The 71,105-nt window shown below is 45.9% G+C and overlaps 3 protein-coding genes and 1 non-coding gene across 9 annotated transcripts in view; 3 read left to right on the plus strand and 1 right to left on the minus strand.

The window, feature by feature from the left end:
- Positions 1 to 11,966: 11,966 nt before the first annotated feature.
- On the plus strand, positions 11,967 to 20,863 carry GRHPR (glyoxylate and hydroxypyruvate reductase). Its single transcript, NM_001192037.3, has 9 exons — positions 11,967 to 12,074; positions 13,952 to 14,082; positions 14,447 to 14,519; positions 15,069 to 15,185; positions 16,270 to 16,358; positions 17,389 to 17,493; positions 18,282 to 18,417; positions 18,939 to 19,069; positions 20,595 to 20,863. Exons 1-9 carry the CDS (start codon positions 11,992 to 11,994, stop codon positions 20,714 to 20,716), a joined length of 987 nt encoding a protein of 328 aa, NP_001178966.1. The 5' UTR covers positions 11,967 to 11,991; the 3' UTR covers positions 20,717 to 20,863.
- Positions 20,864 to 22,304: 1,441 nt separating this feature from the next.
- On the minus strand, positions 22,305 to 51,104 carry ZBTB5 (zinc finger and BTB domain containing 5). 6 transcript variants are annotated; one of them, XM_005210153.4, is made up of 3 exons: positions 50,877 to 51,104; positions 34,179 to 34,337; positions 22,305 to 26,700 (listed from the first exon to the last, which is right to left on the minus strand). In XM_005210153.4, the coding sequence occupies exons 2-3, from the start codon at positions 34,280 to 34,282 to the stop codon at positions 24,666 to 24,668; spliced, it is 2,139 nt and encodes a 712-aa protein (XP_005210210.1). In that variant the 5' UTR covers positions 34,283 to 34,337; positions 50,877 to 51,104; the 3' UTR covers positions 22,305 to 24,665.
- LOC112447954 (U6 spliceosomal RNA) lies at positions 38,360 to 38,466 on the plus strand. The gene has a single exon (XR_003036207.1). It is a non-coding gene; the product is annotated as a U6 spliceosomal RNA (small nuclear RNA).
- Positions 51,105 to 67,176: 16,072 nt separating the features above from the next.
- POLR1E (RNA polymerase I subunit E) overlaps positions 67,177 to 71,105 on the plus strand; it is a 15,819-nt gene continuing 11,890 nt past the window's right edge. The window contains exons 1-4 of the mRNA NM_001034408.2: positions 67,177 to 67,283; positions 67,894 to 67,997; positions 69,402 to 69,478; positions 70,766 to 70,851. Of these exons, the coding sequence (NP_001029580.1) occupies positions 67,208 to 67,283; positions 67,894 to 67,997; positions 69,402 to 69,478; positions 70,766 to 70,851 (343 nt within the window). The 5' untranslated portion in view covers positions 67,177 to 67,207. The remainder of the gene's footprint in view (positions 67,284 to 67,893; positions 67,998 to 69,401; positions 69,479 to 70,765; positions 70,852 to 71,105) is intronic.

The raw sequence follows: 71,105 nt of genomic DNA on the forward strand, positions 1-71,105 counted from the left end.
CAACATTTCTCTGCCCTCTGGGCCCAGGCCTGATGTCCACCTCACCTGGGGCCTGGAGCTCTTGTTGGCAGAGCCTCTTGGGGCCTAGATCAAGGCCAGTGACTCATTTCTGAACATTTTTGGCTGAATAAGACAGTTCTACCTCTCCCCTAAGCTATTTGTCCCTCCTCGTCACAGTTCAGGGTTTTGGCCACAAACAGTGGCAAATGAGAGAGGGATTTCCGGAGGTGGTTCATGGGACTTCTGCTGAAATAGCTGAGTGTACTTCACCTGCAGCCGGCAGGGAGATGCGCCGTCCCTCCAGCTCCACACTCTTTCTTGGCTTTAGTCGCTTAGTCGTGTTTGACTCTTTGCAACCCCGTGGACTGTAGCCCACCAGGCTCCTCTGTCCATGGGCTTCTCCAGGCAAGAATACTGGAGTGGGTAGCCATTCCCTTCCCCAGGGATTCGTCCCAACCCAGGGACGGAACCCAGGTCTCCCACATTGCAGGTAGATTCTTTACTGTCTAAGCCACCAGGGATATAGTTAACACTCTTCCTTGGCTTGTCCTAACCATGGCCACCCTGGCCTTCCGGCAGTATGCCTGAGCTCCTCTCTGGCATCCCCCTCAAGCCCTTTTCCTCAGCAGGAGGAACACCTGGGCAAGGACAGGGTAGGATCCAAGCTTTTTGTGAGACCTCAAGACCCAGCTGGGGGGACACTCAATAAACATCTTCTCAGTGAGGGAACCCCTGCAAGGGTGGACACCACCCCCATTTTTCAAATGGGAATACTGAGGGTCAGTAGGTGACAGTGACCTGCCTGGGCCAGAACCTACACATCCTGTTCCACATCACAGGGCAAGGCCACACCTCCTCCTCCAGGAAGCTGTACTCAGGTCTCCTTGGATGGTGCAAACTGATGGTTGCAGGGAACATGGAAGCCCAGCTCCCTTGCCTGGGCTTTTGAGAACCCTGACATGTAACTTACACTCCAGGGCCCGCTGGGATCAGACTGAAGTTACCTTCTGCTGGGGGAGACCAGAAATGGCACCACGTATGATGGACAGGGAAGCTTGGCATGCTGCAATCCATGGGGTCACAAAGAGTCTGACGCGACTGAGTGACTGAATTGAACTGAACTGGTCTTCTCCCTCCTCCCCACCTCCACCCCTCCTGGATCCCAGTCCTTTCCAGGCTCATTCTGGGAATACTTTCTGGATAAATCACTTGCATTGGAATCCTCAGCCAAGAGCTTGCTTCTGGGGAACCCCACGCTCAGCCCTGCCACACCCAAGTTTTGCTGCCACCAACCGTGCAGCTGCCCTGGGCCTCCACGGCTCCATCTGTATAAAGGTGGTGCCCGGCTCCAGCCCTGTGTGAGCACTGCTGCTCTTCTGGTCCTGGATCCCTGCCTCCCAACCCTCCCCCACCCCTTGCCACAACTGAATTCAGTCATCAAGGAAAGAGGAGCCCTCCTCATGTAAGAATGAACAGTTCTCAGCTCACAGAACCAAGTATTCGGGCTGTTACAGCTCATTACTAAACCCCAGCCATGCCCTGAGAAAGATTACAGAAACGGCTCTGGTAGAAATCCCCAGCAGAAATAACCTGCTCCTGCCACAGGGAGCCCTGCAAATCTGTGGTCATTCCCCTGCTCATCTCCACCCAAGCACGTACAGGTGTTTGCAAGTCAGGGGGCTTGCAGCATCTGAGGGATGGTGCCCGCTTTTGGGTCCACATGTAGGACTTTGCAGGCTTCCCTGGTGGTTCAGATGATAAAGAATCCGCCTGCAATGCAGGAGACCTGGGTTCGATCCCTGGGTTGGAAAGATCCCCTGGAGAAGGGAATGGCAACCCACTCCAGTATTCTTGCCTGGAGAATGCTATAGACAGAGGAGCCTGGTGGGCTACGGTCCATGGGGTTGCAAAGAGTCAGACATGACTGAGTGACTCACACACACACACACAGGACTTGGTACAGCTGCTGGGGGGCTTCAAGCCAGATTGTCCAATGGAGGGAACCTGAGTCTGGGCAGCAAGAGGCCCAGGTTGGTCAGTGCTCTGCTTGGAGTCTGCTGGTGGCCCAAGCGGGTCACCGCCCCGATTGACCCTCAGTTTGAAAAATGGGGATGGTGTCCACCCTTGCAGGGGTTCCCTCACTCATGGGGAAGATGTTTATTGAGTGTCCCCGCTGGCTGGGTCCTGAAGTCTTACAAAAGGCTTGGATCCTACCCTGTCCTTGCCCTGGTGTTCCTCCTGGTTTGTGGGGACAATGGGCAGGGAAGGCGAATGATGCAGGTCAGAGGGAGAAGTGGAGTCTGTTGGGCAGAGTCAAGTTAGCACATGGAGGGGCTGGCTGGTGGCTTGGGTCAGAGGAGTTGTGGATGTTGTGGTCAAATGCTGTGGTGTCACTCTGTCTTGGGTTTGAGGGCAACTTACGACCTTGGGCGAGTCCTTCTGCCTCTCTGAGCCTCCGTTTTCTTGAGGAATCCTAACAGCGCCACTGCCAGGCCTGTGTGGTGGTGAAGTTTACCTTGTTTCAAATCTGACATAGAGCTGAGCTCAGTGTGGATGGAAGTGACTTCCCTATACCCCAGGCTGGGGTCCTCTGCTCCCCAGAAGAGCAGGCCGAGGGACTGAGAAAGGGGCAGGGGGATTCCTTTGCTGGAAGCAGAGCTACAGCAGGGCTGAAAGTCTAGGGGCGATCGAGGTTTGCTGAGAGAGCTGGGTCACCCCCATCCCTCCCTGTGCTCTGGGGCAGGTCCTGCTAAGCTTCCCTCCCTTTCCCCCAGCCTGTAGCTCCACACACTCACCTCATCCCCTAGACACACCTCACTGGGAACTGAAACTCAAACACATTATCCAAGGGCCTGGGCTGGTCAAGAGGGCTGAAATGGGCCCTTTGCTTCCTCTCTACCCAGGGCTCAGGCCCATATGGCCATATCAGCTTCCAGCGATCAGATGCGAATCCACGCAGAGGCCAAGATGGAAGCCACACTAAGCCTAGCTTGGTGTGTATCATCAGGGGACTTCTTGTCCGTCTCTTGGCCTCAGTTTCCATATCTATATAATGGGCAAGTAAGAGATCTCTGAGATCCTTTCACCAGTCATTAGAGTCATTGTACCCTCTGGCCCAGAGAGGTAAAGGGAGCCCAGACTAGAACCCAGGCATCGTGCCCCCAGACCAGGGCTCTAGGACCATGAGCGTGAGCAGAGGGAGGCTCCCAGGTTATGGAGCTGTCAGGCCTTGAGATGATGGAGAAGCTAACTGCCCAGGCCTCTGGGTGACTGGAACCCCAGCTCCTAGCTTCCTACATATGCCCCATCACCATACACCCACTTCAAGCACAAATCAGGGGTAGGCACTCCCCTCAGGGAGGAAAGGATCAGATGATCTCAATTCATTTCTGCCCTTTATCAGGTGTGTGACCTTGGACAAGTCACTTCACCCATCTAGGCCTCAGTTTCCTCGTATGTAAAGTGGGGGTGCTAAAATCTGCCTCAGTGGACTCTGCAGAGATTAAAAGATCTCATGCATATGAAATGCCTGGCATGGATCAAACACGAAGTGGAAGTTTCCTTTCCCTGGGGCCTCTTCCCTTCCTCCTGTGTCTTATTTGGCTCACCTTCCCCTTCCCATCTCAGCTGCTTGTACTTCTCTTCCCCTTGGCACACGCCCAAGCTTTCCACCTCTAGGCCCCTCCTCATGCTAATCCTTCTCCCAGGAATCCTTTCCTCCCTCTCATTGCCACCATTCTTAATCATATTGCTTTCGTTGTTCAGTTCAAATGCTGCCTCCTCCAGGAAGGCTCTCCTTCTCCAAGCTCTGTACTAGCAGACAAGGACACAGATACAGTGGCATCAGAAGGGACAGATCTCCGCCTGCAGTGGCTTCGGGTACCTCCTGCTTGGGTCAGTCACACGTGTGGAGCATTGTTCTCCCCTGCCCCGCAGTACACAAAAGTGTCCACTAGGTGGTGATAGAATGACAAAGTCGCAGCGGAGATGCGCAAGAAGGGAGGCCAACAAGGACCACCTGTGTCGTTCATTCATTTCTTCAACAAATATTTCTGAACACCTGCCATGTGCAAGACTGTCGGATGACAGTGGCAAACAGAGGAACGAAGTCCTTGCTCTCAAGGTGCTTATGTTCTTGTGACAGGAGGTGAGAGAGCAGAAACAAAAAGCCAGGATAGGGGTGAAGGCTATACAAAAAACACTGGGACGCACTTGTGTTCAGACTTTTGAATGAGCATTTCTTCAGTGAACAGCAGAATCAAAGCACCACTTAGGGTCTCTGAGTGGCTGAGCTGGAACATTCCCCATCCCCTTGTTCTCTTAAGCATCACTTGACCTTACAGGAAATGCAGCTACATTACCTACATCTACTGAATCAGAATCTGCATTTTAACAAGACCCCCAGGTAATTCATGTGCACATTACAGTGAGAAGCTCTGCTCCAGCCAGAGGTCAGGGGGTGACCTGCAGCCAGGGGCCAGATCTGGCCACCTATTTTTGTACGATGCCCAGGCAAGAATGAGTCTTGCTTAAAAAAATGAAATCTAGGAATTTTATGACACAAGAAAATTATATGTACAGTACTTCAAAGTTCAATGTTCATACGTAAAGTTGTATTAGCACACAGCCATGTCCATTTGCTGACGTGTTGTCTGTGGCGGCTTTCAGGCTATGATGGCCACAGCTGAGTAATGCAACAGTAATGTATGGCCCACAGAGTCTAAAATATTTACAATTGGGCCCTTTGCAGAAAAATTTTGCCGATCTCTGCTCTAGTTCTCTTTGAAGAATCAGGGCCCAGCGAGGGGCAGTATCTTGTCAGAGCTCATAGGAGCCCAGTTTATATTAACATATTCCACGTAAGGTCTTGTTTGCACAGCCTCTGGTTTGGGCAGTTGAATTGCCTTTGTCTTTTCTGGATGTGGAGTGATAACCTCACTAGAAAAGGTTCATGACTGATTTATGATATAATAAAGACATTTCAATGAAATTTCCATTTCAGATGAAGCTGGTTTGGAGCCCAGAATGAGATGTGGGTACTCATGGAAACTGGGTTCTTTTTAGTAGAGTGTGCATGACTGATATGAGCCGTTTGTTGAGAAGGGAGGGAACCCTGGGCTCCTGAGAAAAGGAGAGGGCTTCAGGGGTCAGCGCAGGGAGCTGGAAGGAGACTTTCCGGCCATAACCCACCCACAGAGTGAGTGGTCCTGACCCTATGGGGTGCTCTGAGGCTTTGGGACGGGCCAGCAGTTGAGACTTTTCTTAAGTCACCAAGTACTTGCCTTCTGCATCTCCAGTAGGAGTTTAGGGGTCTTGCAAGGGTGTGGGTACAGAGAGGACACAGCAGAGAGGACAATGGTCAAGGTCTGGACTCTGGGTAAAGAAGCAGCCGACTCTGCTGCATCCATGATTCCCACTGTCCTCGTGCTTGAGGGCAAAGCTCAGCCTGCCGCAGCCCCTCCCTACTCGGACCAGCTGCCCAGAGCAGCTTGCAGCTCCCCTTTGGGGCCGTACCTCCCACATCAGGACCTTTGCTCCTGCTAGAGCCAGCCAATGACCGCAGTGCCTCCCTCTGTCCCCAGCTGCCTCTCCAAATCCTCCCCGTGATTCAGGGCCCCGCTCAAAGTCTGCTCCTAAAAAAACTTTCTGTTTCTCCCAAGTTAGTTTCTCTGCCTCCTTCAGCACCTTGAACCTTTCTCAAAATTAGGAACACCATTTCTCTATCTCTTCTCAGCTGCTGGTTGGAGAACAGAGGGAATAAGAGCACAACCCACAGTCATATATACTTAGATTTAAACATCATCTCATCCACTTATTAGTTGTGAATGCTTGGGCAAGTTTCTTAACATTTATGAAACTGTTTCCTCATCTGCAAAATGTGAATAATAACAGCACCCACCACAGAGGGTTGCTGTGAAAATTAAATGAGATAATACATGTAAAGGACAGCCATGGACACACGGCTGGCACTCAGTAAATGTTAGCTCTCATAGCATGTTGGAATAATATTATTACTAGTTGTTTGTTGAATGAACAGCTGAGTGGCATTAATTCTGAATCAGAGATCTGATCAGCACCCATGGACACCTGTGCTGCACCCAGTACCGGTGGGCACTTTTCTATGTGGTGCCTCTTGCAGACCCTCACTGTGGCCTCTGAGGCAGCCACTCTCCCTGCCTCCCAGCCTGCAGCTGTCCCCGCGCTGTTTGGTATTCAGGTGTCTCTGGAATAATGCCAGGCTGTGTCCCTCTATGCCTGAGTGGGTGTGGGGAGGGCTAGGTTACAAGGTCAGCCCTGGGGTGCTACAATGGGACTCCAGCCCAGAGGACCAAGGCTGGACTCTAACCATGGCTGGGGGGAACAGTCGAGGAGGGAGGGAGACATGCCCCCAGGTCAGCTGGGCAGGGCTCAGGAGGGTCACTGGTTGGCTCAGGCCCTTAAAGTTCCAGGTTCCAGAAGGCAGGAATAGGGACCAGCCTCAGAAATTGGGCAGCACAGAACAGAGGCCCAAGAGCCAAGTAGACCTCTCAGCCAGGCTGACCTGATCCAAGACCCCTGGGCTCTCTGCATCCCCTGACCAAGGGTAGGAGGGATCCAGGGCTGGAGCAGGGGAAGGAGCTGCAGGGGGCGTGTGCCACAGCTGTGGGGAGTGAAGCCCCTGAGGACAGGGAGGCAGACAGTGGACATGGGCATGGCTGGGGCCCATTTTCTTCCGCTGGCCAAAGAGTGAGGATGAACTTTGGTCCAATTTATCAGCATTTCCCGCGCACCTCCGAGGCCCTGGCCCTGGGTTCAGCACACACCAACCACCATGACAGGGAATGGCTGTCCCCATTCTGTGGTTTGGAAACCAAAGGTCAGACAGAAGCGCTTTGCCTGATGCCACCTGGCCAGTACGCTGCCAAGGCAGATCTTGTGAGCCAGCCTTGTTCTCACAGAGCCTCACACACAGGCCTGACTCTCTGCTTCTAGGCCCTCAGGGGTGTCCTCACCCAGCCTTGGGTACGAGGCTGCATAACATGACTGCAAACCTAGTGGTTTCCAGCAACAACACCCCTTGACTATCTCACAGATGGCCAGTCACATACGACTACATAGAAAGTTCCACAGAGCAGGGGATCCAATTCAGAAATAGACCCTAGAAGACCAACATTTACTATATGATAGAAAACGATGGTTTATTTCATAAAAGGTGTTGAACAATTTGCTAGCTATCTGAAAAAAAATGTGGATCAAAATTTCAGTAAAAAATTAAACTGCAAAGGTACCAAGCCTAGTATGTGTGTATATATAAATATATATAAAACTCCATGTGAAAAAGATTTTTTTGTGAAAAGGCAACTTTAAAACATAGCCCCCCAACTCTTCCATACTCTTCCCATCAAGAGGTGGGGTCTGTGTCACCTGATTCTGGGCTCAGCGACTGTGTGGCCCAGAGAATATGGCAGAAGTGAGGCTCGGGCCTCAAGTGCCTGAGAGCTCCCTCTTCTGTCTCTTGGAATGGCCCAGGCTCCAGGCTGTGAGAACGTGCAGGCCACAGGCCGGGGGCCCTGCAGAGGGCCCAACTGATGGCCAGCCGCGACAGCCAGGCACTTGAGTGAGGAAACCTTCAGCTGCCTGCGGCCCAGCCACCACCCAACTTCTCAGGAAAAAGCAACCTGAACGAGACTCTCTTACTGAGCCCAGCCAACCTCCAAAACCATCAGAGATAATAAGGGAATGATTGTTGTTGCTTTAAGCCACTATGTTTTTAGATAATTTATTATGCAGCAATAGATACACTGTGATACACAGTGTGTGACAAAACCTAGAAGCCACAAGAATAAAAATGTCTTCATTAAAAATAATTAACAAAATCACATGACAAACAAAAAAAACTGGGGGAAAGACCATATTTGCAACTCATTATAGACAAAGGGCTGATTTCCTAATGTACAAATAGTACCTACAAATCACTAAGGCAAAGATGCCCAGCTCACCTGAGTAGGCAAAAAATATCCATAGTTTATGGAAAAGGAAATGGCTCTTAAATGTATGAAAAGTGCTTGCTGCTGCTGCTGCTGCTGAGTCGCTTCAGTCGTGTCCGACTCTGTGCGACCCCATAGACGGCAGCCCACCGGGCTTCCCCATCCCTGGGATTCTCCAGGCAAGAACACTGGAGTGGGTTGCCATTTCCTTCTCCAATGCGTGAAAGTGAAAAGTCAAAGTGAAGTTGCTCAATTAAAATTACAATAAGATACCATTAAAAATAATACGCTGAAGAAATAGGTGCTTTCCTATGTTACTGATAGGAGTGTAAATTGAACAACTTCTCTGAAAAGTCTTTTATCAGTATCTATCAGAATTTACAGCGCACATATTGTTTGCCCCAGTACTTCTGCTTCTAGGAATTTTTCTTACAGATGTAATTACCCATCAGCAAAATGGCATTTGTGAAAGGCTCTTTTTGGTGGCACTGTAACAGCAAAGATGCGAAGCATCGTAAATGTCCATTAGGAGAGGACTGTTCATTGAGGTTCACTCCTACAGTGAAATAGTCCACATCCATAAAAAGAATGAAGCGCCTCTGTGAGTCCAGATTCACAACAATCTCTAGGATACGCTGTTCAGTTGGAAACAAACGGGGTGAGGCAGAGGGTGTTTGCTACCATTTATCTGAAAGCTATATGCATATTACTGATGTGTTAAACACCTCTGGAAAGATGTGACTGCCTCTGTGGAGACGATCTGAGTGGTGGGGGACAGGGTAGGAATAGGCAGTTTTCACGTTATACCTTTGTGTACCTTTGGGGATTTGTATCTTGCATTTATTGGGTTGGCCAAAATGTTTGTTTGGGTTTTTCTGTAAGATGTTATGGAAAAACCCAAATGAAATTTTTGGTCAACCCAGTATTCTCTATTCCAAAACTAAATAAAAATACTCATTTAAAAATAGTACTTGAATAACTGGCTAATCCTTTGAAAAAACAAAGGAGGAGAACCCCCCTCAAACTGTAAATACAAAATGTTCCAAATGTATTCAAGATTCAAATGCAAAAGTGAATTTGTAAAAGTTTTACAAAAACTTCCTTTCTTACTGTCATTTTGAATTTTTGCATGTCCCAAATTCCCATCCCCCTGCTGGAGCTGTGGCCCTGACCCCCAGACCCTCAATACCCTCAGTACCCTCAGGCCCTGATACCTTTCCCGGGTATCTCTCAGGCTGTTGGAACTAAGAGCTCCACGAATCTTAGCTGCCTGTTAGTTTGTTTTACCCTTGAAGCCTGGGAGAAAGAGAGCAGTGCAGAATGAGCTCAGTCAGTGAAGGCTCTGCTTGCCAGAATGTCTTCCTGGGGGAGGGTACCTCCTGAACCCTGAAGGATGGAGGAGGGTTTAACAGCTGAAGTTAGTACACTAGGTGAAGAGGACAAACAGGGGTGCAGGGAAACTCGACTCTGAGGAGTGAATTCACCACCTCCATGGTCCTGAGGGGCTTCCCTGGTGGCTCAGTGTAAAGAATCCACCTGCCAGTGCAGGAGACATGGGTTCGATCCTGGCTGGGGAAGATTCCCTGGAGAAGGAAATGGCATCCCACCCCAGTGTTCTTGCCTGGAAATCCCATGGACAGGGGAGCCTGGTGAGCTATTATGATCCACGGGGTCACAAAACAGTTGGACACGACTGAGAGACTAAACAACAACCCATGAACTCAGGTCAGGTAAGCCCTGATCCCTCTCCAATTCTGATCCATCCTCTCCCAATTACTTCATCTCATGCGCCCTCAGTTGGCTCCATCCCCTGGCTCCCTAGCCACCATCGGGTAACCCTTACTGAGCATCAGTGGGTACTTTGCCTTGGAGGAGGGGCCCATTGACATGTCACAGCCCCTCCTGCCTCTGGTGGACAGACTTGCCCAGTGTCCTTGCCTGTCCTGGTGTGAGGGAGGAGCTGGACCCGGGTATCACCACTGATTAACGGATGATAGAGCCACAGGGCCAGAAGCCCTGACCTGAGGAAAGAAAAACACCTTGTTTCAGTGTTTGAGGTATTTCAGAAGTTGTCCTCGAGGTGGCCTAGCACTGCAGATTGCAGTCTGTGGGTAAGACATTGATATGTTACTTACAGGGGGAGATGGCAGGACAGAGCACGGTTCAGGGACCCAGGTGACCCAAGGATCCAGCTCTGGCCCCTTTAGTGACTTCTGTGCGAACTCAGGCCGGAGATGTCACCTCTCTGGGCCTGTGTCTCCTTCCTATCTGGGCCTTGAGGAGGCAGATTGGATTCAGATTAACATCCACAGAGAAGAGACCAACATGTAGGGCTTTGCCTTCTAAGAGCTCCCAAGCCTGGGAGCAAGTGTGTGCATAGCCTGTGGTAGAGATGAGCCGGCAGAGCTGAGTGGCAGGTCTGGGCACCTCTCACTGGTTTACTCAGCGTGTGCATCTCTGACCAGCTGCTGTTGCTGGGGTGTGGGTTTCCTTGAATGTGTTACTATTTATTAAGCACTCGTGACATGTGTTACCTTGTGTGGTTAGGCCGCTCACGGTGGCTAGTCTTTCTCTGTATATCTGCTGCTGTATATCTGGTCCCTGCTTCACTCACATGACTATCCAATCCTCTTAATTAGAGGGCTTAATTAGTCCCTGGTAACTGATGAGCCCACCTGATGCCAATTCCCTCCTGCAAACGGTCGCCTTCTCCCTTGGGTAGTAAAGACTGTTGCAATGTCCTGCAAGCATCTGTTTGGCAAGGTGTGGTTCCAGGACCCTTTGTGTATGATCCCCTGTCAAATAAACTACTGACGCCTCTGTCTCCAGGCTCTTTCTTCAGTTTCGAAGCTGGACAACTACAAGGCGTGTAGGCCTGAGGGGTGCAGCCCAACTATCTGCTGTTTGTAAGTACTGTACATAGTCATCCTCTCAACAAGCCATGAGGCAGGTAAGTACTATTACACCTATTTTACAGACGAGGAAACTGAAGCATGTAGAAGGTTAAGACTCGTCCTCAATGGGTCACAGAGCTGCGATTTAAACCCAGGTAATCTGGCTCCAGAGCCTGAACTCCTCACCTCTCATGGCCTCGGTGCTTGGTGACTATCAAACATGGCCCAGGGCCCATGCAAGTGTTGCCTGCTTAATAATCACAATAACCCTCAAAGGTAAGTGCTCATCACCCCATCTTGAAGCTGAAGAAACAGCCTTAGGAAGAGGATGTGAACGGACCAAGACTACATTGCTGGTAAGTGACAGAGCTGGGAGTCAGACCCTGTCCACCTGACTGCAATCCCAGTCTCTGCCCATTACCCCATGGTCCCGCAGGGCTCCAGCATCTTGGCCCTGACCCCATGCCTGACCTGCTTTCGGCCAGTCAGCAGGTGTCCAGCAAACTGAGTGGCTTTAACTGTGGGCTTCTTATGGGAAATTGCACGAAGTATTAAGGAGGTCATTCTGGGATTCAGTCTGCTCTGGTCCAGGCTCCTGTGTTTGCACAATAGGCCAGGCTCAGAGTCCAGTCTGTGTGGCTAAAGACCACTGCCTGGAACATTGTGACCATGATGGGCAGACCTAGAGAAGATGGTCAAGGCACAGCAGACCCTGGGAATGGGGATGACCCTTGACCACACCCTTCTCCCCCAGCACAGGCAGCATACTCACAGCTGTAGGCACCTTTACAGGCACCCACACACATTCACACAGGACTCTTCCATGGCTGCCCCTTTACCTATCCCAACCCCTAAGACCGACCGGAGGCTCTGAGGCAGTGAGTACTCAGAGGTAGGCCCTGGGAGCCAAGGGCACGAGCCTGCCACCAGCTTCAGAGCCACTCTGTTTCATTAAAGCTTGATCACACAAACACAGAAATGCACAAGGCGCACACTCGGAGCCCGAGAAGTCCCCGCTCCGGAGCCAATCCACACCCTCGCCCCGCCTGCTCCGGCTCCGCCCCTCCCGAGGCCCCTCCCCCTTTCCGGCCCGCCCCCTCTGGGCCCAATATCCGGCGGCTGCGGGGTCAATGAGGCCAGTGAGACTCATGAAGGTGTTCATCACACGCAGGATTCCCCCCGAGGGCAGCGCCGCGCTCGCCCGGGCCGCAGAGTAAGAGCCCGGCGCCCCCGGACCTCTCCGCGCGCCGATTCCCCTCCCTCCGGGCGCGCGTTCCGTGGGTGGCGTCGCGGGAAGGGGTTGCGGAGCCCGGGGCACCGCTCCTAGACCTCGGGCAGCCTGCACGTGGGGTGACTCAGCGTCTCCGGGCGGGCCGTGGGGCGGCCTCCCGCCACCCACTTCTTTTTGGTGGGGCGGACTCGGCGGTCCGTGGGGCCAGAGAGAACTGGGATCCTGCGCTTGGGCCTTCGCCGAACTTTCGAACCCGTGCCTGGCTGGAACGGTTTTGGAGTTTGGGGAACCTTAGAGAAAGTGCTCAGGGGCCAAGCTTTCTCCAGGCCCGTTGCTGTGCCGCTGGGACCCGCAGTTCCCGTGGCACTTGCAGTGGGGGTGGGGTGAAGGCTGGAGCCTTCCCCAGTCGTGGGTGTGGGAAGAGGGGAGACTGCTCATGTCACAAGGTCTGAGCGACTTCTGAGGCCGCTTGGACGGGTCAGGGGCCTTGGCAGTCACTGGTCTGGTCCCTTTGGACGGTTAGCAGGGGTAGCACTGCTTAAACTGAACTCTGCACCTTGCCAGGTGCTTCTTATAAGTGAACTCTTAATTCTTCAACGCTGTGAAATCAGTGCTGTGATTCCCACTTTACAGAGAAACTGGGAGAGGTCAAGTACCTTCACCAACCTCTATAGGTGGCACAGCTGGGATTAGAAATCTGCTCTGCGGCAGTCTGAGCACTGCAAGTATGCAGGTTTTCACTTCCCATGTCAGACGAGGAGAAGGTGGACCTAGCCTTAGAAACAAGTGCTAGGGGAAAATGAAATTTGTTTCTTTTGTTCAGTGCAATCAAAGTTTTGCTGAAGACTTGCCCTGTGCTAGGCATTGACGGGGAGCGGGGAAGGCAAAGACAGCAAGAACACTAGTACCAGCGCTCACACTGCTGCAGCCTGGGCCACTGTCCAGGAAAGGCGGCTGCGAGGAGGCCGGCGCCTGGGCAGGGCGTTGTGGAAAGCGCCAGCAGCTCTGTGTCTTGCACATGTAGATTTTCCCTACGTTTTGGCTGCACTGAATTAAATGTCATGGGCCAGAGGTTGAGCAGCACTGCTGGGAAACGTGCCTGGGGCCCAACAGCCGCTCTGGAAGCGCCCCCTGAAACTCCTCCCTGTTGAACTGCTTTGGTCTTGTCCATGGCTCAGATGGTAAAGAATCCACCTGCAATGCGTGAGACCTGGGTTCGATCTCTGGGTCGGGAAGATCCCCTGGAGAAGGGCATGGCAACCCACACCAGTATTCTTGTGTGGAGAATCCCCATGGACAGAAGAGCCTGGTGGGCTACAGTCCCTGGGGTCGCAAAGAGTCAGACACGATTGAGCGACTAAGCAGAGCACAGCATATGTACAAAGTCAAGAACAAGAGTTACTCCTTTCACTGACTCACAGGAGAAGATGCATAACCGGACAAGGGATCCAAGCCCGGCTGCTGCCAGGACCCCCCACCTGGCCTTCTCAATAGGCAGCCTGGCCCGGGAGCTCGCTGCCTGTGAGGCCTCCTGTGGGGATAAGAAAGCTCTTCTTGTGTTGAGCTGAGAATGGTCCCCGTGACTTTCTCCTTTCAGCTTGGGCCCTTTTCAGTCTTTGTTGGAGAGCTCTGCTCTGTGACAGCCTTCACCCTTCAGCCACCCTCTCAGGACAATTCTGAGGCCGCCCACACCTAACCTTGACTCCCCTCAGCCAGCCCCAGGCAGCTTGAGGCCAGGGCAAGCAGAAAACGATGTTTCCCACTCTGACAGGGTCTGTGGATGTGGCCGGAGAGCTTTGCGGGCCTGTGGGCACCTATGGGGCTGCCCCACTTCTGACTGGTCTTCCCTTTGTCTTCAGCTGTGAGGTGGAGCAGTGGGATTCTGATGAGCCCATCCCCAGAGAGGACCTGGAACAGAGAATGGCTGGGGCCCAGGGCCTGCTCTGCCTCCTCTCGGACCGCATAGACAAGAAGCTCCTGGACGCTGCAGGTGTGTGCGCTGTGCAGGCCTGGGCAGGGTTCCTGGGGTGTCTTGGCCTGCTGCTGCTGGTTCACAAGCAGGTTTTTAGTGATTTCAGCGAGCTCTGAGGGTGTTCACCGTGGTCCTAGACCACAGCTTCATGTGGCACACACTTTGCCCCTCTCTGTTGGCTGTGAGTCCCTGGAGGGAGGCCTTAAGAGGGCAAAGACTGGGATGTGGAGGAGAGCCAGGGCCCTGGGCCCTTGTCCCGCTCTGTTCAGGCTTGGTTTATGACCTTCAGCAGGGCCCTCCGTTTTCCGGACTCATCTATATATGTGGGAAGGCCTTGAATCCTTTGAGGAAAGATACAAATAATGCTTTTTCTGCCCAACAGGAGCTAATCTCAAAGTCATTAGCACAATGTCTGTAGGTGTCGACCACTTGGCTTTGGATGAAATCAAGAAGCGGTAAGTGCAACTTGGGCTCTAGAGTAAAGGGTGACTACCAGAGAGGGAAAAAGAGGAGCTGAGTATCTATCTGTTTTTTCTTCATATCCCTTGACCATTTGGTGAAAATGTAAGGTAGCCAATGATAAAATCTGCCCACGTGTGCACAGGTCAGTTAAGTCCAAGCAGTCAGAAACAGTGGGTAACAATGTCCAGGTAATATCCTTTCTCATTCATTCTTTTTTTTTTTGACCCTCACATCAACCCCTTCAAGTAGAAAAGGCAAGTGTTATTATTTCCCTCTTTAGATGAGGAAATTCAGAAAGATTAAGTAATCATAGTTACTGGAGCTCCACACATTGGAGCCTGATCTTCCATCTTATATCCTTCTCAAAACGGGAGATGGTCAAGAGGGGATTGAGGGCTGGCCATTCCTGGGGGCCCACTTACAGCTCTGAGCTTCCCAACAGGCAGCGCAGAAGGAGCAAAGCCGCATCACAGCAGTGTCCCTGCAGTATAAATTGGGAAGGTGCTTGAAGCCATTGTTACCACCAGCTCTTTGGTTCATAGTGGGATCCGTGTGGGCTACACTCCGGGTGTCCTGACAGACGCCACGGCCGAGCTCGCCGTCTCCCTGCTGCTTACCACTTGTCGCCGGTTGCCGGAGGCCATCGAGGAGGTGAAGAAGTGAGTGAAGAACGCCCAGTGGGGACGTTGGCTCTGCTCAGCACTTGCGCACTCAGTGCTGCCCCTGGCCCAGAGGTGACCCCAGCTAGTGAGGGCGACAGACTCAGGCAAGATACTAAGGTGCACAGCAGAGCCGAAACAAACAGGGCATGAAGGGAACTTGTGGGGTGCAGTGTGGACCAGGGAAGGCTTTGCAGGAGAGGTAGCTGAGTAGCTGGTGGGCACCCTCAAAGGGCCCCGTCCACCATCATGTGGATCCAGAAGGCTCTGAAGACTGAAGGTCGTTCCATGTCGCTGCAGATGCACTGATGTGTTTGATGCTGTCGAGTGTGTTATGTAGAATATAGCATATATACTTTACCCCCTTTCTAAAATCTGAAAATTAAAAAAATTTGACCTGGGAGTTTCAGATCGAGATGGGGGCTGTACATCCAGAATCAGGGAAAGCACTCAAGGTGGCGGGGACTGACCCGAGCAAAGCCCAGGAGGCATGTGGATGCAGGCGCTCAGAGAATGTGGACCAGGAGAGGGGCTTCGTGGTGGGGGTGTAGCAGGGGCGAGGCTGCATGGGACTGAGGAGACGCAGTGCTGAGGGTCCCTCCCACCCTCCTGTCCAGGGAGTTGGCCCCTTCGTCGGAGGTGACTCAAGATAGGCTGTGTTCCCCCGTCGGTCCAGGGCAGCAGGGGTGGGCCTGTGTTTTCCCTGGAGCACTGAGAACATTGGTTTTGGAATCCCACGTTCCAGGTTTGCAACCTGCTGCTCTGCCCTGGCTATGTGACCTCACACAAGTTGCCCTTTCTGATCTCAGCCTCCCTGTCTGCAGAAAGGGAGGAGAACTTCTAAGGAGCTTTCCAGCTCTCAGATTCTGTGTCCCCAATTGCTTTAAAAGAAGAGTCATTCCCACTGCTTATCCGCAGTGCCGAGTGGCTGTAGGTGTAACTTGTGGTCTCCTCCATCCTTAACTGAAGGGTGGGGTCTGTCCCTTGGACCACAGCCCTTGCCTGGGAGTGTGGGGTCTGTGCAGCAGCCCTCATCTTTGCCCAAAGCCAGAGCCTCTCACCCGCCCCTCCTCCCTCCCTGCAGCGGTGGTTGGACCTCATGGAAACCCCTGTGGATGTGTGGCCACGGCCTTTCACAGAGCACCGTCGGCATCGTTGGCCTGGGGCGCATAGGTGAGGCTCCGTCTACCCGTTTGGCTTCCTGGCTCACATGTCTTGGTTAGAATCTCCAGCACCCTGTGTCTGGATGTTGACAGTCCTTCTTTGGGAAGGGTCACCACACCTGTGTGCAGTAGGGATCTCTCCAGCGAGAAGACACAGCATTGTAAAAGATAGGCCAAAAAATAAAATGAGTTCCTTAAGAAGTCACTAGGTAATAGATGTGAGTTGTAAGAGCCAGGGTTCTTTATGATTATAGCTCCGTACAGAGCAGATGAAGCAGTGATGGCTGAGGGGTTGGGGAGCCCTGCTCCCCAAGGCCTGGTTTCTAGAAGGTATTTGACTTCTGAAGCCTTAACATAGAAACCAGAGGGTCCAGTGGACAGAGCTTACCTGTGATTCTGAGACAGGGCAGAGCTATTTTTCTTCCAGTGGCCCCAGCAGTGGAGAAGTCTGGCATCCTGCCTGGAGCAGAGGCGAGGGTGAGGGTAGAAGTGGGCATAACTTGTCTGGTAGCTGGCAGCCCTGCCTCCCACGCTAGGGAGTTGCTTGGAGGATCCCAGCAGCTTTGGGGCATGTTCTGAGTCAGAAAACCCAGCTGCCCAAGCCCGTCTTGGCAGCAGCGTATGTGGAAAGGTGTTAGAGGTGGGGCGAGTTGGCCGTGCCATCAAAAAGTCACTTGGGGTCTGTGGCTGCATTAACAGAAGCAGAGGAGGCAGGGGACCGCATGGTCAGACCTTTCTTGGGCTGCCAGGTCCATGCGGTGCTCAGGGAAGGTTAGAAAGTGGCCCTCAAGATGGCCAGAACCACGTGAGGACAGCCCAGGCCAGTCACAGCCGCACAGAAGCTGTGGTCCCTGAAGGATGGACCCCTGAGCTGAGGGCAGTGTGGGGTGGTGGGGGCTGGGTGCACTGTGGCAGGATTAGTTAACGTAGGAAGGGACCTTGCCCCCCAGCCCTTCCCCCAGGGGCTCCCTGGGCACTGTTCCTGCCCTCGCCCTCTGAGGGCTTGGGAACAAGCGCTGACTCTTGACTCTTGCCACCAGGCCAGGCCATTGCTCGGCGTCTGAAACCATTCGGTGTCCGGAGATTTCTATACACAGGGCGCCAGCCCAGGCCTCAGGAAGCAGCGGAATTTCAGGCAGAGTTTGGTAAGTAAAACCTGGATTTCCGCAGGGGCCCCTTGGGCTTGGCCTGGTGGTTCTCCGTTTGCCATAATGGCAGCACTTTGGGGCAGAATGAAGGAGCTCCACAGGCCCGTGATGTGCCCTAGGCTTTATCTGACTTCCCTGCCCTGCCTGCAGAGGCCTATTCGGGCAGCGCAGGGACTCAGCCAGGCGACACCGAGTCCCCTCAGTATCAGAGACTCGGGGCTCCTGTCCTGTAAGGTCCCTTCTCACTGTTGTCCACGTACACAGAGCAGTAGCGATGGTGGTAACGTGTAGCGAATCCTCCGTGTAAGGGTGATACATGTAAGGAAGTGCTGGGAACTTTGGCTCACAGTTTCCATAATAAACTGGTGAGCGCTGACCCTCAGCCTTGCCTCTGGGTGAATCCAGTCCCCTGGCAGGTGCATATCTTGGTGAGCAGAAGCCAAGCTGGATTTCAGCCACTCCACCCTGTTGGCGCATTGGGCCTTGACAGAGGTGAAAGCAGTGTGGCCTAGATCCCGCTGTGTGACCCCGAATAAGCTTCTGCTCCTCTCTGGCCTCGGTTTCCCCACCTTTAGAGCAGGGGGCTGACTGAAGGATGTAACACCCCAGGATCCCGTGAGTGGCCACTGACTGTGCAGTTATCAGAGCTGTCCGGGTGGGGACACTGCCTTTAGGAAGCATCTTGGGAGTGTCCATTGAGGGAGGGAGGGAGGGGTCAGGTTTCCCACCCTCTAGCTGTCCTTGACCCGGGACACAGCACCTGACAGAGCCCTGCGCACCCCCAGTGTCCACCCCCAAGCTGGCCGCCGAGTCCGATTTCATCGTTGTGGCCTGCTCCTTAACACCGGCGACCAGGGGGCTCTGCAACAAGGACTTCTTCCAGTGGATGAAGAAAACAGCTGTGTTTGTCAACATCAGCAGGTACCCTGGGTCACCGGGCGAGCCTGGAGAGGGGCTGCCCCTGCTGTTGTGATCCCCACAGGCTGTCAATGAGACTCAGGCTGAGTCTACTGCCCTCCATAAACCAACCAACCACTCAACTCAGGACAGTAAGGGCCCGAGAGCACGTCCCAGCTGCTCAGAGCAGGGCCTGGTCTGGTTCCCAGCAGTACCTTGACCTTGCTCAGGAAGTGAAGGCACCATGGCAGCAAATTAGGTAACTTTGTTCCTCTAACCACAAACGGTTGGACTTGACAGTCTTTACAGCCTGTTAGAGGCCAGCCTTCATGGCCCTGAGTCTGGGTTTGTCTGTGTGAGTCAGTGAGCTTAAACTCACACACTTCCGGAAAGACAGATCCAAAACCCAGGTTGTCTTGAGTCCTCAAAAATGTCCGCAGGGTGCCTCTACAGGGTGAGCATGTTATGGGAGACCTTCCCTCCCAGCCACTCCAATCCCTTCTTAGTTGTTAATAGTGCTTCAGGACACCCCCTGTCATTCCTAGAGGAGAAGTGGTAGACCAGGATGACCTGTACCAGGCCCTGGCCAGCGGTCAGATTGCAGCTGCCGGACTGGACGTGACGACCCCAGAACCACTGCCTACCAACCACCCTCTCCTGACCCTGAAGAACTGTGGTAAGAACCGCCCTTTGCCAGAAACACTTGTCCCGGCAGTGGCTCTTCCCATCGCAGCTGATGAAGCCGAGTGGCAGTTCTCCCAGACACTCGGGTTAGGCACTGTGCCCCTCTGAGCCACAAGCCACAGCCATCTGAGGCAGGAGGCAAGCTCCAGAGGCCCTCCCTCAGTCTTCTGAGTTTTAACCACCCCATCCTCTCTAGCTCAGTGGGTAAAGAATCCACCTGCGATGCAGGAGACCCCGGTTCGATTCCTGGGGGGGGAAGATTCACTGGAGAAAGGGATAGGCTAGCCACTCCAGTATTGTTGGGCTTCCCTTTTGGCTCAGCTAGTAAAGAATCCTCCTGCAATGCGGGAGACCTGGGTTGGGAAGATCCCCCAGAGAAGTTAAAGGGTACCCACTCCAGGATTCTGGCCTGGAGAATTCCATGGACTGTATAGTCCATGGAGTCCAAAGAGTCGGACACGACTGAACGACTTTCACTTCCCTTCCCTCCTCTCCCCCATCCCCTAGCCCCAGGGGAGGTTTGGCATTACTACCCCCGTGATACCTTAGTGCAGTGGTTCTCAACTTCTATGCTATCGGTCACCTGGAGGGACTGACCAAATGCATGGTGCCAGGCCCCCTGGGCATCCGCCCCAGTAGGTCTCGGGTGGGGCCTGACAACATGTGTCTAACATCTCACACGTGGCTGCTACTCGGCCCGGGAGCACTGTGAGAACCACTTAGAGTTCCTCTTTAGCTTCCTCAGTTACTGTTAACAATTCCGTGCTGAGTTGACAATTCTCTGTATTACGTTCTGTCTATTCAGGTAGGTGGTTTGGTTTCCGTCTCCAGACTAATACGTAACTGTTACGGCCATAGGCCGTCTGGGCCAGTCCTGCCCTTTGCTCACCCTCTGGAATGGAAAACCACAGAGAAGGCCTGTAGGCTGCCTTCCCCTCTTGAATGCTCCTGTTACCATAGCCCTTGAAGGCACTACCATCCCCACCCTGTGCCTGTGTGAAGGGAGCACTGGCTGTGACGGCCAGGCTGTTGCCCAGAGCTGGGGAAACTGTCCCATTCCCGAGGCCTGGCACTCGGCGCAGTGCCCTGGGGATTGCTTTCAGAAGGCACTCTCTGGGGACCGTTGAACCTACGTGCTCTGCAGTGGGGTCAGAGGGCACTGTGCTGTCCAGCCTCTCATCTGTTATTTTGGGAGATCAGAGGCCTGGGGCCTTCGTGGGGGCCCATGGTGTGGACGAGCTGGTAAACTGGCACCTCATGTCGTTGTCTGGATTCTGAAGGGTGGGTCTAGAGAGGCTCCGGGACCCCTTCTGGCCCTGACACTCATGCTCAGGATGCATATTTGTCACCCTTAAGTCTGGGTTTGGTGGCCCCAGGGAGAGGAATGCTTTGAGACAGGAGGGAAGGCAAATCGAGAAGTGAGGGAGGTTCTCCTTATTCTTTTTCCTGGCAAACACAGCCCAAGGTAAGGCTCTTGAACCACCCTTCTCATTTCCCGTCCTTCCTCTCCTTTCCAGTGATCCTGCCTCACATTGGCAGTGCCACCCACAGGACCCGAAACATCATGTCTGTCTTGGCAGCTGACAACCTGCTGGCTGGCCTGCGAGGGGAGCCGATGCCCAGTGAACTCAAGCTGTAGCCACACGGGGACTCTGGGGGCCAGAGGAAAGTCTGATCTGTACCCATTCTGTGGAGGGAAGACTGGTACTAACAGATGTGCTGCACTTTTGTGGTTGGAAGCATCTGAGCCCCACGTGTGTAATTTTATTAAATAATTCTCGGAGACGTCTGGGCATGTAACTAGAAGAAACTGACAAAAGCATCTGCTTGGGTTTCCTAAGCCAGGGCCTCTAGTGACTCCAGGTTCTGCTTCCAACCCCCATCCCCACCCCCGAGCATTTGAATTCCTAGAACCTGTCCAAGCCACGTTCAGTTCAGTTGCTCAGTCATGTCCAACTCTTTGCAACCCCATGAATTGCGGCACACCAGGCCTCCCTGTCCATCACCAACTTCCAGAATTCACCCAAACTCATGTGCATCAAGTCAGTGATGCCATCCAGCCATCTCATCCTCTGTCGTCCCCTTCTCCTCCTGCCCCCAATCCCTCCCGGCATTAGGGTCTTTTCCAATGAGTCAACTCTTTGCATGAGGTGGCCAAAGTATTGGAGTTTCAGCCTCAGCATCAGTCCTTCCAATGAACACCCAGGACTGATCTCCTTTAGGATGGACTGGTTGGATCTCCTTGCAGTCCAAGGGACTCTCAAGAGTCTTCTCCAACACCACAGTTCAAAAGCATCAATTCTTCGGCACTCAGCTTTCTTCACAGTCCAATTCTCACATCCATACATGACCACTGGAAAAACCATAGCCTTGACTAGACGGACCTTTGTTGGCAAAGTAATATCTCTGCTTTTTAATATGCTATCTAGGTTGGTCATAACGTTCCTTCCAAGGAGTAAGCGTCTTTTAATTTCAAGGCTGCAGTAACTATCTGCAGTGATTTTGGAGCCCAAAAAAATAAAGTCTGACACTGTTTCCCCATCTATTTGCCATGAATGATGGGACCAGATGCCAAGCCACCTTAGCCTCAGCCAAAAGGCCTCCAAGTTTCCCTCACTGAGGACAGGACAGTCACAGCCCTGTGGTGACCACAGCAATGGGACCTGCTACCTAGACTGTCAAGCAAATTAAATACATGTGGCAAAGTGAACTAGATAAGGTCACAATACTCACTTTTTGGTCAAGAATAATCAGGGCAGGTAGGTTTGTTTTTTTTTTTGGTAGGTTTCTTTCATTTTCATTTTAACTTAGTTTTAGCCCCTCCCCTCCCCTCCCCCTCCCAGGTGGGTGCCCTTCACTAGGCACCTTCTCACTCCTCAGGCCTGGCTGCCAGCAGTGCCAAAGCCCTGCGCCTGCTGAGGGACTCGGCTCCAGCTTTTCCCCGCAGCCAAGCCAGACTGAAGAGTGGGGTTTCTCCCCTAGGAGGCAGGTAAGGGAGCAGCAGAAAGTACATAATTTGGCAAGCCCTCTAGGAGGACACCGCCTCACCCCCATCCACAGCACAGAGGGAAAAACAACCAATACTTGTTACTGACAGCATCAGAGTATTTTCTAAGATGCCTGGTTTAAAACAGAGTACTGGTAACAGCAGAGTTAGCAGAAAAAGCAATACTACTTCACTCTTTTGTTAACCTTAATAACCCAAGGTGAAGAAAAAGAACACATAGTTAGAGGCATTAATATGACAAAGCTTTTATTTCAAAGTCTCAAATTTTGACCAGCATAGCACCACTGACCCAGGTGCCCTGATAGAACTTAATGATTTGGTCACCAGAAATGATTATGCCAAGCTATAATTAAGGCTAACCAATCAAAATCCAGGTACCCAATACCAGTTAAAATTCAGGTAGAAACTACCAGTTGTAGGAACCCTGGGACTGGTCTTCCAGGGAACCTCTGAATTATTTAAGTGCTACAGCATGTACAAGGACACTGGCCCACAGGCTTGCTTCTCACACACAGAAACTGATTGACTAAGAGGTAGATGAGAGATTCCAGATTCCACTGGGCAGCGGAGAGGCGGGGCTCCAGCCACTGTGTCAGTCCCCGAGGCAAGTCCACTGAAGCCTGAGCTCAGGTCGGGGACCACCTCCTGGCACCTCTTCCTCAAGGTGGAAGGGGAGGAGGGTGACCACTGTTATGTGCCGCCAGCTCCTCTTCCCAGGCCAGGCAGGGCCTCTCCTCCTCCAGGCTGACCCACCTGCCTCCCAGGGTTGATCTCACAAGTCACTGGTTCCACAGAGGGGTGGACGTAGAGCCTCATCACTTTGTCAGAACATAACTACTAACAATTTTCCACACATACCAAACTTCACAGGTGATCCCGCGGCCTCCACCCGCCTCCCCACCTCTCCCCTCCCCTTTCAGGAGACGGACCAGAGGCTTCCCTTTTGGTTTTCCTCCCTGGGAATCAGTTCATACGAGATGCTAAATCTGACAGTGAGCATTATGAGTTTATCCACAGACAGACTTGTAACTGCATATGCTAGATTAAGAGAAGACACATGCTGACTACTTTCCTAAACACAAGAACTGAAGGATTTTGCTCAATTATGCACAGTGGTTTGGGGTGTCTCAAATAAACTGTATAAAAAAATGAACTCATGTTCATGTATGAATTAAACTGACTTCATGAGCTCTACAGAGACACATTAACCTGTGCTGTTCCCCTGGAAGCTCTCAAGCCAGGGCTCAGCCTAACAGATGCTGCCCAAAGGGTTGGAAGGCCACAGGGATGGCCCAGAGAAGGCCAGGTCAGTCACCCAGGGGTCTCCTCAGACTGTCTCAGATGCTACCTGGTGGCTTCTATGCTCTGGGCTACCCAATCCTCTTATAGAGATGGGAAAATATTTACCCATGAACAGTGCTGTGTCTGGATTTTAAACCTTCAGTATTGGGCTGGGGCAACAACAGAAGCTCAGGGTCTGTACTTTAAAACCACAGAATAGAACAGTAATAAAGCCCACGATGGAGGGGGGTCGACTTCACTTTTGGTTAGTTTTTTACCTGAAAACAGTAATCTAGGCCCAGGAAAGATGCTGTAAGTGGCATGAAAGTGTGAAGAAGCGAAGCAGAAAACGGGCTTGTTGTTGGGTGAGATGTGTCAGGCTGGACCGGCCCCCGAAATCTGCACGGAACAAAGGGTAAACGCGCCGTAGAAGACCCCACTAAACAGGACTGCACGTCATCAGAACAAAGACGACACTAGCTCTTCTGACTTCCAAACTGTAACGTGTGTAATACAAGTTGGTTAAAATACCGCTAAAACAGCACATACAAAAACAACACCTTACTTGTCGCTCCCTATTCATAAGTACATACTCCTTTTACAACTTTGTCTTTAAAACTGGGAAAAATTGTTAAAACATCTATCTAACAATGATGTTTTCAAAAGTATATACACACCTGTTAGTCCAGAGAATGCTCGCTCTGGACCCAGTGTCAGCACCATCAAAGTGCAGCATCTGTGACTGCAAATCAGACAAAAAAAATACAGTACTTTCTGAAGCCTAGAACCAGCTCATGATAAACTTTAAAGCATTTCTGGCAGACAGGCATGTCCTCAAGGGTGTTCCTTTTAGACAGGCACAAAGTTGCCACTGGTTACACGTAAGTGCGTTTTGCATCACTGTATACAAGTATATAATATTCTCATCAGAAGGTATATAGGAAATTTAATTAAATGCTTCAGTTTTACAAAAATTGCTAAAAAATGTTTTTGCACTTCAACGTTTAATTTTTCAATGTGCCACTTCTAACATCAATTACAGACTGCTTTCCGACTGCATTACTCAACTCTAAGGAAGAACGTGGTTTCAGGGACTGGATCCCTCCTCTGAATGTGTGCACTGCACTCAGAAATGCAGCAGCACAAGCACTACACCTATGAACTCTCCACTTATTAGTCTTCGAAATCTGCAAGAGCCACTCACAGCCTGCAGTCTTAAACCCCATGGCATTAACCACCAACCAACCAGAGATTTTAGTTCCAGTCCTACAACTGGCATCGGCATTATCTCGAGGTCAGGCTAGAGCAAAGTGCTGGGGAGGTTGCTGCTCTGCCAGCGCAGGCAGGTGGTCTTCGAGTGTTTGTACAGGTGGCTGGACTGACTGAACCTCTTGCCGCACTTCAGGCAGGCATAGGGTTTTTCACCTGTGTGAACACGGATGTGCTTCTTGCAATCTGTCAAGGTCAAGAAAGTCTTGCAGCAGATTTTGCAGGCGTACTTTCGAGCCCCCTCTACAACCAAGACATTGTGCTCCGATAAGGCCTTCTTGCACTTTGACAAGACATCAGCAGATGCCCTCGTCAGCTGCGGGGGGCCGGGCTGCGAAGGGAGGCCGTTTTCAAATGAGGATGTGGCAGCATTCATCATTAGCTGGGAACTGGCAGAATTCTCTGGGATCTGTGAGCTCCTGACAGAAGTTACCACTGGCATTTTGGGAGCTATGCGGCGGTAGTATGGAAAGTTACTGGCTCCTCCTCGAGGGGAACCCATCATTACCCTGGAGAAGGAGGAGTGCAGTCCCAAACCGGACCTGGAAAAATCCATCCCAAACTGTTCTCCTCCTTGGTAGCCTGAGGTCTGCACACACGGTAGGCCCATCACATCCTGCATGGGCCTGACAAAGTGGGAGTCCGAGGGCTCGCTGAATGGGTTCTCCACATGAGCACCAGGGGCCGAGGAGGGCCCGCTCGCAGGCCCAGCCTCTGGACTCAACAAATAAGGGGCCTCCCCCTCCAGCCTGCAGTCACTGGTTGTGTTTGGGAGATTATCGTCATTGTTCTGATTGGTACTAAAGTTACTTCCTCTGCTCTTGTTAAGAAAATTTGAAATACTAAAGGTGGATTTATGTTCGAGGTTATTGGTGACTTCCAAAATGTGGATGTCCCCTACCCGGTCAGTGCTAGACTGGGGATCTGAAAAACTCCGGTCGCTGCTCTCTGGGCTGAGGTCTATCTTCTCAGCACTGACCACCACCCCCTCCACCTCCACCGACTCGCTGCCTTCCGCTTGGGAGGTCACATCACTCACTTCGTCCTGAGGCTCAGGAGAGCTCAGGGGCTCAGATTTGACCACCACCCTCATGTGCTCCTTCTCACCAAGGCCCACCTCCGGGTTTTCACACTGAAAAGCACTCTTCTCAGCTGTGGTTTCCTGCTCAAAACTAGTCTCGACCTGAGTAGCACGGGAGGCCATGGAGAGCTGGGCCATGTTGCTGGCGCTGTTGTCGGACTGGCTGGGCACCTGGGCATCTTCTTGAGCGCTGAAAGACTGGTCAAACATGATGGTGCTGTCGTCTGGGTTGTCGGCCATCCCATCCGCCTTAGGGTTGTCCACGATTTTCAGAGAATCTGGAGAAAAGAACTCCTCCCGGGAATGAACCCCCGGCCCGTTCTCTGGCGTCACGTCGGAGATGGCAGACTCGTCCAGGGTGGGTCGGAGGCGCTGTCTGGCCCGCTCCTCCGCAGACTGCTTGCGCTTGTGCAGGCGGCGCATGGGGAAGGGCGTCCGCTGGTCCAGGTTACCGCGCAGCGAGGAGCTCATGGGGGCTGGCTGCTCCTCACCGCTCTGGCTGGAACTGAGGGCGGAGCTCACAATGCTCAGTCCCAGCTGCTGCAGCATAAAGGAGCGCTGCATGCGGGCGCTCTGCTCCTGAACACGCTCGCTGGGGGGAGACATGGGCAGCGTCCGTGTCGTCAGATAATGTTTACATGCCTTAACAACAGAGTTCAGGTGCAGGTGAGAGGCTGCCAATAAGACATCCATGACATTGCTCTCCCCCAGCATGAGAGTGGAGGTGTACATCATGTCAATCAGTGCGGCGAAGGCCTCTGCTGTCACCACTTCGCTATCCAGCTGGATCATGTTCATGGTCTGATCTCCCTCTGCCACTGAGAACAGGGCTCGGAAATGCGTGCTGCATGCTGCTAGTACTGAGCGGTGGGCTTTGAAATGTCTGTTCCCCACTACAATGACACAGTCACAGAGCTGGCCATGAAGTCTCTGATAGTTCAGCTGCTGGAAGATCTGTTCAAAGTGACCAGGAAAATCCATGATCCTACAATACAAAGAAAAAAAGAATTAACATGCAGAACAGCTTAAGTCAAAGTCAGAGCACAGAGCGGGCACTGACCAGAGAGGCATGAATGGCCAAGCGTGGACCTTTCAAAGCTTGTGGTGTTTCTGATGGGGGCACACAGACTAAATACCTGTCCAATAAGGAGCAAATGCTGACTCAGCTAACAGCCTCGGAAATCTACATGGACACGCGCAGATCAGCAACTGGCTGTTTACAGGTTTCCCTTCATCTTAAATGACCCACTTTTAACACTTGGGGCCATTGTTAGAAAAGACCAATATGTGGGTGACGCAGCATCTATACCTGAGAAGTCAAGAGTTCTGCATTCCTGAGAACAACAAACTCCAAGAAACTCTAAACTGAGACTTTTGGCGACCTTAAACGATGAAAAGTGCAAATCAACATTAGTGGGAAGATGTCCAATTCCAAATGGTAGTAGACTGCACATATGCATTTACCCTCTCCACCCCATACATACTCCCGAAACCCCATTAAAAAGACACCAATGTTTCTTGATTTGTTGTTGTTTTAAAGGTAAAAACTCACAAGAAAAAAAGAATGGGAAAGAGGTATTAATGGCATTTTGGAAACTGGTGAGCAGTTAAACAAATGTGTGCTGACTTAGCACACCCAGAAAACTGAACCCTAAGTTACAGTCCATGGAGTCACAAAAGAGTCGGACATGACTTAGAGACTAAACAACAACAATTAAAACTGGCAGTGGTTAAATCTGACTTATATATATAAGTTCCCAGCCACCCAGAGGCTCAGAACTGGCTGCCACGGTGCCAGAGGAAGTGCAGCAAAAATGATGCCAAGACAAAAGGACTGGCTAGAAGTCTACTCAAAAAAAACAAAAACAAAAACAAAAACGGAGGTTCCACACTGCGGCACAGAAAAGGTAAACGCACAGATACAGAGCATAGATTAATGGCTCTCTGGGGCTGGGCTCAGGGCAGGACTGCAATAAGTGACTTTCAGGGACATGATGGAAATGTTCTAATATGATGCTTATGCATCAAATTTTCTAAAAATACTTGATCTGTACACCTAAAATGGGGAATTTTAAGTCGCTCAGTTCAGTTGCTCAGTATGTCTGACTCTGCAACGCCATGAATCGCAGTACGCCAGGCCTCCTTGTCCATCACCAACTCCCGGAGTTCACTCAAACTCACGTCCATCGAGTCGGTGATGCCATCCAGCCATGTCATCCTCTGTCGTCCCCTTCTCCTCCTGCCCCCCATCCCTTCCAGCATCAGAGTCTTTTCCAATGAGTCAACTCTTCGCATGAGGTGGCCAAAGTACTGGAGTTTCAGCTTTAGCATCATTCCTTCCAAAGAACACCCAGGGCTGATCTCCTTTGGATTGGACTGGTTGGATCTCCTTGCAGTCCAAGGGACTCTCAAGAGTCTCCTCCAACACCACAGTTCAAAAGCATCAATTCTTCAGCACTCAGCTTTCTTTATAGTCCAACTCTCACATCCATACATGACCACTGGAAAAACCATAGCCTTGACTAGACAGACCTTTGTTGGCAAAGTAATGTCTCTGCTTTTGAATATGCTATCTAGATTGGTCATAACTTTCCATATTATACCACAGTAAAACTCAATTAATTAAACTTCAAAAAAAAAAAAAACGCGGAAAGAAAAACAGGAGATGAGCAAGGTCTAAAACCACCATTTCAGACTACATTTTGAACTTTGGGGCTTCTCTAAAACCAACGAGGGGCTTCCTTGGTGGTCCAGGTGGTCCGTGCTCCCAATACAGGGGGCCTGGGTTCACTCTCAGGTCAGGGAACTAGATCCCACATGCCACAACTAAGACAGTGCAGCCAAATAAATAAATATATATATTTTTTAAAAAGACGAAAATAAAACCAAACAGACTGCTTAGAACATCACATATATCTTTGATAATACTATGGAATTACTAGGTTTTTTTTTTTACCCCTTATGTGTGATAATGGCATTCTGATTTTTTTCCCCAAAGGAATAGTTTTTAAAGAGAAAACACTAGAATATTTACAGATGAAATGACATGATGTCTGGCATTTGTTTCAAAGTTTATTTTTCATACATTGGAAAATTTTCATAAACGTTAAAAGGAAAAAAGAGATCACATCACTAAGTAGAAAAATTTCCAAAGCTGAGTTTGGAATCATTAAATATCTGGACATTTTCATCTCCTGGACTCATTAGAAACAAGAATTTGTTCTCTCCTAAGAAATTGGTATACTTCCCAGGAACTACGTGTCTGCTGATTCAAAGTCTGTGTCCCCGATGCGTGCTCAGGACACACACTCACTGTGTGGTTAGAAAACAGGGTCAATATCCCCAAAGAGGCGTCTGCGCCCTCTGCCCACAGACTCTGTAGAAGCTGAAGGAGCCACAAAGTTTAAAACCCTGTTTCATCCTCTCCAAAGAAGGACCCTCTGGTCTTCTGGGAGGGGGTGAAGCAGAATCTAGTGGTTAAACTCCAGAATCCAAGCACATGCAGACAGAGCACCTAGTGTGCCTGGTACTAGAGATAAAATGATCGACGAAACAGATGGGATCTCTACCCTCAGGGAGTAGAGACTAATCAATGTTCAAATACAATAGAGTACTGCAAGTGCTAAGGTGGAAAGCATGAAGAGGCCCCTGCTCTGCCAGGGGATGTGGAAAGGCGTCTGCAGGGAAGAAGCCTGCAGACCCCTGCTGGGCTTGTGTGGCTGAACCAGAGAAACTGTACTCAGGACAGCATGTGCTCGCGAGGCTGGGACGAGCTGCTACATCCACAAGTGGGCATGAAGTTAAAGTCGGCATCAGAAGGCAAGACGCTTCCCCTAACCCCTCTCCCCACCAACAGAAGACTAGCAGCTGGGTTCATGTGCCCGGGAAGTCCCTCCAATAGCAGAACACTTGGGACCCCATCAAACTTCCTCACGGTGAAGCCTCCAGTCCTCAAGGCCTATTAACTCAGCTTCCAGTTACTCAGGAACACCACAAACTGGAGGGGGGGAACTTCTAACATGAAAAACAAAGTTCTAAACAAACAGAAACACATCTGGAAGAAACAGAACTAAGAAAGAAAAGCACCTATAATTAACATCCTCAGAGAGCTAAGATACTATATCCACAAAACAAGAAGAGAAAGTTTTTAATTTTTTAAAAAACATTTCTTTAGCTGTGCTGGGTCTTAGTTGTGGGATCTTTAATTGTGGCATGTGGGATCTAGTTTCCTGACCAGGGATCAAAATCGGCCCCCCTGCATTGGGAATATGGAGTCCTAGCCATTGGACCACCAGGGAAGCTCCTGTTTTTAATTTTTTTTTTTTAAGAGATATTCCAGAAACAAAATTATTGGAAATTTAAAGTTGCAAAAAAATTTTGTTGTTGTTGTTACTAGAAGGGCTGGAGGATTATATGGCTGGAGAAATGTGGCAGACAAGGCAAAGGAGAAATAAAAATGAATGAACAAGGGAAAAAAAGAATTAATGAAGTCCAATGTCTGAATACAAAAAAAGAAAAGACAGAAAGGACAGTGATAATCAGCAAAGAATAATTCCCAGAACTGAAGAAGTTACTTATTCAAACTAGAAAGTTCTACCAGGTACTCAGCAATATGAGTACAATGGACAAATCCCCACGTTTGGTGCATCACAGTAATGTTTTAAAACACTTAGGATAAAGATCTGGAAAGTTTGGAGTGGGGGAGTTAACAAAGAATCAGGAATAAAACTGGCATTAGACTTTTCAAAAGCAATATTGGAAGGTAAAAGGTGATAGTTCCATTAAAATTCTCCAAGAAAATTATTTCCAACTTAGACCATACCCAGTCAAACTATCAATCAATTATGAGGGTAGGCTAAGGCATATTCAGACAAACAGGAACCCCAAAGTTTACGTCTCACATACCTTTCTCCGGAAGCTATTAAAGGTTGGGCTTAAGGAAGCTGAGAATAAACCAAGAAAAGGAAGACAATACAGAAAGTTGAGACCCATCCTGGAAAACAGGCAAAGAGAATTTTTAAAGATGCTGCTGAAGCCCAAGGTGACAGGTAGGCAGCAGGGCAGGGGAGCAGACTGGAGCAGGAAGCTGAGACCAGAGTCCCCCGCAAGGGAAGAGGGGGCAGGCAGATCACATGACACGGCTGAGGGTGCTAACAAGTTAACAGTTCTGTAACAATGTGAAGACATCATATAAAACAAGAATTTCAAATGCTGCTGCTAAGTCACTTCAGTCGTGTCCGACTCTGTGTGACCCCAGAGACAGCAGCCACCAGGCTCCCCCGTCCCTGGGATTCTCCAGGCAAGAACACTGGAGTGGGTTGCCATTCCCTTCTCCAATGCATGAAAGTGAAAAATGAAACTGAAAATGGGACAATTTAAAAACTTAATGGCTGTTTAGTTGCAATACCCTGTGTAGTCTGTTTACAGAGTCCTAATGATGTGAACACAGAGCCACATTTGAGATACTGGAAGCATAAGAGAAGGCCAGTGTGCTTGTGGGCCAGGGCAGAGGAAAGCAAGTTAAACTGCCACCTTCCCTGTTAGTCAAGAAATACTATCTCAAATACTACCTCAAGAAACAGTAATATAAGAATGGTATTTGGAAATACGTAAGTCGGTAGTGGGAAAACAAACTGAAACAAGTGAAAGTGGTTGCCTCTGAGGAGGGGAATTTGGAGGGAAAAGGTCGGGATGGAAGACTGCTATTTTTAGCTCTAAACTTTATGGAACTATGTGCCTTCTAAAATATAAATATATACACACACACAATAACTTTTATAAAATGCATTCTTTTTTTTTTTTGGCCAACCAAGGATTGAACCTGACCCCTGGCAGCAAAAGTGTGGAGTCCTGACTACTGGATCACCCAGGAATTCCCAATATAAAATGAAATTTTAAAAAACATGGTAGATCCTTGACATTCTAAAGGCACGCACCCTGAGATCTTTGCACATCTCCAAATTCACAGATACCGTTATGGCACTTTGCAAGGATTACTGCAAGCAGAAGGCAACATGGATGCCAAGCTGCACACCAGGCTTGCCCACTTGCTCTAGTGGCCCAGCACCACAGAGCAGGCCAAGTCTTCTTGATTGAGCGAAATGACAAGTAACCAGAGAACACACACCCTAAGATCCTTGGGAAGTAACAAAAATGACAAACTCTAAATCCAGCAGAACCAAGGGTCTACAGTGCCATGAGAGTATTAAGCCACAGGCCTTTGCTGTACCTTGAAAATTGCTGATGGTAAAATGCCTCAAAGCAGTGGCCATGAGTTGGCCATATTCATTGTTGAGTGAAGGGTCAACAACGGTAAGCACAGCACACGTGCCCGTACCCCTACTCAATCAATCAGGGACCAGAGAGCTCAAGGCTTTGGGGAGATTAGTTAGACAAAAAGCCATCACTGCTCACAAGTTGACAGCCCCTGACTTGGAAAGTAAACACATATACTAATAAGTGTCAAGTTCCAAGGAGGTGATTATTTTATAGCAGTAACAGGGAAGAAACATTCTGGTTCAAGTTTATTCAAAAGAAATAAAACACGGAGTTGTCTTAGGAAGCTGCACTGGCCTCAGAGTCACTCTGAGAGTTTAACTGAGACCATGTCGACTGGGGCCCTGTTAGGTGAGAGCAGGCAGCACCAGACACTGAGCTTACTGCTTTCTCTCCTAATGTGGAGACCAGAACCAATGCTGTAGTAACTGCTGAAGTGCCATCTTAAGTACTTTTCACTTATTTTATCTCTAATCTTCAAAACAACCCTGCCAGGTACGGCTTATTAATCTGACTTAACAGATGAGGGGAACATAAAAGACTAACTCCCCAAGTAAGTGGTATTTGGATGCAGCATATCAGTTTGAAAGAATAATGATATTCTGTCCAATGCCTTTCTTTTCAACAAGCAGCAGAAATATGACTATCTGAGGAAAAATAGCCTCCTTATTTTTTGAAATGTCAGTTACCTTGAGTATAACAAGAAACCACCACTCTTTTCCACAAAAGGTCATTCACTAAAATGTCAAACACTTAATGTTCAATCCCCTTTCTATAGAAATGGCATAAGTAGGAAGGAAACTGTAGTCTCAAAAGTACCATTCTGAGGAAATTCCGAGGGCTCAGAAACCTATGTGAAGAGACTATTGAGGTGGCTAAACATGCCCTGGAAAAAAAGCCAGAGATTTAAATAATGTTGGAAAATAGGTAAACAGTCCATATAACTTGATATCACCTAGAGATTGTCAGCCCTACACTAGATGCCCCAACAAACAGTCCTTGAAATCAACTTGAGTACTCCAGGCTCTTCTCAAAGCACCTTAGGGACAGAACTATAATGTTCTGCTGTGCCTTACTGTCAGGGCAATACAGGATTCCTTACTTCCTCCTCCTCTTCTTTAAATTAAGATTTTTTTTTTTTTTGACGCGAACCATTTTTTAAAGTCTTTATTGAATTTGTTACAATATTGTTTCTGTTTCATTTTTTGGTCAAGAGGCATGTGGAATCTTAGCTCCCCAACCAAGGATCGAACCTGCAACCCCTGGATTGGAAAGCAGAGTCTTAACCACAGGACCACCAGGGAAGACCCAGGGCTCCTATCTTCTTAAGGGGCTCTAGAAGTTGTGAAACTAAATCGTGACATTAGAGATGATCAAAACCTGGAGAAACACTCATTCTCTATAAATTAATAACTGTGTTGAATTGCCCATTTAGAGATAACTCCAAACTAATTTCTCCTTAATGATAATATTCTTTTATCTCAATATCAAGTAATCAGTCAATTTATGATCATTTAGATTAGCAATAGAAATCAAATCCACTACGATAAAAGCTAATTTTAGCCATAAAACTGGCCAATTAAATTATTCAACTGTTCTTTCCAGTATCTAGAGTGTCAGGAAGCACTTCAGGATAACTCAGAGTTCTTAACTGAATACAATAAGTTCATTCAACTGATTTAAGGAGAAGGGGATTTATGATTAAAGGATGTCAGGAAGCTCACAAAATCTCCAGGAGGGTGCGAGAGCAGTACTGGAATGAAGCAGAGCGTCCAACCACATTATGGAAATCATTATTGCCACAGCCACTCGAACTTTGCATGGACCCTGCTCTGGATTAGCTGCTCAGAAAAGTAGCCGCCACTGCACCTTCTAGACTAGCACTATCCAGTAAAACTTTCTACAGTGATGGAAATCACCAGCATAGTTGCTGTGCTGTCCACTAGTCACTGGCGGCTACAGAGCACCTGAAATGTGGCTAGTGTAACTGAGGAAATGAGCTTTTAATTTTATTTAATTTTAACTAATCAAATGTCTCCTGGATGGGCCAGAGTAATTCTAAATGCTCAAATCATTCCATATTGCTCACATCTGCATCCAGACCCCACTCAGGTACCTATGACCAAGGGAACCTAGTTCTCCTATCTGCACTGCAACTATGATTCTACCTCGGAAAATGGGACTCACGATTTACAGCCTATCCAGATGTAAAGGCTGGGGTGTTCAAGGCTCTGGACAGCGGCTACTCTAGCATTCCTCTGACAGTCTGAGCCCCTATCCACGCGTGCCATGTGCAGGTGACTTTGTAACACACTGCTCTACACGCAGTGGGGTGAGGTGATCAACCTGAAAACGAGAGAAGAAAAGTAACAGAAAGTCAAAAGAGCTGGTGTCACAGCACACGTGCACAGACAGCGCAGACATCTTTAACCAGCATTATCTTTTTATATTTTTTTGCTGCCCTTGGTCTTAGTTGCAGCATTCGGGATCTAGATCCCCAGTTAGGGGTCAAACCCACTGGGAGCACAGAGACCCAAACACCGGACCACCAGGGTAGTCCAACTAGCATTTACTGAGCCATTCCATAGGCCATGATAAGGAAATAAAGCTCTAGGGAATTTAAAAAACTGAGGCTACTTAAAAACACGTATTTCTAAATTAATTTTAAAATAACAGTATATAATTACATATTAATTTATGAAAAATAGTATCTCCCACCAAAAAAAATGAGAGGAATTGTTTTACATTTTTGCATTAACAGAAGACAGCTAGATTCTCATATATGCTTTTGCATTCAGGCTTTTGCAACATCACACACAAGTGTACACTCATGAAAGATGTTATACTGCAGCCTGGATGAGAGAGGGGGTTTGGGGAGAACAGATACAAGTATGTGTATGGCTGAGTTCCTTCACCGTTCACCTGAAACTATCACAATACTGTTAATCAGCTATACCCCAATACCAAATAAAAAGTTTTAAAAGATAAAATAAACAGTAAATTAAATAATAATGAGGAGAGAGGCACTGTTTTACATTTTTGCACTAACTGAAGACAGCTGGATGCTCATATTGCTTCTGCAATCAGGCTTTTGCAATATCACACACCAGTGTACACTCATGAAAGAATGACAGTGAAAAAAGTAAGTTTTTGTATCATTATGAAAATAGTTTTAACCTCACAGACTCCTTGAAAAACTCTCAGGGGCCCCTATTGGTCCTTGGACTATACTTTGAGAACTGCTGATCTAATGAAAATTCTAAGTATAGTGGGCGATGGAGGAATGGGGAGTGAGCACTGAAATGCACAGGGCAAAACTAGTAGGAGAAATTATAAGGAGAAATTAACAGACTCATAAAAAGACAAATTCTTATCTCTAACCAGGGGAAGTCAATAGACTATGTTTAAACTGAAAATCTGAGTAGATCCAAGCATAGCTTTTCATACATGTATATAAATATCAAAAGAATTAGCTAAGAGTTGAAAGTGGGAGTCTTGGGGAAGAGGAAATGGGATGCAGGGGGGCCAAGGCCTAGTACTTAACAAATCTTGTTGGATTATTTGACTTATGTGTATGTACTTAGCAAATTACTGAGACATACATATATATCTTTAGTAAAATTTATTTTTAAAACTATAAAAAGAGCCTGAAGAGACCACAATTACCCCCACCCTAACACACACAATTAGAAAAAAGTTGCAAAAGAATTCAGTTCAGTCGCTCAGTCGAGTTCAACTCTTTGCGACCCCATGGACCGCAGCATGCCAGGCCTCCCTGTCCATCACCAACTCCTGGAGCTTACTCAAACTCATGTTCATTAAGTCAGTGATGCCATTCAACCATCTCATCCTCTGTTGTCCCCTTCTCCTCCCGCCTTCAATTTTTCCTAGCATCAGGGTCTTTTCAAATGAGTCAGTTCTTCGTATCAGGTGGCCAAAGTATTGGAGTTTCAGCTTCAACATCAGTCCTTCCAATGAACACCCAGGACTGATTTCCTTTAGGATTGACTGGCTGAATCTCCTTGCAGTCCCAAGGGACTCTGACGAGTCTTCACCAACACCACAGTTCATAAGCACCAATTCTTCAGTGCTCAGCTTTCTTTATAGTCCAACTCTCACATCCATACACGACCATAGCCTGGAAAAACCATAGCCTTGACTAGAAGGACCTTTGTTGGCAAAGTAATGTCTCTGCTTTTTAATATGCTGTCTAGGTTGGTCATAACTTTCCTTCCAAGGAGCAAGTGTCTTTTAATTTCATGGCTGCAATCACCATCTGCAGTGATTTTGGATCCCCAAAAAGTCAAGTCAGCCACTGTTTCCACTCTTTCCCCACTTATTTGCCATGAAGTGATGGGACTGGATGCCATGATCTTAGTTTTCTGAATGTTGAGCTTTAAGCCAACTTTTTCGCTCTCCTCTTTCACTTTCATCAAGTTCAGTTCAGTTCAGTCGCTCAATCGTGTCCGACTCTTCGCGACCCCATGAATTGCAGCACACCAGGCCTCCCTGTCCATCACCAACTCCTGCAGTTCACTCAAACTCATGTCCATCCAGTCAGTGATGCCATCCAGCTATCTCATCCTCTGTCGTCCCCTTCTCCTCCTGCCCCCAATCCCTCCCAGCATCAGAGTCTTTTCCACTGAGTAAGCTCTTCACATGAGGTGGCCAAAGTACTGGAGTTTCAGCTTTAGCATCATTCCTTCCAAAGAAATCCCAGGGCTGATCTCCTTCAGAATGGACTGGTTGGATCTCCTTGCAGTCCAAGGGACTCTAAAGAGTCTTTTTCATCAAGAGGCTCTTTAGTTCTTCTTCACTTTCTGCCATAAGGGTGGTGTCATCTGCATATCTCAGGTTATTGATATTTCTCCCGGCAATCTTGATTCCAGCTTTTGCCTCATCCAACCCAGCGTTTCTCATGATGTACTCTGCATACAAGTTAAATAAGCAGGGTGACAGTATACAGTCTTGACATACTCCTTTTCCTATTTGAAACCAGTCTGTTGTTCCATGACCAGTTCTAACTGTTGCTTCCTGACCTGCATACAGGTTTCTCAAGAGGCAGCTCAGGTGGTCTGGTATTCCCATCACTTTCAGAATTTTCCACAGTTTATTGTGATCCACACAGTCAAAGGCTTTGGCATAGTCAATAAAGCAGAAATAGATGTTTTTTTGGAACTCTCTTGCTTTTTCAGTGATCCAGCGGATGTTGGCAATTTGATCTCTGGTTCCTCTGCCTTTTCTAAATCCAGCTTGAACATCTGGAAGTTCATGGTTCACGTATTGCTGAAGCCTGGTTTGGAGAATTTTGACCATTACTTTACTAGAGTGTGAGATGAGTGCAATTGTGCAGTAGTTTGAGCATTCTTTGGCATTTCCTTTCTTTGGGATTGGAATGAAAACTGACCTTTTGCAGTCCTGTGCCCACTGCTGAGTTTTCCAAATTTGCTGGCATATTGAGTGCAGCACTTTCACAGCATCATCTTTCAGGATCCGAAATAGCTCAACTAGAATTCCATCACCTCCACTAGCTTTGTTCATAGTGATGCTTCCTAAGGCCCACTTGACTTCACATTCCAGGATGTCTGGCTCTAGGTCAGTGATCACACCATCGTGATTATTTGGGTCGTGAAGATCTTTTTTGTACAGTTCTTGTGTGTTATTCTTGCCACCTCTTCTTAGTATCTTCTGCTTCTGTTAGGTCCATACCATTTTGGTCCTTTATTGAGCCCATCTTTGCATGAAATGTTCCCTTGGTATCTTTAATTTTCTTGAAGAGATCTCTAGTCTTTCCCATTCTATTGTTTACCTCTGTTTCTTTGCATTGATTGCTGAGGAAGGCTTTCTTATCCCTCCTTGCTATTCTTTGGAACTCTGCATTCAGATGTTCATATCTTTCCTTTTCTCCTTTGCTTTTGGCTTCTCTTCTTTTCACAGCTATTTGTAAGGCCTCCTCAGACAGCCATTTTGCTTTCTGCATTTCTTTTTCTTGGGGATGGTCTTTGATTTGTTACACAGCAATAAATAACTGAAACAGTGTGAAACTTTGCATCTCCCAACAAATCAATATTCAAATACAATCCCCAAAGGACACTTTTATTAATATCTGGGGGGGAGGGGTGTCTGTCTATTAAAATCTTTGGGGAAAATCACTTTTAAACCATTCTTAGTCCACATGGAACAGATGAATGCCCCCAAACCTCTGAGTTCCAGAAGATCCAGGGAGGCCTGGCTAATTTGGTAACCACTTCTCTTGACTACAGTGATTGTTTCAGAGATGGATATGTGACCCAAGCCATACCAGAATTAGAGTCTGCCCTGGGGACTTCTGCTGGTACCATTAAAAAAAAAAAAAAACAGATATTCTTGTGCTTGCTTTGGCAGCACACATACTAAAACTGGAACCATACAGAGAAGATTAGCATGGGCCCTGTGCAAGGATGACACACAAATTCATTAAGCATTTCATATTTTTCACTCACTGGGATCCTTTTTTTGGGGGACGGGGGGGCTGTGCCGCATGGCATTCTGGATCTTAGTTCTCAAACAAGGGATCAAACCCACACTCTCTGTACTCAGAGTGGGTTAACCACTGGATCTCCGGGCAAGTCCCTCACTGAGATCCTTATCAATGCCAGTGTTAGAGAAGAGAAAAAGGAAGGACTATCTCAAAAAAAATGAGAAAGAGAGAGGAAAAGAAAGAGATATTCTCTTCACTCAGACTGCAAGCTGTGAGGGAGATGTAAGTCTAACACTGATGGTGTCGATTTTTGCCTATTTGAGAATGAAGCCAACACAGAAGGAAGCAATTCCAAAGACAATGTACTGATGACATCAAGACCCTGGGATCCAGCCATGACAGTAGTTGGTATGATTCTAGGACTTTCTATTTCATGAGCCAACAAACTCCCCTTTTACCTTAACCAGGTTCATGTTGGATCTCTGTCACACAGTAAAGCTCAAATCATAATCTTTATAAAAAATATAAATAACATGGCTATATTGAAACATTTTTGGATCTAAAAAGAGTATTTTAAAACTTCAGTCAGTTTGGGAGGTATGAAATGTGATGGAAAGGAGTCATGAATCAAGATCATGCTTATTCAAAACTCAGAAGCATCTCTAACAAACTCAGAGATCCAGTCTAAAAGCTATAAAAGAGCTCATGCTAAGAAGATAAGTGTTCTATGAAAAGCTGCCTGTCTGAAGCCTTAAAACCAAGGAAAAAAGCTTCATATCTTTTTAAAAGATTTCAAAACATGACTGCGTTTATATGGCAGCAGATACCGCAAATAATTTACCAATTTCTAAGATAGAAGGAGGGAGGAGAAGGGGACAACAGAGGATGAGATGGTTGGATGGCATCACCGACTCGATGGACATGAGTTTGAGTAAACCCCAGGAGTTGGTGATGGACAGGAAGGCCTGGCGTGCTGCAGTCCATGGGGTCGCAAAGAGTTGGGCACAAGTGAGCAAATAAACTGAACTGTGTTTGACACGAAGCAAGTGTACACTACAATATTTATCTGTAGGAACAGATTGTTAGTAACCTCCAAACTAAATATAATTAAGAAAATACACTTATACCACTGCTTATTACATTAACATGATCAAGAGCTAACTGTTTTCTCAGTAGATTCCCTTTCCTAATAGTGCTTTACTTAGACTAATAAAAAAAACTTCATTTGTGTTCTAGGAGAACAAGCCAGTTAATAGCACATTTAAACTATCTGATTTATATACTGACCTACCCACATGCTTTTCAACAATATACTTAGTTTGTAAAGAAAAGTACACCCATACTCAAACATCATCTACCACACAGCAAGCGATCTGCTGCCCATCTGCCAGGGAGGACCTGCAAGGCTCCACCACTAAGAAGCATCTTAACATTCTAAGAACTCTTATATTCAGTATCCCTAATCTAGATAAAACCCTAGCAGAAATATAAACAGAACTTTCCCTCTACTTGTAGAGATGACAAAAGTGAAAATGAATGTATAAGAGTACAAAACAGGCAAGGTCCCAGTCAAGCAGGCTAGAATTTTGATGGGGTTCCAAGTCCTGGAATCCTACAATTCATCCATATTCTGATCTGACCAACTAAGTGAGACTAGCTAGGCACGCAGGTGCCCAAGGTTAGCTTCAGATACCACATCCATCAGCCTACTTTCTTTCTTTCAGTTTGGCTGTGCTGGGTCTTTGTTGCTGGGCAGGGGTTTTCTGTAGTTGCAGCAAGCAAATTTCTCATTGTGGTGTCTTCTCTTGTTGGAGAGCACAAGCTCTAGGCATGCAGGCTTCTCTAGCCTGCATGCAGGCTTCAGGGATGCAGCCCTGCATGTGGGCTCAGCAGTCATGTAGCAAGGGCTCAGTTGTGCCACAGCATGTGGGATCTCCCTGGATCAGGGATCAAACCTATGTTCCCTGCATTAGCAGGCTGATTCTTAACCACTGGATATGACTAATTTCATGGTATCTCTGGTTCTGTTGTGTCAGGGCTGGTTCAGAAATTGGACTTGTGTGCTAAGACTTTTCAGTCATGTCCGACTCTTTGTGACCCTATGGATTGTAGCCTGCCAGGCTCCTCTGTCCATGGGATACTCTAGGCAAGAATATTGGAATGGGTTGCCATGCTCTCCACCAGGGTATCTTTCCAACCCAGGGATCTCTCCAACCCGAACTCGTGTCTCTTATGTCTCCTGCATTGGCAGGTGGATTCTTTACCACTAGCACCACCTGGGAAGCTGAAATTGGACAGATTAAGTCTATTAAAAAGGAAGTCCATAAATAACTGAATATGAGCATGACTGGGGATGTCAAGCTAATGCCAGAAGCCCTTACCATTTCACCCTACTCTTCAATGCTCCCACTTCACCACCTTGTTTTCCAGTGGAAAACCCCTAGGAATTAGCTGACCTAGAACTTTATAATTCAGTCTGAATAAGTTATTAGCGCCCTACTTATACTCCAGTGCAAAGTCAAAATGCTTCTACTAAAACCGCCTGTGGAGGCCAGGGACTATATTTCCTCTCTCTCTCCCAAAGTGCCTGATATAAACTCAATGAAGTATTTGTAAAGTAATTTTAGATATTTTATTGGCCCCTCATGCAGCATGTGGGATCTTACTTCCCCGACTAGGGATCAAACCTGTGCCCCCTGCATTGGACGTAAGGCATTTTAACCACTGGAATTTTGTATATAGATGAAATATAACACCGTATTACCCAACAAGTCATTTTCCTGAGAATCACAACTATCCCTAAAATCAGCCAGAAGTCAGAAAGAAGAAATCTCAGAAATCCAAAACAAAGATCAAAGCCTACACATATATGAAAGATTTCCTCACAGGGAAGTCCTGAAGCCCTCACAATAGTCTTTTGTTTCAAACAAACAAAATTCAAGTTTTTCTAGTTTTCTAACTAACTGAAGACAGGCACAAAAAATTCTAGAATGAGAACCAGAGGCGGCTGCATGCTGACAGCTGCAAAAAGGGACAGCTGACCCACTAAGGGGGAAAAGGGGCCCAGCAGCATGTACTAGAGAGGCTATTAAACCTAAAGATCTTAAAAGCCAAGGAAGGTGCTTGTGAATTTGATTTACAAATTCATTCATCTAACATTTTAAAGCTCCTACTTTGTTTAAGATTAAGCACTGTGGATCAGAGAATTTCTAGGGCACAGTCAGTCTTTACTGTCACAGGGGCTTAGTGGGCAACAAGACATACACAGATAACCATAGCTCAAAGAGAAAAGCATTAAGTGCCACCAAGAGATGATGGTACTCAGGAGTTCAGAGAAGGCAAAGGGTATTTTCAGCTTCATGGTGGTTCTGATACCAGAGCTAGGAATTATTGGTTTGGATTTGGATAAACTGTAGATGTAAAGTACATTCTAGACAGAGGTAAAGGCAGGGAAAGGTTTGAGGTGGGGGAAGCAATGCATTCACTCTGGCTGCAAACTAGGTTAGGCTAGAAAGACAGGTACTGGAGAGTGAATGCTCATAACTGATATTAATGATTACCGTGAGTCATCAGAAAAGCGAACCATGAGAGGCACACAATTTTGAACTAAAGACTATTATCATTTTTTCAGATAACTTTTGTAAAAAGCACTTTTTTTTTTTATGTATTGTTCACAGTATGTCAGGGCTCTGGGTTGCAGCATAAAGGTAAGTTGCTGAGAGGTTACTGGTCTGCTCACAGAACTGATGGGAAGGCTGGCCATCTAAGCTTGAACTGGGCAGCAGGAACCATCTGGCCAGAACGCAGTCTCTGTCTGTGTTGGACAAGCCACTAGCACAAGGAAGCTGACTCTACAGGGTATCTGATCTCCCTTTCCCTTCTCCTATCACTAATTTTTATTCTTGAACAGGTTTTTTTTTTTTTTTAAGAATACATGAGATGAAATGTGAAGTGCACTTGAAGCAATTGTACTGCATACTGAAATACGTTGTCTCAAGGAAAACTACTTGTGTAATTTTTGAGACATAAGCTGAACTGTTTTCTTCAAATACCATTTTTACTTGGAAGAACAAACAACAGACAAACTATGGTTATTCGGACTTGAGTATCTGCCAGACATTTTCTTGAAAATGAAATGAGCCTGTCATTTCAATGAAAACAATCTACAGTATTTGCTGCCTATGATAAAATTTGAGCTTTCAGGTGAAAACAAACCTTTTGGAAAATTTGTGTTTGCCACCATAGGCTTCAAAGCATCCCAAAACTCAAAGTCTTCTGACAAGACCATTGGTAATGTTAATGTCATGTGATTTTTAAAATACTGTATAATAAGTGGGTCAACATTTGAAAGATCTGCATAACTCAGTGAAACAATATTTTCCAAACATCCAATGTTGTAATCATATCACAAAATAATGTATGGGTAAAAAAATTCAAAGTGCAAGATATAAACTAATATATTTTAATGCAACCATATGATATGGCTTCACATCCTACAGCAACTAAACACTCAAGAAAATTACATCTGTCAAGTTTGTTACAGTATCAGAAGAGAATATCCAAGTTCATCTGAAAAAGCTACTAAAATACTCTTCCTTCCAACTACACATTTGTGAGATGCTTGATTTTTCTTTCAGGCTTTAATCAAGAGTATAACACAAGGGACTTCCTTGATAGTCCAGTGGTGAAGACTCTGCACTCCCAAGGCAGGGGGCATAGGTTTGATCCCTGACTGGGGAACTAAGATCCTGCATACCGCACAGTGCAGCCAAAAATAAAAATAAAAATAAATATATCACATCAATTAGAATATTAGAAGCAAGTATGAGAATCCACCTGTCTTCTATTAGACATTAAAGAGATTTGCAAAAAATGTAAAATACTGCCATTCCAAGCACTCTTGGTACCTAGAACTTGGTTTCAAATACAATTCTCTAAAAAAAGAAACCAGGGCTCCTTGAAGAAGTGGATAGTTCTAGGACTGGGGCAGGAAATATACAAAATAAGCCTGCAGCATCTCACAGTACTAAAGTGTAAGGAAGTACTTCAAGCAAACAAACATGATAATGGAAGTAGGTGAAAGCTCTTACCCAAAAGGAGTAAGAGCTCTCAAAGACCAAAGTTGGAACAATTGAACAAAAAGATAAATAGTACTGGATTATAACCCAAAATATAAATATCCAGAGGTCAATATTGATATAAATGATTAAACAAATGAGAGAGGAGACAGATCTGCTGTGCAGACAAATTCCAAATAATTTATGTAGCTACTCTGCCCTTAAAGGGGCTGGAACATAACTCTCCACTCCTTAGTGTGACTTCCTCCCAGGGTAAGGGATGGAAAGGGAGGGGAGGAGAGGGGAGCGAAGGGACGTAACAGTGGAGAAATCCGACCAACACTGTCTCAGCCAGGTGACCAAAGGCAACATCAACAGTGATAAATTATGTTGATAGTCTCCATCTTGGTATGTACCATATGTTCCTGTCATGAGGATGGTCTTCCCCGAAGACACCCATAACCTCCGTCTAACTGTGGGAAAAATCAGACAAATCCCAACTGAGGGATATCCTACAAAGTATCTGACTGGTACTCCTCAAAACTATCAGAGTCACTGAAAACAAAGAAAGTATGAGAAACTGTCACAGCCAGGAGCTTAAGGTGACAAAATGACTAAATGTAATGTCATTATATTTAGCAATGAGATCTTGCAACAGAAAATTGACAGGAGGTAAACAACTAAGAAAGCTTGAATGAAGAATGGACTTTAATTAATAATAAAGTATTGATAATGGTTCATTAATTATAACCAATGTACCATACTAATGTTAGATGTTAATAATAGGGAAGCAGGGTGTGGGTTTATATTTATGGGGACTCTGTACTATCTTCACATTCTATACATCAAAAACTGTTCTAAAAAATAAAAAAAATTTTTTTTTAATGCCACTCTTTTCACTAGATATTTGTTTTGGAAAACAGTTTTCATAAAAATGTTATTTATGTTAACATGTAATAGGTTTATTTTTAATGAACACTTAAAATTTTCCCTCAATATTAATTTCTAATATGTTAAATATCATAGCTATAACTCACAAACTCTTTGGAGTCATCAACAATTTTTAAATGCATAAAGGAATTCTAAGGAATTCAAAAAGTTTGAAATAGCACTGAAATAGGTTAAGTTTCACATATATGGAAAATGCATATATGTGGAATCTCACTTTAAAAAATAGAATAAATGGAACTTTAGTGTAAAGGTAGCCTTCAATTTATACATATATTGTGCTACTCAAATTTACAAAACAAATTACTTAGCATTTTCTCAGCAATATTACCTTCCAAGTTCACTCATGAAGTATGCCTTTTAACCTGTTATGATGGTAGAAAACAGTCAAAGCATTTGTGCAATTTAAGTAACACTGCACTACACTTACCACTATACTTCAATTAGTTGGATGAAAGGGTGGAATGCCTACTAAGAGCCAGGTCCTGTGGGTACATATTCTCTCCTATGGATGGATGGTCAAGCAGTGACTGTCATCCCCATGTCTAGGGCCAACATCACCTGACTAGTACAGTAAGTGAAGGAGAAGAGGTATGAACCTAGGTCCAACCACAAAACTTCAGCCACCAGGAAGACACAGGCCCAGTGGCTGATAAGAGAATATCCAGAGAGACAGTACACAATTATTAATACTAGTGTGACTCGCTAGTAAAGTAATGCTCAAAATTCTCCAAGCCAGGCTTCAGCAATATGTGAACCGTGAACTTCCAGATGTTCAAGCTGGATTTAGAAAAGGCAAAGGAAACAGAGATCAAATTGCCAACATCCGCTGGATCATGGAAAAAGCAAGAGAGTTCCAGAAAATCATCTATTTCTGCTTTACTGACTATGCCAAAGCCTTTGACTGTGTGGATCACCACAAACTGTGGAAAATTCTTCAAGAGATGGGAATACCAGACCACCTGACCTGCCTCTTGAGAAATCTGTATGCAGGTCAGGAAGCAACAGTTAGAACTGGACATGGAACAACAGACTGGTTCCAAATCAGGAAAGGAGTACATCAAGGCTGTATATTGTCACCCTGCTTATTTAACTTATATGCAGAGTACACCATGAGAAACACTAGACTGGAGAAGCACAAGCTGGAATCAAGATTGCCAGGAGAAATATCAATAACCTCAGATACGCAAATGACACCACCCTTACAGCAGAAGGCAAAGAAGAACTAAAGAGCCTCTTGATGAAAGTGAAAAAGGCAAGTGAAAAAGTTGGCTTAAAGCTCAATGTTCAGAAAACTAAGATCACAGCATCTGGTCCCATCACTTCATGGCAAATAGATGGGGAAACAGTGGAAACAGTGTCAGACTTTATTTTTCTGGGCTCCAAAATCACTGCAGGTGGTGACTGCAGCCATGAAATGAAAAGATGCTTGCTCCTTGGAAGAAAAGTTATGACCAACCTAGACAGCATATTAAAAAGCCGAGACATTACTTTGCCAACAAAGGTCCGTCTAGTCAAGGCTATGGTTTTTCCAGTAGTCATGTATGGATGTGAGAGTTGGACTGTAAAGAAAGCTAAGCGCTGAAGAATTGATGCTTTTGAATTGTAGTGTTGGAAAAGACTCTTGAGAGTCCCTTGAACTGCAAGGAGATCCAACCAGTCCATCCTAAAGGAAATCAGTCCTGAATACTCATTGGAAGGACTGATGAACTCCAATACTTTGGCCACCTGATGTGAAGAAATGACTCATTTGAAAAGACTCTGATGCTGGGAAAGATTGAAGGTGGGAGAAGGAGACAACAGAGGATGAGATAGTTGGATGGCATCACTGACTCAGTGGACATGAGTTTGAGTAAACTCCAGGTTGGTGATGGACAGGGAGGCCTGGCATGCTGCAGTCCATGGGGTCGCAAAGAGTCGGACACGACTGAGCAACTGAACTGAATTGAACTGACTGTGAGCAAAGGTTAGGAATAAGGATTAGGAGATTGGAGGGATGAAGCTGAAAAGCAAGGTCAGGGTCAAGAACTGGAAGTTGAGTGAAAAGAAAGGTGTGTAAAATAACAGCTAAGGAGTGAAAATTAGAGTAAGGGTTCTGAGAGAGCTGGGAGCATGGGCTGCTCTTCTCTTCCTCAAATCCTCCTTTACTGCCAATACTACACGCTGCCAGCACCAAAGACCACACTGCCAAGCCTTTGTCACCGCCAAAAGACCCTAGTTTGGAAGATCAGCAGGATGCAAGATAAGCTTTTTCTTCTCCTTCCACTGCTCTTGCCTATCACTCCTCCCAACCCTGCCCTCCAAGAGGCTGGTGCCAAACAAGAATCAGAGAGCACAGCTTTGTGGAGAAGAGGGGCTGAGTAATAGAATGCATTCCCCGTGGCAGGATCACCTGCTAAAAGGGGAAGATCTTGATCTGCCTAAACCTGTCAGGGAGATGGTCAGCCAAGATGGTGGCCCACCAGCAGGATGCTGTCTGAAAGACGGGCGTGCCCAAGTCAGTCAGTTCCAGGACAGAGTCTGATAGTACTGCACTTCAACTTCAAAATAATTTACAACAAACTTCGTGCTTTATCCTGTTCAGAACTTTACACCTGCACTGTATTGTCCCAGAAATGTTCCTTTCTCAGGTGCTACATTTTCCTAAAATTTACAATGACTAGCCAGCCAACTGATTATCCAGATAAAAAAACATCTGTAGCCACTTAACACTCAGACGATGGTACAAACTTCACAAAGGTATGAAAAAATCTATAGAAACCATTCATCAATGGCTTCTTTTAGCTGCTTGTATATTTGAGACTATATTTTAACATTTTTAAGAAGTCTAAATATATTTTCTGTTATTTAGAAAATGTTGCCTGACACCCATTTGAGTTGCCCTTGACACACACAACCTTTTCAGCAATTTTTAAAAACAGCCTTTATTGCCTTTTACCCCTGACAGATCAAGATACATATTTCTTAAGAAAAAAAACTAAACTTTTATCAAGAAGAAAGCCATTCTGAAGCACTGGAGACACTATTATTGATGGTGCCTTTTCAGGAAGAAGATGAAAAATGGATTTAATTCATTTATTATACCAAGTTCACTTTCAAAGCAGTATATCCCTTCATTATGAATTATTTATCAAATCAAGAGTATTCAGCAAGCAACTGATACTTCACCTGCTGAGCTGCTTTTAACATTCTATTCAAAATAAAATACAATGTATGTTACTAAATGTGCTTAGATTTTTGTATTATCTGTGATTCTTCTCAAAACAGAACCCCTAAACAGTGGGTTTTATTCTGCCTGTACTCCTTTGGCAGATCCTCTCTGCAGTAGAGACGAAAACGGAAGGACTACAAAATTGAAGGTCTTGCATTTTTAAAGAAAGACAGCTGAGTGGATTTTAAATTATAACTCACTAATTAAGATGTATTGAAAAATCAATTACACCAAGTTAACAACATCTTGTACAGAAGAAAGGGGGAGTGATTCACCCTGATTATTTTAAACTTTTAAGAAGCAGGAAATAAAGCATTTGTAAACTGTTATCAAGTACACAAAGTAACAAGCACCAAGCATAGTCTCTAAAAAGCAGACCCAGCACTCAATCATCCTTTAAAATGTCAAAGAAACAAATCAGTTTGCTAGTTTCCATCTATATAAGGAAAAATATTACTTTCAATGGGATTCTTTTCAGTAACAAACTTTCTTTTTAGTGCAAAGGCAGATTTGGAAACTTAATTGGTTACAATTAACATGGAATTAATTGGATACAAAAGTCTTTTAATAGTACCATGTTTCATTAAATCTAGGATGACAGTGCTTATAAAGTGCAACCCCATTTAATGTAACATTAGGGGGGGAAAGTGCTGCCAATTAAACTATGGCAGAATGCTCACTTGGGCACCCCACCCCCACCTCCTGGGTCGTTAATACTAAAATGTGAACAGAATGCAGTTTAGAATCGAGGAAATACTGGAACCTTAAACATATCATTCAGATATGTTAGAATATCACAAGGAAAATTATCTACAGATAAAATAATCTTAGATACTAAAACCGTAATCTATCTATATTACACTAAAATGTCAGTACTCTAACACAATTCCTAATCTGTTTGAGCTGTCAGAAAGGTAACTCAAAGCTTTTAATAAATGTATAATTAGTCAAATGCAAGGCACCTCCTAAAATTGGAATCTGGAGATTAAAGGCCACTATTCAGTGATGGAAATGATGAAAACAACTGTAAGAGCAATAGTTCACTCAGAAACAGCTGGTCTTTTAGCCTCAGTTCACTTTATATTTAGACAAAAGGTGCCTTGTAGAGTTACATTCCATCCCACCTGCTACACTCATAAAATCTGGCTTTACTGGACAGCATCCATATTTGAGAAATGTTAAATACGGTAAAAAAAAAAAAAAAGGAACTCTTGTTCTTAAAACTGACAGGAAAAGTATCTGTTTACAATAGACTTACATTAAAAAAAACAAAACCTTTAGACTAATATGGAATCAATACCTTGGGCTTTTCTTTCCCCATTCCAAAGAGAATTTGAGGCAGATTCAAGATTCTGTACAGCACTAGAGCAAATTTTGTCATTTCTCACTGTACATAAGATATTTTTAAGTCTTGCCCATACTAAAGAACTCCAACATAATTCACGCTAAGTACTTTAAATACTAAACATTTACCCATACATACATTCTGTACCCAAGTATTTTTTTAATGACTTCAACTTCTCGTCATAGTCTTGAGACAAAGCCTCTTTTGAGAGCACTGACCCCCTAAGTTTAGCAAAACACCCCACTCTAAAATGCTTTTCTTCCAAATCTGATCACTTTCAGGATTTTGCTAGACACTTCAAATAGCCAGAATACAGCTTGCCAGTATCCCCTGCGAACCATGTTTTGACACAAATTTTAGGAAAGAAAAGGGAAAGCAAGAAAACATGTTGATTTCAGGACTCTAAAAGTCCTGGTTCGTTTTATTTAGCAAAACACAAGAGCCCAGAACAAGCCCTTAACCAGTTAAGTCTTACCTGGCAAGTCACCAAGCCAACAGGGGTGGCAAAGCCAGTCTTCCCAAATTTCCTGGGATTTCCAGACCAGACTAAAGCAGTAGAAGGAGGCCTTCCCTTGGTTTAGGGGCTTTTTTCCAAAATCCTCTCTCTCTCCTCTCTCCACCTGGTCTCTTTCTCTCTCTGCTAATCTTTTAGCTTACCACGCTCACCACGGAAACCACAAAAACAGAACGCAGTTTCTCCAGAAAACAATGAGACACCTAACCCACCTTCTTTAAATTAATCTAAATCACAACAGTCAGTACAAGGATAACAAATCATCAGTGATGTCTAAGGCACAGCATTCTCTTCAACCTCTAAAGAAAGATCCCAACGTACATAATATCTTCTACCTACTACAACTGAAAGGTATATGAGCATATTTTGGATTTTTGCTTCAATTCTTGAAGGTGAAGGGTTTCTTACTTTCATTCGTTAAAATTAACCAGAACCCAAGCATACTACTTAGTATTCAAGACTTTGCTGCGCCTTTATCTATATTTTTTTCCTCCAAATTATTAAGAATTTGGGTCCTATTTAGAAATTAGCTTCCACAGTACCCTCCACGATGCCAGAAAGCAGAATGACTTAACGACAAAGGACTTTCTTTAGAAGGAAACAACCTAACCCTCGACGCCCCCCCCCCTTTAATTTACTGCCTAATGTTAGTATCTAAGTAGTATAAATCTTTATGTCCTCCAAACGAGGGGATGAGGGGGCAAGGCTGTTCTTCCCACTGCATTCCCCACAGCTCCTAGCACGAAGCTTGGAAGCAGAGGCCGTCCAATAAATGCCTATAAACACTTTAGTCCTCTGATAAGTTGGGGCATTCCAAAACACTAACTCCATCCGTGCAGGGTCAGCCTCCGGTTCCCGATTCCAGACCGCCTTGGCCTTGCTCTGATGAAATGAAACCTCGTCGCTCAAAAAGACCCAGGATGGGGGCAAGGGAGCCACCCGACCCCATCCCGCAGATCTTCTATTCACCTCGCCAGGCTGTTGGTCGCAAGCCGTTCCCACCCGAGCCCCGTAACCAACGTCGCCCGCCGGCAGATGCAAGTGGGCAAGAACCCCCGCCCCACCCTGCGGACAGACAGCCTGGCGTCGGGACACGGGGGACGCCTGCGCAGAACACGCCTCCCACTAGCCTGGCCCCTCCGTTCCGAGGGTTAACAATACTCCCTCAGAAAGACAGACAGGGTAGGCGGGGGTAGGGTGTGGAGGGGAACCAGTACGCGTCTGCGCGCGTCTGGACGCCAGGACGAGACCCCGCTCGCGCCGCCCACCCAGCACCCCTAGAGCTCAACCGTCTCCACGTGAGCGCGCCCGCGCGCGCCACCATAGCTCGCGTTGACAGGGTCGCCTCACCTGAGCCGGGCTCCGCCCCCCTTCTCGAAGGAGGAGGCGGTGACCCTTCTCCGATCCCACCCGACAGTGTCGGAGGACGTGGAAACGTCCAGGCTGGCGCCTCCGTGATGGGATTCCTCCCTTTTCCGCCCACCCCGCCTCTAGTCCCTCAGCTCCTTCAGCCAGTTCGCCACCGCACTCTGAGAATACCGCGGCGGCTGCCCACAGCAAACGGAAGTGACGCAACACGACTCACATACTCCGCGGCTTTCCTCCTCCTCTCCCAGCCTGTGCTGCAACCAATCAGAAGGGGAGAGGGCGGGGCAGAGTCAGAAGGGCAGCCAGTCGATGCTCGGAATCCGGAGGAATTTACTCTGTCCCCGGAAAGCTGACCAATCCAGGGTCCCAAGAACCTCGCTGTGTTTACTACCGACCGAATCCGTGAGCCCTGCGACCAATAACCGTTTGCCTTACAACACGTAAAACTGTTATCAAACGCCTTTTAAGGCGGTATTTATCACCAAGCGGCTCTAGGTTTGGACTACAGAAAAGCGGCTGTGTGCCGAAGCCAATCGAGAACCGTTGTGGTGGAGGCCAGCAGGTTTTCCGCCGAATCCCACCAATCACAACCACTACTGCCTGATATCTGAGCCAGGTGTGAGCAGATCCCGCGAGGTAGTGGGTCCCACTGCTGCCTGGACCCTAAGGATTCCTCCATACTCACGGGGCCCGGTTCCCTCTTTGGTGATCCCGGGCCCCCTCGACTGCGAATTCCCTTTGCGGGGCTCACACAGTCACCGGGTCCGAGGTTGAGATCCCACCTCGTAGATTTTGGAATAAAATAAAGTTCCAAGAAGATGTTTAGGTTGAACTAAGCCGAGATCCAGGCTAAAGACGTTGAACTGAAAATGGGATGGATCCATCTGACCGCAATTGAGTCTGACACTGTCCCACAGGCAATCCCGGTGGCGACGTCGCGAAGCGCTGGCGCCCAAGTAGTCTGGCACTTAGCGCGGTATTCTGTGTGTTGTGTGTGTCGCTCAGTCGTGTCGGACTCTTTGCGACCCCATGGACTGTAGCCCAGCAGGCTCCTCTGTCCATGAGATTCTCCAAGCAAGAATACTGGAGTGGGTTGCCATTTCCTTCTCCAGGGGATCTTCCCGACCCAGGGATCGAACCCGGGTCTCCCGCATTGCAGGCAGATTCTTTACTGTGCAGGTCAAATGAGCCTGCAGTCTCCAGAACCAAGCCTCCAGAGAACAGAATTGCAAACGTGGAAGGATTGCGGACTTCGGTGGGATTTTGTCAGAAAAGGGCTAGCTCTGGGCGGCTTGATGGAGAGCCTGGGCCCAGACGGACACTGGCCCAGGCGCTTCCGACGGCGCGGGGCCTTGGGGCAGAAAGAAGCTCTTCCTCGGCAGGAGCGCTACGTGGCTCCCGAGACAAAGGCAGGCTGGGGAACGCCGTTCTTTTTAGGGGGTAGGGGGGAGGGCGGGGGTGTATTATTTTTCAAAGGGGAACATCCCACTTCAGCACTCAACATCCAGTTATCATTACATCTGACCCATCCCTTCAGACCATATGCGTTGTTAATGTTGGTTTTGGTTTTCTTTTTTTTCCTTTGAGGCCTCAAATGAAGTCTGATGGTAAATTGTATTCGTTAAGATTCTCTGACATTTTATAGCCCTTGCTTGTATTTTACTGCCAGATTGGGCAGCTTCGGGGGAAAAAAGGGGAGGGGGACGCTGACAATAAGCCAGTCGTTTCACATGTGTGACCCTTAGAGACATACTATGAGCTAGATGTTGTTTCAAACTTACAGACTGGCAAAAAATATAAAAGATGTGTATGTTCGGTTCTCAGGGGAGTGTGAGAAAAAAGTCCCATCCTATACTGCAGTTGGGAGTATCATTGCTACTTCCTGAAGATAACTTGGTATTTCAAATTTTAAATTATATGTTCATTCCCTTCTAGCTGGCAATTCCTTTCTAGAAATTCTCCTTAAATAAACAAATGTGGGAAAGTATGTACAAGATTGTTGAGCACAGCTTTATTAGTGGCAGACAAAAATGTGAATGTGCATCTATAGAGGATTACAATACATGGATATACACTGTATATGTATTCTGACTCCTTTATCACTAATGATCTCATATACATACAAAACAAAACGTAAAAACCTGTGTGTGGATGTACACATAAAAGCTGGTAAATGTATGGCTGAGTATGAAAAGATACCATCAAACTGTTCATAAAAATTACCTCAAGGTACTGAAAAGGAATGAAAGGAAGTTGGAAAGGTGATAAGGAAATACTTTAAGAAGGCCTTATTAATTTTTTGCCTTTACATACATCTGTATCAATTTAATTTTTTAATGAGCTTTATTATTTTAATAGTACTTATGAAAACCAGGAATTTTAGATTGAGTTTTCAACTCATTGACAAAATTATTCCTAAATTAAGCTATAAATTTCCTAAGAAAAGTATAATTAAGATACTTTTGGAAGCTAGACATTGATTCTAAATTCATAAGAGACGCTAATACTACAAGAATAGCCAAGAAAAATCTGGGGGAAATTAACAAGGCAGCCATTGTTGTTGTTTAGCCACTTAGTCTGTCCAACTCATGGAAACCTCGTGGACTGCAGCACACCAGGCTTCCCTGTCCTTCACTATCTCTGGGAGTTTACTCAAACTCGTGTCCCTTGAGTCGATGATGCCATCCAACCACTGTCTCCCCCTTCTCTGTCTCCCCTGCTGTACCCCCTTCTCCTGCCCTCAATCTTTCCCAGCCTCAGGGTCTTTTCCAGTGAGTCAGCTCTTCGAATCAGGTGCCCAAAGGATTGGAACTTTAGCATCAATCTTTCCAATAAATAGTCAGGGTTGATTTCCTTTAGCATTGACTGGTTTGATCTCTTTGCTATCCAAGGGACTTTTAGAAGTCTTCTCCAGCACCACAGTTTGAAAGCATTAATTCTTTGGCACTCGGCCTTTATGGTCACTTTCACATCTGTACATGACTACTGGAAAAACCATAGTTTTGACTATACGGATCGTGGTCAGCAAAGTGATGTCTCTGCTTTTTAATAAGCTATCTAGGTTTGTCGTAGCTTTTCTTCCAGGGAGCAAGTATCTTTTAATTTTGTGGCTGCAGTCACTGTCTGCAGTGATTTTGGAGCCCAAAAAATAAGATATGCCACTGTTTCCAGTTTTTCCCCATCTATTTGCCATGAAGTGGTGGGACTGGATGTCATAATCTTAGTTCTTTGAATGTTGAGCTTTAAGCCAGCTTTCTCACTCTCCCCTTTCACCCTCATCAAGAGGTTTTTCAGTTCCTCTTTACTTTCTGCCATTAGAGTGGTATATCATTAGCATATCTGAGGTTATTTGTATTTCTCCCAGCAATCTTGATTCCAGCTTGTGATTCATCCATTCCAGCATTTCATGTGGTATAGTTTACATATAAGTTAAATAAACAGGGTGACAATATACACCCTTGACATACTCCTTTCCCAATTTTGAACCAGTTGGTTGTTCCATGTCTGGTTCTAACAGTTGCTTCTTGACCTGCATACAGGTTTCTCAGGGGACAGGTAAAGTGGTCTGGTATTCCCACAGTTACAAGTGTATTTCATAATTCTTTATTATGTATTTTTTTAAAAATATGGGAGATGGAGATTCTGGGAAGATGGGAGAGTAGAAAGCACCAAGAATCTGTCTTTCCACCCAGATAATAACTACACTGGCAGAATCTGTTTGGTGTAACTATTTTGGAGCTCTGAAGTCTATTGAAGGTTTGTGACTTTGAGGGGAAGGCTTGGATGGCAAATTGCAGTTGATTTTGGCCAAGCCAGCTCTTCTTCGTTCAGTAGGAGGTACTGATCCCCTGCCTCTCAGTAGTATGACAGGCACCTGTGCACAGGTTCCTGGAGAAACCTGCACCAGCTTATAGAGCCAGGATGGGCAAAAAGGACCCCGTCCTCCAAATATTAGGGTTCACTGATTGCTGCTTTTGATCTTAGAGGTACAGATGAAGAGGTAGATGTCTATTATCCACCTTATCCACCATTGTTTCAAACTCCCCTAGTCATCACCACCTGAAGTGACTTCTGGGCATTTTCAAGCAAAAACTGACAGAATTGAAGTGAGAAATAGAGAATTCTATAATAATAGTTAGAGGTTTCAATATTGCATTCTCAATAATGATTAGAACAACCAGACAGAAGAAAAGTAAGGAAATAGAGGACTTAACACAATTAACCAACTAGACCTAAGAGACACATACAAAACACTCTATCAAATAAAAACCATATACATATACTTGTTAAGTGCACCTGGTACATTTTCCAGGATAGACCACACCTTAGGCCACAAATTAAGTCTCAACAGATTTTAAAAGATATTGTACAAGTTAAAAAGCAGTAACAGAAGTGAAAGTGGAAAATTCAGAAAGTTGTATAAATTAAACAATAAGCCCTTAAAACACCAACAGATCAAATTACAAGTTACAGAGGAAATTAGAGAATACTTAGAGATTATTGAAAATGAAAATACAGCAGACCAAAATTTATGGAACACAGCAAAGCAGTGCTAAGGGGGAAATTTATAGCTATAAATGCTTACATTAAAAAATAAGAAAGATCTCAAATCAACAAACTAACTTTGCAATTTAAATACTAGGGAAAAACTAAATTAGACTCAAAGCTGCAGAAGGAAAAAAAATAGTAACAGTCAGAGCAGATATAGGTAAAATAAAGAATAGAGAAACAAAGTTAATGAAACTGAAAGTTGGTTTTTTGAAAAAATAAACAAAATTGACCATCCATCAGATAGATGGACTAAGAAAAAAACAGAAGATGCAAATTACTAAAATCAGAAATGAAAATGAGGACTACCAGTTCTGTAGAAATAAAAATAATTGTAAGAATATTCTGAACAAGTGTGTCAACACAAAAAAATTAGTTATATTTCTATATACCAACAGTGAACAATCTCAAGAGGAAATTATGAAAATGCCATTTACAGTGTCATCTGAAAGAATAAAATACTTCGGGATTAACCAAAAGTGAAAGACTTGTACAAAGAAAATTATAAAATATTACTGAAAGAAATTGAATTCATGGAAACACATTCTGTGTTCATGGATTGGAAGACTTAAGTTAATTTTATTAGGATGTCAATGCTATCCAAAGCAATCTATAGATTCAATGCAATCACTATTAAGAATTTCAATGGTGTTTTGCCAAAATAGAAAGCCCATCCTAAAATTTATATGAAATATTTCCCAAACAGACAAAACTATCTTGAAAAAGAACAAAGCTACAGGACTCACATTGCCTGATTTCAAAATTTACTAGAAAGCCACAGTAATCGAAACTGTGGTATCAGCATAAACATATAGACCAGTGAGATGAAACAGGGAGCCCAGAAAGAAACCTTTGCATATACATGGTTCTTTGCATATACAATGAGTTTTGAAAAGGGTACCAAGACCATTCAATGGGAAAAGAACAGTCTTTTCAACAATTGGTGCTGGGAAAACTGGATATCCACAAGCAAAATAATGAAACTGGACCCTTATATAAAATCTCATACAAAAATTAACTCAAAATGGATCAAATACTTGAATATAAGATCTAAAACTATAAAACTCTTAGAGGAAAACATAGGACAAAAGCTTTGTAACAATTGTCAATAATTTCTTGGCTATGACACCGAAGTCAGAGATAGCAAAAAAAAAAATAGACAAACTGAACTTGAAAATTTTAAAGACAAAATCAACTGAGTGAAAAGTCAACCCATAGGATGGGAGAAAATATTTGTAAATCATATATCTGATAAAAGATTAATATATAAAATATATAGAGAACTAAAACTCAACAATCAAAAAACCAAAAGACATAACTCAAGAGTGAGCAAAGAATCAAAAGTGGATAGTCCTCCAAGGATGATATACAAACTGCCAATAAACACATGAAAAGATGCTCAAAACCTCTGATCATTAGGAAAATGCAAAGCAAAACTTTGAGCTACCACTTCACACCCATTAGGATGGCTATTGTCGATAAAATTAAACACAAGTGTTGGCAAGAATATGGAGAAAATGGAACGCTTGTGCAATGTTGGTAGTAATATAATATGGTACAGCTGCTATGGAAAAAACAGTACAGTGGTTCCTCAAAAAATTAAAAATGGAATTACCATATGATCCAGCAAGTCCACATCTGGATATATACTAAAATGATTGAAGTGGTGTCTCAAAGAGAGATTTGTACACGGAACAATAGCACCGTTGTTCATAATGGCTAAAACGTGATTAATCCAAGTGTCTATCAATGGATGAATGGCTAAGTAAAATGAGGTTATATTCACATTGAAATATCATTCAGCCTTTAAAGGAAGGTAATTCTGACATATGTTAGAACATGGATGAACCTCGAAAACATTATACTAAGTGAAATAAGCCAGTCACAAGAAGACAAATACTGTATGATTCCACCTATATTAGGTGCTTGCTGCTGCTGCTGCTGCTAAGTCACTTCAGTTGTGTCCGACTCTGTGCGACCCCAGAGACAGCAGCCCACCAGGCTCCCCCGTCCCTGGGATTCTCCAGGCAAGAACACTGGAGTGGGTTGCTATTTCCTTCTCCAATGCAAGAAAGTGAAAAGTGAAAGTGAAGTCGCTCAGTCATGTCTGACCCTCAGCGACCCCATGGATTGCAGCCTTCCAGGCTCCTCTGTCCATGGGATTTTCCAGGGAAGAATAGTGGAGTGGGGTGCCATTGCCTTCTCTGATATGAAGTGCTTAGAGTAGTCAAATTCATCTGAGACAAAAACAGAATGGTGATTGCTGAGGCTTGGGTGAGGTAGGAATGGAGTTATTATTTAATAGGTACAGAGTGTCAGTTTTACAAGATGAAAAGGACTAAGGAGATGGATGGTGGGGATGGTTGCACAACATTATGAATGTATTTAATGCCACTGAACCTGTACACTTAAAAACAGTTTAAATGATAAATTTTTATATGTGTATTTTACCACGATAAAAAAAAAAACTATTTGATACTGAATGACAGACCAATCAGTGGTTCAAAACAGAGGGTCCAGAATAGACCTAAATATAAAAGACTTTAAAGTATGAAGAAGTTGTTATTTCAAATCAATGGAAGAAATATAATTTTGGTGTTTTTTTTTTTTAAGAGATTGTGAAACTACGAAGTCTTTTGGGAAAAATATTATGTTGAATACCTTCCCAACTTCTTACCACAAATGTATTATCAAATAAATCAAATAACATATTTTAAAAACTAAACTATAAAAGAAGAAAACATAGGACAGGCTATCCATTAGAAACCTATTTAAGTGTAAAGACACAAATAGGTTAAGAGTGAAAAATGTAGACACTCGCTTCTTAGAAGGAAAGCTGTGACAAATCTAAATAGCATATTAAAAACCAGAGACATCACTTTGCCAACAATGGTCTGTATAGTCAAAGCTATGGTTTTTTTAGTAGTCATGTATTGATGTGAGAGTTGGACCATAAAGAAGACTGAGCACCGAAGAATTGATGCTTTCGAACTGTGGCGCTGGAGAAGACTCTTGAGAATCCCTTGACTGCAAGGAGATCAAACCAGTTAATCCTAAAGGAAATCAACCCTGACTATTCATTGAAAGGCCTGATGCTGAAGCTGTAGCTCCAATACTTTGGCTACCTGACTCAAAGAGCTGACTCATTCGGAAAAGACCCTGATGCTGGGAAAGATTGAAGGTGGGAGAAGAAGGGGACGACAGAGCATGAAATGGTTGGATAGCATCACCAACTCAATGGACATGAGTTTGAGCAAATTCTGGAAGATAGTTAAGGACAGGGGAGCCTTGTGTGCTACAGTCCATAGGGTCGCAAAGAGTTGGACACGACTGAGCAAATGAACAACAACAATAAATACAGAAAAAGATGTATCATGCAAATACCAATCAATAGAAAGCCAGAGTGACTATCAGCCCAGGTGGGTTTCATGACAAGTTCTATTGTAAGAGATAGAGGACAATTCTAATGACAAAAGAGTTAATCCATCAAGAAGAAATGACAACCCTGAATAGCATGATCCTAGTAACAAACCTTCGAAAGAAAGAGAAGAAAACTGACAAATGAAAAGAGAAACTCTAGAGACTTAACAGTACCCTTGAGTGTGCTTTTTTCCATTTTTGTGTTCCTTCTAGGAAGTTAATTTCTAGGATAGGTTCAATTCTGGTATAGCATATTTTCATTCTTATTTCTCCCAAACTGCCTTGGATAGTGTCAGACGACAGAGACAGGATTTTTAAAACATCTGAAAATCCTTTAGAGAAACATTTGTGTATTAACAATCTTTTTTATTTATTTTTTATAGGGCAAAACAATCATATAATTTAATGTTGAATTAAGCAGTAAGCTGAATGTCTGGGTCTCCAAATTGGCTTTGAACCCAAGAAATCTTTTTTTAAATGTTCATATTCTTTCATTCATTAATGCAAGTCTTAAAACTCTATCCAAAGGAATCCATCCAAAAAAGGAGTTTTATGCTTTAGAATTCACTGAAATGTTCTACATAAGAGTGAAAAACGGGGTGAGGGGGAGGTTCCCTGGGGGTCCAGTGGTTAAAAATCCACCTGCCAGTGCAGGGGACGTGGGTTTGATCCCTGCTGCAGGAAGACCCCACATGCTGAAGGGTAACTAAGCCCATGCACCACAGCTACTGAATCTGTGCTCTAGAGCTTAAGAGCCGCAACTACTGAAGCCCCTGTGCCTAGAGCCTGGGCTCTGCAACAAGAGAAGCCACTGCAATGAGAGGCCCTCCCACCGCAAGGAAAAGGAGCCCCCACTCGCTGCAACTGGAGAAAGCCCACACGCAGCAATGAGGATCCAGGGCAGCCAAAAAAAAGCAAAGTTTAAAAAAAAAAAAAATGAAAAACTGGGAACAGCCCAAGTGTTCACTTAGAGGATTGTATCTATAAACTCTGTGAGAACACTGAATGTAGTATCATGAGAGATTTGAGAAAATGCTTACAAGATAATGTTAAATTTTCTAAAAGGAGAATACAAAATTGGATACAATATTATATCAGTTGTATAAATATACATATGCACAGAGAAAATGTAGAAAAAAATAAAACAATGCTAACAATATTGCCTTAGGTGGGCAAGGGACCATGGGTCACTATAATTGTATTCTTTATATTTTTCTGTGTTTTCCTCAACACTGGACATCAAATATGTATTGGTTTGATCATTTTTTTTTAAATCTCACAAATGTTATTGGGGAAAATTACTTCTCAGGTGGCTGGCTCAATGGTGAAGAATTGCCTGCCAAGCAGATGTGGGCTTAATCCCTGGGTCAAGAAGGTCCCCTGGAGATGGAAATGGCAGCTCACTGCAGTATTCTTGCTTGGGAAATTCCATGGACAGAGGAGCCTGGTGGGCTACAGTCCATGGGGTTGCAAGGAGTTGGACACGACTCAGCGACTAAACAACAAAAATATATGAACAGACTGAATCTAACACAATTAAATTTAACAGTCCTTCATTCAAGGTCTGAATCTTTGTTTTTAAAAAATTGCAGGGATGATGGGACTTAGCAGAAGTGAAGTCAAGAATTTTTGTTTATTGTTAACCCTAAATAAGTTAATTGAATAGTACAGATGCTTTGAATAAAAACACATATTGGTTTCATTAGGAGAGGCATGGTAAGTAGCACAAAGGAAGTGATGGGTCCTTTCTGTTCTGTGTTACCCAGACCAGAGCTAAAGTATTGATCTGTGTGGGGCCCCACAATGTGATCGATACAGAGATATTGGTGTGTGTCCAGCAGTGGTGACCAGGATGAGGAGAGAAACTGGTATGGGAAATAGCTGAGGGGCTGGAAGGAGTTGCTGAGAAGTAGAGTGGCATCACTGATGCAATGAACATGAATTTGGGCAAACTCCAAGAGATGGCGAGGGACAGGGAGGCCTGGTTTGCTGCAGTCCACGGGGTCAAAAGAGTCGGACGCAACTGGACGACTGAACAACAGCAACAACAACAAGAGGGGCAGATAAGCAGAAAGCATGATCAGAGTATTCAGGCTTTTTTGGTTTCAGGGCAGAGGAGTTGGTGATGTCCTGTGTGGCCCTGGAGAGCAGAAACTGGAACTACAGGAGAAGCTACAAAAGATTCAGCTCTGTGTAAGGAAAAGTCTATCCTAGATGAGTCTTCTTTATAAGAAATGAGTCGTCTATGTCTATAGGTATACAAGTAGTCTGCATCAGGAATATGAAGGAAAGGAGAGAAAGAACAGGAGAGGGAGACAAACACACAAAAAGGAAGGCAGAGAGGCAGAAGATACAGTGTTGAGAGCTCAATGCAAGTTGCAGCAAATGATCTGACCTGCCCTGTTCTTGTCTTGCTAGTGATATCCTGAATCGCCAGCAGATGGAGATATTACCCCAGGAAAGGTGGTCTCTGCCTGCCCCCTCCCCCAATCCTCCAATTCCTTTTTGGAAAGAAGCATATTTTCCTTTTCTGAAAAATAACGCTAAGAGAATTCCAGAAGTCTCTGAATTTCCAAACTAAATTTATAAACAAACATTTTGTGGTAAATCCTGCCTGTGATTACCCCTGACTCTAATTTAGAAGAGATCACTATAGCTTCTGGCATTTTGGTCAGTGAAAAAGAGGGGAGTGAAAAAGTTGGCTTAAAACTCAACATTCAGAAAACTAAGATCATGGCATCTGGTTCCATCACTTCATGGCAAATAGATGGGGAAACAGTGGAAACAGTGATAGACTTTATTTTGGGGGGCTCCAAAATCACTGCAGATGGTGACTGCAGCCATGAAATTAAAAGATGCTTGCTCCTTGGAAGAAGAGTTATGACCAACCTAGACAGCATATTGGAGAAGGCAATGGCACCCGACTCCAGTACTCTTGCCTGGAAAATCCCATGGACGGAGGAGCCTGGTAGGCTGCAGTCCATGGGGTCGCAAAGAGTCGGACACAACTGAAGCGACTTAGCAGCAGCAGCAGCAGCAGCAACAGCAACAGCAGCAGACAGCATATTAATAAGCAGAGACATTACTTTGCCAACAAAAGTCTGTCTAGTCAAATCTATGGTATTTCCAGTAGTCATGTATGCATGTGAGAGTTGGATTGTAAAGAAAGTTGAGCGCTGAAGAATTGATGCTTTTGAACTGTGGTTGGAGAATATGCTTGAGAGTCCCTTGGACTGCAAGGAGATCCAACCAGTCCATCCTAAAGGAAATCAGTCCTGAATACTCATTGGAAGGACAGATGCTGAAGCTGAAACTCCAATACTTTGGCCACCTGATGCGAAGAAATGACTCATTGGAAAAGACTCTGATGCTGGCAGGGATTGGGGGCAGGAGGAGAAGGGGACGACAGAGGATGAGATGGCTGGATGGCATCACTGACTTGATGGACATGAGTTTGAACAAGCTCCAGGAGTTGGTGATGGACAGGGAGGACTGGCGTGCTGCAGTCCATGGGTCTCAAAGAGTTGGACACAGCTGAGCATCTGAACTGAACTGAGTATGTCATCTTGCCCCATTCCAGTTCCATATGTATGTATGTATGTGTGTATATATATATATACACACATGGGATCTGTGTGTTTAGAATCATTGTTAAATGATTAAACAATATAGGTGCATACTACAGCCCCCTTCCCATTAATATTTTCCTTTTGATAGAATCTGTCACTTTGCACTCTTGCCTGTGGGAATTCTGGGAGTCTTTGCTCTCAAGCAATGTGTCATATTCTTCACTCTTCCACTCAGCTATAAAGCATCCAATTCTTAGGGCTTTCACAGACTTTGACTGGTAAAGATGTACCTTAAAAGGGAAAGTCTTAGACTTTCCTGGTGGTCCAGTGGTTAAGATTCCCAACTTCCACTGCAGAGGGTCATGGGTTTGATCCCTGGATCCCTGGTTGGGGAAATTCCACATGCCTTGCAGTGGGGGAAAAAAAAGAAAAGAAAATACTCTTGTACAACAGTGCTCCACAAACTTGAAGGGCAAATGAGTTACCTAGTGATCCTGTTAAAGTGCAGATTCGAATTCCTAGGTGATGTTGATGCTCTTGGTCCAAAGATCACACACTTTGAGTAGCAAGGCCATATAATATGTCCCTATATGAGGAGGGGCAAGACACTTCTCTCAAGAACTATAATTGATTCCTTGTATCCACTGCTGTCTTCTTTGTCACTTGTTAACTATGATTTAACTCTTCCTGTTTCATTCAACCATCCCACATTTACAGAGAATCTGCTATTTGTAAACAGAATGCCAGTTAAATTTAAGCAACTTTAGTGTTTTTAAGCTCCAGTCCCTATGCTAGGCTCCTAGGATTTGTGATGATTCAGACTTATTCCTTGGCTTGTCATTCATTTCATTTAACCTTTATTGAGGGTCTACTATGTTCCAGACACTGCTCCAGGAGCTAAAGATTCAGCAGTGAACAAAACAAACAAATCTGTTTATTTTCAAATCTGGGAATATTTGAAAGAAAAACTAAATGATGATAGTAGCAGATTCTAATCTATTGAATAAAATAGGAATTCACAAGTCCACACTGATGTACATAAATAAATAGGAAGTGTGATGAACAGGATATTCACTTAGTCTATATGTACCTGCCCACAAAATACCTGTTAATTACAAAGGGAAAACAATACTGTGGAGAAGCCTGGTTGATACCACTTCAGTTAAGTGATCAAAGTTACTATCAGCAGTAATGGAACAAATTGAAATCGTGTACCAGCTAACATGATATAATGAGAATAGCATCATATCTGTAATATTCCTGCCAAAGATGCATGAACTGAGACTCATAAGTTGGAAACATTAGACAAACCCAGATTGAGAGACATTCTACAAAATAAGTGCCCTATAACTGGCTTTTTAAATTTAAAATTCAAAGTAAAAATAAGAGTGAAGAACGTTCTGGGCTGAAGGAAACTACAGAGCTACGATAGCAAAATGCAACATGTGGTTCTGGGTCAGAACTTTTGCTATAAAAACATTACTGGGACAGTAAATGAACTTAAATGGGGCATGATGATTATATGGTAGTAACGCAGCAATGTTAGTTTCCTGATTTTGACACCTGGGTTGTAGTTATTTCTGGTGGCTCAGAGGTAAAGAACCTGCCTGCCAATGCAGGTGATGTGGGTTTGATTTCTGGGTTGAGACGATCCCCTGGAAAGGGAAATGGCAACCCACTCCACTATTCTTGCCTGGGAAATCCTGTGAATAGAGGAGGCTATTGGGCTACAGTCCGCAGGGGGTGCAAAAGAGTCAGACACAACTTAGCAACTAAACAATTGTAGCTACTTAGGGATCGTTGTGGTCTGTAGGAAATATTACATGGTCTTCAGGGTGATGGACATCAGGTTGATAACTTAGTCTGAAAAGATCAGGGCAAAAAATAAGATTCTTTGCACTTTGCCTGCAGTGCTTCGGAAAGTGTGACTGGGTAATTAGAAGGGTGACATGTGCTCGGGCAAAGGGAAGCTAGGGTGTTAAAGGTGATTTGGATCATCTTGGAGGTATGTGTTGCCGGGAAAGAGGATGAGTCTGGGAAGAAGGCAATTTGGAGAACAGAGATAATCTGGTTCTTTCCCTTCAACAGTATTTCCCTTTGGGCAAAAGGGGCCTTGGCCCAGGTCATGCTCAAAGCTCTGTAGGCCATGCTTTGACTCTCATTTTATTCTAATAACTCCCAATAAGGGATGGAGGGAGAGTTGAATCCATAAGAACAAAGGGACATGCCCATAAGATTGGGTTCCTCCTTCCAGTCCACCCCGGAATCCTTGAGCCTTCTGGGCTTCTCCCCTGGTCCATCCTCGCAGGGTTGATTGAGCCACAGGTGTATGCACGCCTAGGCCCAAGAACTGACCATAGCTGTTTACAGGCTTGTGGACCAAGCATAGGGGTTTAAGGACTGATGTCCAGGTGTGTGGATGGAGGACTTGGAGAAATGCTTCTCTCCGCAAGTCACCACATTTAGCTGGAGCTGAAGGATTGCCTATTAGTGAATTCTAAATTTGAACTCGGGCTTTCAGATCTTAGTATTAATAAGACATATTTACACAGTAAACCTATATGCAGGTCAGGAAGCAACAGTTAGAACTGGACATGGAACAACAGACTGGTTGCAAATAGGAAAAGGAGTACGTCAAGGCTGTATATTGTCACCCTGCTTATTTAACTTATATGCAGAGTACATCATGAGAAATGCTGGGCTGGAGGAAGCACAAGCTGGAATCAAGATTGCCAGGAGAAATATCAATAACCTGAGATATGCAGATTACACCACCCTTATGGCAGAAAGTAAAGAGGAACTAAAAAGCCTCTTGATGAAAGTGAAAGAGGAGAGTGAAAAAGTTGGCTTAAAGCTCAACATTCAGAAAACTAAGATCATGGCATCTGGTCCCATCAGTTCAGTTCAGTTCAGTTCAGTCTCTCAGTCATGTCTGACTCTTTGTGACCCCATGAATCGCAGCACTCCAGGCCTCCCTGTCCATCACCAACTCCCGGAGTTCACTCAGACTCATGTCCATCGAGTCAGTGATGTCATCCAGCCATCTCATCCTCTGTCATCCCCTTCTCCTCCTGCCCCCAATCCCTCCCAGCATCAGAGTCTTTTCTAGTGAGTCAACTCTTCGCATGAGGTGGCCAAAGTACTGCAGTTTCAGCTTCAGCATCATTCCCTCCAAAGAAATCCCAGGGCTGATCTCCTTCAGAATGGATTGGTTGGATCTCCTTGCAGTCCAAGGGACTCTCAAGAGTCTTCTCCAACACCACAGTTCAAAAGCATCAATTCTTCGGCACTCAGCTTTCTTCACAGTCCAACTCTCATATCCATACATGACCACTGGAAAAACCATAGCCTTGACTAGACGGACCTTTGTTGGCAAAGTAATGTCTCTGCTTTTCAATATGCTATCTAGGTTGGTCATAACTTTTCTTCCAAGGAGTAAGTGTCTTTTAATTTCATGGCTGCAGTCACCATCTGCCGTGATTTTGGAGCCCCAAAAAATAAAGTCTGACACTGTTTCCACTGTTTCCCCATCTATTTCCATGAAGTGATGGGACCAGATGCCATGATCTTCGTTTTCTGAATGTTGAGCTTTAAGCCAACTTTTTCACTCTCCACTTTCACTTTCATCAAGAGGCTTTTTAGTTCCTCTTCACTTTCTGGTCCCATCACTTCATGGCAAATAGATGGGGAAAGAGTGGAAACAGTGTCAGACTTTATTTTTTGGAGCTCCAAAATCATGGCAGATGGTGACTGCAGCCATGAAATTAAAAGACGCTTGCTCCTTGGAAGGAGGGTTATGACCAACCTAGATAGCATATTGAAAAGCAGAGACATTACTTTGCCAACAAAGGTCCGTCTAGTCAAGGCTATGGTTTTCTCAGAAGTCATGTATGGATGTGAGAGTTGGACTGTGAAGAAAGCTGAGTGCCGAAGAATTGATGCTTTTGAACTGTGGTGTTGGAGAAGACTCTTGAGAGTCCCTTGGACTGCAAGGAGATCCAACCAGTCCATTCTAAAGGAGATCAGTCCTGGGTGTTCTTTGGAAGGAATGATGCTGAAGCTGAAACTGCAGTACTTTGGCCACCTCATGCGAAGAGTTGACTCATTGGAAAAGACTCTGATGCTGGGAGGGATTGGGGGCAGAAGGAGAAGGGGACGACAGAGGATGAGATGGCTGGATGGCATCACCGACTCGATGGACGTGAGTTTGAACGAACTCCGGGAGTTGGTGATGGACAGGGAGGCCTGCCGTGCTGCAATTCATGGGGTCGCAAAGAGTCGGACACGACTGAGCGACTGAACTGAACTGAGAGATAGACAATACCCTACCTAGATTGTGCAGATGAAGAAATCCCACACCATGCAAGGCTTGTAGACGCGAGCACCCTAGCAGCACACAAGGTGTAACGCGCTTGCTGAGTGCTGGGCCAATCAGGTACTGCGCGTTGGAGAAGCTGGCACTGCAAGGTGAGGACGGAGGCCACGCCTCATGGCGGGGTGGGGCGAGGGTGGCGGGGTGGGGCGAGGGTGGCGGGGTGGGGCGAGGGTGGCGGGGTGGGGCGAGGGTGGCGGGGTGGGGCGAGGGTGGCGGGGCAGGCGCGCCTAAGAGCTCAGGAAAAGGGCGCTTAGGGGGCGATGTCCTGTGGGGCGGAGCCACGCGTCTTTGCGTGCGCGGGGCGGTATCCGGAGAGACCACTCCTCTTCCGGCCCGCCGCACTTTTACCGCGTGTAGCTGCAGCTGTTTTAACTCCGGGGATTGGCGGCTAGCGAGGCGAGATGGCCTCGGAGGTGTTTCCGAGTGCGAGGTGGCAGTATTGTGGGGAGCCCGACGACAGCCAGAGCGCTCTGCTGGGTAAATACTGCGAAGCTGGAGCAGGTTTTCCTGTAACTTCCTCCCCTTCCGTTCCTGTACCGCTACAGCCCTCCACTTCCCACGTCCGTCCAGCCGCATTACCAGCTGGGCCAGGGCCCCTTATAGGCTCCACTACTCCTTGGGGCTTGGCCAGGGCTCTCCTGTCATCTCCTGTCATCTTGTCTCTCTGTTACTACCTCCCAGGTGGATGAGGACGTCCCAGTTACGTCCTCCCCAGGGCTGGGGCTGTATGTATCCAGGACCCCGTCATCCCCTCACCCACCAGGTCTCACACCTGCTCCATTTCCTTCTCCCCATTGGCCAGGGATTCCCTCAGCCTTTCTAGGTTTGGCCGAGGTCTCCTTAGTCAGCCCCACTCCCCTAGTTATTCCTTCCCGTGGAGGCCCGTCCCCAGGGATCCCCTCACGGCTCCAACCCCTCACCAGACCCTCTTCCCATCTGGACCAGGACGGCTTTGGGTTAGGACCCGGGCTTCCTTGCCATCCCCATTCTCCGAGTCGGTCACTCCCTCCCATTGACGATTAATTTCCTCCCCACCATACTCTGGATTTTTCTGCTCTCATTTCATTCTTATGCTGTAATCTTACAGTCCAGTTCTCCAATGGGAGGCTACAGAATCCAGGCAACATGCGCTTTACCTTGTACAAGAACAACGACTCCACAAACCCCAGGAAGAGGAGTCAGCGGATCCTGGTAAGTGGTGCTGTGGCCAGTCACCTCCACTCTGCAGACCTCAGGAGGCCCTTTGGGTGTGGGTTGATGTAGGAAGGAGTGAGAGGAGAAAAGAGGGGGAATAGCAGGTGAACCTTTGAAGAACATTGTGCCCCAGCAGGCTGGGTTGTGGAGACAGGCCCCATTCAGTTTCACACTGGTGGTGAAGTGATGGCTTTTTATTAATTTGTTCAATCAACAAGCATTTATTGAGTCCCCAGTGTGGCCCTGGACTGTAAGCTGCTGGGGAAATAGCTAAGTCAGACCTGGACCCACCCTGAGGGAGCTCATACTATAGAGCAGTGTTTCTAGCCTCGGCACTATTGACATTCTGACCCAGGTATGTTATTCTTTGTTGTGGGGGCTGTCTTGTGCGTCACTGGATGTTTGGTAGCTTCCCTGGCTTCTGCTCACTAGTAGTGCTTCCTAGTTGTGGCCAACAGAATGTCAGACATTCCCAGATATCTGCATTCCCTGCTCTAGAGAGGTGAGAACTGAATATGAGGAACTCATACATAAGGAAACAAAGCTCAGGGTCCCAGGGAGAGAGAGTACAGAGCAGGGCAGAGTGAGCTGAGTCAGTGAAGGTTTTGCTTGCCAGAATGTCTTCCTGAGGAAGGGTGTATGGGAGCTGAACCCTGAAGGATGGAGGAGGGTTTAACAGCTGAAGTTAGTATTGCAGGTGAAGAGGACAAACATGAGGAGAGGGCAGGGAAGCTTGGCTCTGATTGAGGAATGAATTCACCACCTCCATGGCGCTGAGGGGCTTCCTTGGTGACTAGCTCAGTGGTAAAGAATCTACCTGCCAGTGCAGGAGACATGAGTTCGATCCCTGAGTCAGGAAGATCTCCTGGAGAAGGAAATGGCAACCCAATCCAGTATTCTTGCCTAGAAAATCCCATGGACAGATGAGCCTAGTGGGCTATAGTCCGTGGGGTTGCAAAAGAGTCGGACACAACTTAGTGACTAAACAACAATAGCAGTGATCCTGAGAGCAGATAAGGAGCAGTCATGATAAAGGTGGGCAGAGAGGTTCAAGAAAGGCTTGGGCTTTAATGTTGCCTGCAGAATCATTTTGTTGCATGCCTCTAAGCTGTGGAAGCCTAGGGCCTGTCGCTGAGTCCTGAGGCGCAGCTCCACCAAGAACTTTCAGACTAGCTAGAAAACAGCACTGCCTGGAACTTTTCAAAAGTCCTCTTGCCTTTCCACCAGGGACACCCCAGACTCACTTAGAGATAGTGGAGCTGGATCCTCTCAAAGAGGCTCTCTTGTCTTATCCACTGCAGTTTTGTTCTAAAGCTTCTGCAAACTTGGAAAAGGGCATCAAGATGTTTACTGTCTTTCAACATTGGTTATAATGGAGCCCTTCCCTCCTCTACATTTTAGGCAGCTGAAACAGACAGACTTTCCTACGTGGGAAACAATTTTGGGACTGGAGCCCTCAAATGCAATACTCTGTGCAGGTAGAGATGGGGAAAGTGATTGTGAGAAGTGGGGATGGTGGTGGTGGCGGCGGCGGCCCTGGCACCGCTCTTTTCTGACTTTATTTTAGCTGCAGAGGGGGAAATCTAGAGAGGTTTACCAGGTTCCTGTGTTCCTAGACCCAGGGACCTTCACATCAGCATGTAGACATTCTTGAAATTGAAAAGTGACTTAACATTTATTTAATTTCCTAAAAACCTCATTCATTTGTAATTTAAAATTTTTTTAAAAGTTGAGATGTAATTGACATATAGCATTAGTTTCAGGTGTATGATAAAATGATCAATGTATGTAATGCTGCAAAATGGTCACAACAATGTCTAGTCAACATCCATACAGTTACAATATTTTTTCCTGGGATGAGAACTTTAGAGGCTTACTCTCTTAACATCTTTCAAATATATAATGCAGTATTATAGTCACTGTGCTGAACATTATACCTCCAAGACTTATATATTTTATAACTGGAAGTTTGTGCCTTTTGACCTTCATTAGTTTTGACCACATCATTAACTTGAAATATTGTTTATAACTATCTTGTTCCTAAAGGCAGCCGTCTCCATTATTTTTGGATGTGTGATCAACACACCAAAGTTTGCCAGAAGTCTGCCTTGGAAGTAACTACAGTAAAAGGGTTTGGTAGTGTCCAAGGCTCCAGAGTTTCTGTCTAGTTCTGGAAAGATTACTGACTTGGGCAACTCCACCGTTTACTGGCCTCTAGTTTACCTCTTGGTACAATGAAGATTGTTCAGCCTGTTCCGTCTCACTGTCAGGCATTGCATAATGCAGTGTCCCTGTGAAGATATCCATCCGTGAACCACAACCAAGGCCCTTTTAGAGTCATCTCCTCCCTCCCCTACCCCAGCAGCTGATAGAGCTCCAATGAATTTGTTTGTGCTTGAAGCTTTTATCATCTCTTTACAAAGATTTTCTGGTTTAAACTGGTCTTCTCATAATTACTGAAGTTTTGTCTTTGCCTCCATAGAATTTATACATGGAGTAAATTCTAGTGTAGTTCTAGATTGTTATATCCCAAAAGGTTTTACCACTACATCAGTGACCCCAAATGTGATTGGCTGTAAGAATCACCTGGTGACTTCCCTGCTCCCCTCCCCCTTTCTCCCCTCATTTCCCTGTGCTTGCAGAGAATACCTGCTGTGGGGGATTATTGTTACTCATGAGTAACACCTTTTAAGCAGAAACAAGGAGATTGTATAAACAATACCTTTTGAATGATCCATTGTCACTGATATTCCTTCTTTATTCAGGCACTTTGTGGGAATTTTGAACAAGACCTCTGGCCAGATGGAAGTATATGATGCTGAACTGTTCAACATGCAGCCACTGTTTTCAGGTAGGTTCTGGTCATGAAGGCTCAAGGAAAGGCTGAGTGTTTTAGGTTTGCTGGATGCATCAGTTTGACTTGTAAACTACATTTTGTAGCTGTTTTTTTTAAAGGTTTTTTTTTTCATTTGACAAAGTTTTAAAAGTGCTTTTACTCAACAAATATTTACTGATGACCTACTGTGCCCCAGGCACAAGTTAGGGGCTGTGAATATAGCAAAACAGGCACAGATTCTATCCCTACAATGTTTACAGACTGAAGAT

This window comes from Bos taurus, chromosome 8, assembly GCF_002263795.3.
Source record: "Bos taurus isolate L1 Dominette 01449 registration number 42190680 breed Hereford chromosome 8, ARS-UCD2.0, whole genome shotgun sequence".
In the NCBI taxonomy this organism is placed as follows: Eukaryota; Metazoa; Chordata; class Mammalia; order Artiodactyla; family Bovidae; genus Bos; species Bos taurus.

Bases quoted from the DNA above. Each gene is read 5' to 3' on its own strand.
- GRHPR (NM_001192037.3), top strand. From the start codon at position 11,992: ATGAGGCCAGTGAGACTCATGAAGGTGTTCATCACACGCAGGATTCCC. The intron at 14,083-14,446 runs GTGTGTGCGCTG...TCTGCCCAACAG, and splicing joins GAAGCTCCTGGACGCTGCAG to GAGCTAATCTCAAAGTCATT. The intron at 17,494-18,281 runs GTAAGTAAAACC...GCGCACCCCCAG, and splicing joins GGAATTTCAGGCAGAGTTTG to TGTCCACCCCCAAGCTGGCC.
- ZBTB5 (XM_005210153.4), bottom strand. From the start codon at position 34,282: ATGGCACGCGTGGATAGGGGCTCAGACTGTCAGAGGAATGCTAGAGTA. The intron at 26,701-34,178 runs GTGAGTCCCATT...TTTGTATTGTAG, and splicing joins ATCTGGATAGGCTGTAAATC to GATCATGGATTTTCCTGGTC.